Raw genomic sequence first — 72,089 nt, 5'->3', positions numbered from 1 at the left:
CCTGGAGTTGCCTGACAGGGATACAACGGAGGTCACATGCTCTCCCGAGTCCACCCCACCTGACAACGAGCCATCTCGGGGTCAGTGGGCGGAACAGGATGGCACGGCAAGTCGGCCGGGGCCATTAGACCTCAGGCCCTCCAGAGGTCGCCAGCCAGGGACATCGAAGGACAAGGTAAGCAGCAGGCTACCTCCACCTCTGATGTGCATCCTGGGTACTCACCTAGACATAGTGGCAGAGCATGCAAAGCTAAGAAGATTGAGGTTCACTGATTGGGCACGGGGGTGGGGTGGGGGTGGGAGAGGGGTGCGGCACCATTGGTAGCCAGGGACAGTTCGGGTCACAATTGTACACCATTAAAACACGTTACACCTGAGACGTGTGAAGCGTCCGTCACATAATTGCACATTGTTGGCCGGCCTGCAACCCCCTTCCCCAGTTACCCTCTGCCCTACCCCTCCCCAGCAAGGACATGTCACAAGTGCTGCACCCACCCCTTGTTGAGATGGAGCCTCCTGTGGCGCATGCCACAATACCATCCAGACCGTGATATCTGTCAGGAATTAGAGAGGGTGGGAGACGGTCAACCAGTTATGGCTTCCACCCCAGAACCCTCAAATCCACCAAGTCTCCCTCACCCTTACATTTCCTGCCATCTCTCAGGGTGCCATCCAATAAGCTGGCTGTGTTGGGGGTCGGTTTAGCTCACTTGGCTGGACCGCTGGTTAGTGAAGCAGAGCGAGGCCAGCACCATCGGAGCGAGACTCCCGGAAGGTATGTTGCCTCCCGGGTGCCAGGGCCAGGGATGTCTCGGATCGTGTCTTCAGGATCCTTAAGGGGGAGGGTGAGCAGCCAGAAGTTGTGGTGCACATTGGTACCAACGACATAGGTAGGAAAAGGGGTGTGGAGGTAATAAACAAGTTTAGGGAGTTAGGCTGGAAGTTAAAAGCCAGGACAGACAGAGTTGTCATCTCTGGTTTGTTGCCGGTGCCACGTGATAGCGAGGCTAGGAATAGGGAGAGAGTGCAGTTGAACACGTGGCTGCAGGAATGGTGTAGGAGGGAGGGCTTCAGGTATTTGGATAATTGGAGCGCATTCTGGGGAAGGTGGGACCTGTACAAGCAGGACGGGTTTCATCTGAACCAGAGGGGCACCAATATCCTGGGAGGGAGGTTTTCTAGTACTCTTCGGGAGGGTTTAAACTAATTTGGCAGGGGAATGGGAACCGGATTTGTAGTCCAGCAACTAAGGTAGCCGATATTCAGGACGCCAAAGCGTGTAATGAGGCAGTGGGGAAGGGAACACTGACAAAGGAGAGTACTTGCAGGCATGGAGATGGGTTGAAGTGTGTATACTTCAACGCAAGAAGCATCAGGAATAAGGTGGGTGAACTTACGGCATGGATCGGTACTTGGGACTACGATGTGGTGGCCATCACGGAAACTTGGATAGAAGATGGGCAGAAATGGTTGTTGGAGGTCCCTGGTTATAGATGTTTCAATAAGATTAGGGAGGGTGGTAAAAGAGGTGGGGGAGTGGCATTATTAATTAGAGATAGTATAACAGCTGCAGAAAGGCAGTTCGAGGAGTATCACCCTATTGAGGTAGTATGGGTTGAAGTCAGAAATAGGAAAGGAGCAGTCACCTTGTTAGGAGTTTTCTATAGGCCCCCCAATAGTAGCAGAGATGTGGAGGAACAGATTGGGAAACAGATTTTGGAAAGGTGCAGAAGTCATAGGGTAGTAGTCATGGGTGACTTTAACTTCCCAAATATTGAGTGGAAACTCTTTAGATCAAATAGTTTGGATGGGGTGGTGTTTGTGCAGTGTGTCCAGGAAGCTTTTCTAACACAGTATGTAGATTGTCCGACCAGAGGAGGGGCAATATTGGATTTAGTACTGGGTAATGAACCAGGGCAAGTGATAGATTTGTTAGTGGGGGAGCATTTTGGAGATAGTGACCACAATTCTGTGACTTTCACTTTAGTAATGGAGAGGGATAGGTACGTGCAACAGGGCAAGGTTTACAATTGGGGGAAGGGTAAATACGATGTTGTCAGACAAGAATTGAAGTGCATAAGTTGGGAACATAGGCTGGCAGGGAAGGACACAAGTGAAATGTGGAACTTGTTCAAGGAACAGGTGCTACGTGTCCTTGATATGTATGTCCCTGTCAGGCAGGGAAGAGATGGTCGAGTGAGGGAACCATGGTTGACAAGAGAGGTTGAATGTCTTGTTAAGAGGAAAAAGGAGACTTATGTAAGGCTGAGGAAACAAGGTTCAGACAGGGCATTGGAGGGATACAAGATAGCCAGGAGGGAACTGAAGAAAGGGATTAGGAGAGCTAAGAGAGGCCATGAACAATCTTTGGCGGGTAGGATCAAGGAAAACCCCAAGGCCTTTTGCACATATGTGAGGAATATGAGAATGACTAGAGCGAGGGTAGGTCCGATCAAGGACAGTAGCGGGAGATTGTGTATTGAGTCTGAAGAGATAGGAGAGGTCTTGAACGAGTACTTTTCTTCTGTATTTACAAATGAGAGGGACGATATTGTTGGAGAGGACAGTGTGAAACAGATTGGTAAGCTCGAGGAAATACTTGTTAGGAAGGAAGATGTGTTGGGCATTTTGAAAAACTTGAGGATAGACAAGTCCCCCGGGCCTGACGGGATATATCCAAGGATTCTATGGGAAGCAAGAGATGAAATTGCAGAGCCGTTGGCAATGATCTTTTCGTCCTCACTGTCAACAGGTGTGGTACCAGGGGATTGGAGAGTGGCGAATGTCGTGCCCCTGTTCAAAAAAGGGACTAGGGATAACCCTGGGAATTACAGGCCAGTTAGTCTTACTTCGGTGGTAGGCAAAGTAATGGAAAGGGTACTGAAGGATAGGATTTCTGAGCATCTGGAAAGACACTGCTTGATTAGGGATAGTCAGCACGGATTTGTGAGGGGTAGGTCTTGCCTTACAAATCTTATTGAATTCTTTGAGGAGGTGACCAAGCATGTGGATGAAGGTAAAGCAGTGGATGTAGTGTACATGGATTTTAGTAAGGCATTTGATAAAGTTCCCCTGGTAGGCTTATGCAGAAAGTAAGGAGGCATGGGATAGTGGGAAATTTGGCCAGTTGGATAACGAACTGGCTAACCGATAGAAGTCAGAGAGTGGTGGTGGATGGCAAATATTCAGCCTGGATCCCAGTTACCAGTGGCGTACCGCAGGGATCAGTTCTGGGTCCTCTGCTGTTTGTGATTTTCATTAATGACTTGGAGGAGGGAGTTGAAGGGTGGGTCAGTAAATTTGCAGATGATACGAAGATTGGTGGAGTTGTGGATAGTAAGGAGGGCTGTTGTCGGCTGCAAAGAGACATAGATAGGATGCAGAGCTGGGCTGAGAAGTGGCAGATGGAGTTTAACCCTGAAAAGTGTGAGGTTGTCCATTTTGGAAGGACAAATATGAATGCGGAATACAGGGTTAATGGTAGAGTTCTTGGCAATGTGGAGGAGCAGAGAGATCTTGGGGTCTATGTTCATACATCTTTGAAAGTTGCCACTCAAGTGGATAGAGCTGTGAAGAAGGCCTATGGTGTGCTCGCGTTCATTAACAGAGGGATTGAATTTAAGAGCCGTGAGGTGATGATGCAGCTGTACAAATCTTTGGTGAGGCCACATTTGGAGTATTGTGTACAGTTTTGGTCGCCTCATTTTAGGAAGGATGTGGAAGCTTTGGAAAAGGTGCAAAGAAGATTTACCAGGATGTTGCCTGGAATGGAGAGTAGGTCTTACGAGGAAAGGTTGAGGGTGCTAGGCCTTTTCTCATTAGAACGGAGAAGGATGAGGGGCGACTTGATAGAGGTTTATAAGATGATCAGGGGAATAGATAGAGTAGACAGTCAGAGAATTTTTCCCCGGGTGGAACAAACCATTACAAGGGGACATAAATTTAAGGTGAAAGTTGGAAGACATAGGAGGGATATCAGAGGTAGGTTCTTTACCCAGAGAGTAGTGGGGGCATGGAATGCACTGCCTGTGGAAGTAGTTGAGTCGGAAACATTAGGGACCTTCAAGCAGCTATTGGATAGGTACATGGATTACGGTAAAATGATATAGTGTAGATTTATTTGTTCTCAAGGGCAGCACGGTAGCATTGTGGATAGCACAATTGCTTCACAGCTCCAGGGTCCCAGGTTCGATTCCGGCTTGGGTCACTGTCTGTGCGGAGTCTGCACGTCCTCCCCGTGTCTGCGTGGGTTTCCTCCGGGTGCTCCGGTTTCCTCCCACAGTCCAAAGATGTGCGGGTTAGGTGAATTGGCCAATGATAAATTGCCCTTAATGTCCAAATTGCCCTTGGTGTTGGGTGGAGGTGTTGAGTTTGGGTAGGGTGCTCTTTCCAAGAGCCGGTGCAGACTCAAAGGGCCGAATGGCCTCCTTCTGCACTGTAAATTCAATGATAATCTATGATTAATCTAGGACAAAGGTTCGGTACAACATCGTGGGCCGAAGGGCCTGTTCTGTGCTGTATTTTCTATGTTCTATGTTCTATGCTGTCTGACATCTCTTCAAACATGGTAGCACAGTGGTTAGCACTGTTGCTTCACAGCTCTAGGGTCCCAGGTTCCACTCCTGGCTTGGGTCACTGTCTGTGCGGAGTCTGCACGTTCTCCCCGTGTCTGCGTGGGTTTCCTCCGGGTGCTCCGGTTTCCTCCCACAAGTCCCGAAAGACGTGCTGTTCGGTGAATTGGACATTCTGAATTCTCCCTCAGTGTACCCGAACAGGCGCCGGCGTGTGGCGACTTGTGGACAATAATAAAGGTTAAAGACGACCAGCGACGCCTGTACATTTTGGGCCCCCTCCTCTGGGTCCCTCCCGGGCCTGATGGGCAACCGGGTCCTCAGGGTGTGGGGCGGGCCGTTGCACAGGGGCTTCTGCCTCAAGCCCCTGTTGACGCTGCTGCTGCCTTCTCCTGGCCGCCTGGACTGCCATCTCCGCCATGAGGGCAGCGGGGTCCACAATATCATCCAGACCGTGATATCTGTCAGGAATTAGAGAGGGTGGGAGACGGTCAACCAGTTATGGCTTCCACCCCAGAACCCTCAAATCCACCAAGTCTCCCTCACCCTTACATTTCCTGCCATCTCTCAGGGTGCCATCCAATAAGCTGGCTGTGTTGGGGGTCGGTTTAGCTCACTTGGCTGGACCGCTGGTTAGTGAAGCAGAGCGAGGCCAGCAGCGTGGGTTCAATCCCCGTACTGGCTGAGGTTATTCATGAGGGCCCCACCTGCTCAACCTTGATCCACCAGTCAGCTCTCCCAACAACCCCCCCCCCCCCCCCCAACCACCACCACCACCAAAGGGCAAAGCAGCCTATGGTCACATTGGGCTCTGGCGACTTTACCTTACCTACCTTGTGTTGGGGGACTCCGCCCTGCACAGGCACCCCCAGCCAAGCAGGAGTCCCTAGGCACTGGACCCCAGACCCCTGCCGGGAACAGCATTGGGACCGGGCTCAGGTGTCACCCCCACCTCCTCCCCCAACCCCTCTTGATCCACACACTCACCCTCTGATTGTGGGCATGTCCCAGTGCTGCCGCCCAGCTCTTGGGTGTTCTATTGCTGGTTGCTGCCTCTGTTGATGCCCAGGCCTCACAGTCTGATTGGATGCCAGGCAGTAACATCCACCTGCGTGATGTCACGTCTACCCACGGCAATCCACTTGAGAGCTGTGAAATGCTCACATTACTAACATTGCCAATTCCCTATCAGCGATAGCCTTCAGCTGTGCGGCCAGAGGCCGCCATGGTAAGTGTTGCCACAGATGGGACTCTGTCCTGGAGGTGTTCTGTGCTAAAGAGCGCCCACTTGACCACTCGCTGGGAAGCTGGTTCGATCACGGAAGACCGTTCGATAGGGGGTCCTTCCCGTGACTGGGATGGAGGTTGGACTTAATTGGCGATTATTGGTTTCTCGCCACGTTGCAGCGGGATCTGGATCTCGCCAACGGGAGCGGGCCGGTTAGACCGGAAACCGGTTGGCGCCTGGCACGGTTCCAATTTCGGACTTGCCCGCGATCTAACCGGCTCGATGGGATTCACGGCCAGCGCGAAGCGGCCGTTAGATCGCACCCATGTCTGAACCTGAAAACAATGAGAATTCAAAAACCTTGGGTATTGGAAAGTTATTGGATAAAAGGAAGAAATGAACAGTAACTGGTCAGGGAGTGATGCCAGGGCAGGGAAAAGTACACGATTCAGACTGAAACTTTTACATTCCAAAAGTAAATGAATCAACTGGACATCAACCATTGGGTTCACAGACAATACCAAACTGAAGCTCAGCTTCGGATACTGAACCAGCCTGGGGACCTATAAAAAAAACCCTGCCATTGAGCCAATTAGTGGCAAATGAAGCTCAATGGCAATAAGTGGGCGATAGAACACTATGGCAGAAAAATGAATGCCCAAAGTGAAGTGCAGTGGTGTAGAATTAGACATGGTGAAGCAGGCGGGGTATTGTGCAGGATAATAGATTCAATACTCAACATGCTTAATTTGGAGTCTGCACGTTCTCCCCGTATCTGCGTGGGTTTCCTCCGGATGCTCCGGTTCCCCCCCCACCCCCCCCCCCAAGTCCTGAAAGACGTGCTTGTTAGGTGAATTGGACATTCTGAAATCTCCCTCAGTGCACCCGAACAGGCGCCGGAATGTGGCGACGAGGGGATTTTGACAGTAACTTCATTGCGGTGTTAACGTAAGCCTACTTGTGACAATAAAGATTACTATTATTCCTATAGAGCAGCAGCACTCAAAGCAAATAAATACTAAATTATATTGTTAGGTCAGTTGAGTATCAATTGGAAAATGTCCCAATAAAAACAAGAAGATGCCCTGGTCAGATGGATCCGAGTAAAAAGTTTCATTTTGGGTCACCGACATAGAATGGAAACATTTGAGCAATGGAATTGGCGCCGAGGAGGGTCACAACGCTGACTACTGTAAGTAAAGGGTCGAGCAATTGCAGCTTTATTGTTTGGACATAAGCGCCAAGATGGCACCTTAAAGAAGTCTAAAGAACAAAGAAGAACAAAGAACAATACAGCACAGGAGCAGGCCCTTCGGCCCTCCAAGCCTGTACCGGTCATGATACCAACCTTGGCCAAAACCCTCAGCACTTCCTTATGCTGTATCTCTCTATACGCACCCTATCCATGTATTTGTCAAGATGCCTTTTGAACATCATTAATGTATCTGCTTCCACAACCTGCCCTGGCAACTCGTTCCAGGTACTCACCACCCTCTGCATAAAAAAACTGCCTCACACATCTCCTCTAAACTTTGCCCCACGGACCTTAAACCTATGCCTCCTGGTGACTGACCCCTCCACCCTGGGAAAGAGTGCCTGCCCATCCACTCTATCCATGCCCCTCATAATCTTGTAGACCTCTATCAGGTCACCCCTCAACCTCCACCGTTCTAATGAAAACAGTCCGAGTCTATTCAGCCTCTCCGCATAGCTAACACCCTCCAGACCAGGCAACATCCTGGTAAACCTCCTCTGCACCCTCTCCAAAGCCTCCACATCCTTCTGATAGTGTGGTGACCAGAATTGTGCGCAATATTCCAAGTGCAGCCTTACCAAGGTTTTATACAACCGCAGCATGACTTGCCAGTTTATATGCTCGATGCCCCGTCCAATGAAGGCAAGCATTCCGTAAGCTTTCTTGACGACCTTGCCACCTTCAAAGATCTGTGGACCTGCACACCCAGATCTCTCTGACTTTTGTGTTAAATGACATACATATGTCTCCAATTCAAAATATGCTGGAGTACTAAAACTTATGAAAGAGAGGCTGGCGACACACGATTTGTTCATGAAAGGAGGGATTGAAACTTGGAATGATTAGAACAGAACAGGCAGGATCCTGGCCTCGTTCAAGGGGGAATGTGTGTACATTGGCTGGCTGGATGAGCTAAGGTCAGGATGGCCTTCTTCTCCCAGCTTGTGTTACGTTTGGTTCAATGTCCACAGGTAATGCCCTTGCAGCAAAACTCTCTTGTTTCTACTGCTCCAGAGTATCATCTAACCCAAGCACCACATTCACGTTGGTTTCACCCAATGGGAGTGCACGTTGGAAACCTGGCCAGGCGCTTACATGATTTTCCGAAAAGTACTTTAATCAATGGCAGGAACATGTCTCGAGGCCCTTCACATTAACAATGGCAGAATGGCATAAAACATCTGATTGACAAATGCAAGTTTATTTCATCAAAGCAAGGCTTCTTAGAATCATAGAATCCCTATAGTGCAGAAGGAGGCCATTTGGCCCATCGAGTCTGCACCGACTCTTGGAAACAGTACCCGACCTAGGCCCACGCCTCGACCCAATCCCCACCTAACCTTTTGGATGCTAAGGGGCAATTTAGCGTGGCCAATCCACCCAACCTGCACGTCTTTGGACTGTGGGAGGAAACCGGAGCCCACGGAGGAAACCCACCCAGACACGGGGAGAACGTGCAGACTCCACACCGTCACTCAAAGTCAGAATTGAACCTGGGTCCCTGGCGCTGTGAGGCAGCTGTGCTAACCGCTGTGCTACCTTGCCACTCCTTATGTCAATCAAAGGATGTTTATTAACTTGTGCCTCCTACTTAACCATGCATCCAACACCCTTGTCTTTATTTGCTCCCTATGGGAGAAACATAAGATTTCTTTTTTTTAATATAAATTTAGAGTACTCAATTATTTTTTCCAATTAAGGGGCAATTTAGCGTGGCCAATCCACCTACCCTGCACATCTTTGGGTTGTGGGGGCGAAAGCCACGCAGAGAACGTGCAAACTCCACACGGACAGTGACCCAGTGCCAGGATTCGAACCCGGGTCCTCAGCGCCGTGAGGCAGCAATGCTAACCACTGCGCTACCGTGCTGCCCTAACATAACATTTCTGTCACTGGATTCAATACTGATGACCAGCCCCTGTGGCGGCACTGGTTTTCATCTGCAGTATGCATCAGGTTTGCAGCATCCTCCCACAGTCCAAAGATGTGCCGGTTAGGTGGAATTGTCATGATAAATTACCCGTTAGTGTCCAAAAAGGGGTTACTGGGTTACGGGGATAGAGCGGAGGCGTGAGCTCCAGCAGGGTGCTCCTTCCAAGGGCCGGTGCAGGTTCGATGGGCTGAAAGGTCTCCTTTTGCACTGTCAATTCTATGATTAGCCATTACCGACCATTCTCACCAATGTTGTGGAGAACCCTTCGCCTCTAATTTACCGTCTAAGTCGCCCACCATTCTGACTTGGATGTCACTGGCGTCAGACACACTCCAGCGTCAAATTAAAAATAGAACTGCCGTACATTGCAATGTTCCACACAATACTAGACACCAAGTTTAATCCTTGTAAGTTCTTCAAACTCTGTGAGCTGCAAAATGGCAGATAAACCCAGTACTTGTGGGCCATTGGTGGGTTAATGGTGTAATGAGTAAAATGATGTAATGATTCTGGAATAGCAGCGGGCTGTGCAGCATTTCTGGAATGTTTCTGGCAACATCTCCATTTCACATTATTGGCTCAGAATGTCCCCATGCTCACAGTGTGTGTGGATATTTATATAATATATATATATACACGCACTATATATATATAAAATATTTGTGTTCAGTTACAAGACCAGTAAATGTGGAATTGCAAAGAAATCTTTAACTCCCTGGAGTTTGAACTTGGAGTTTATAATTATCTGTCCTTCTTGTTGACTGGCGAAATGATTATTGCCCGAGAGAATAGTGTTTAACACATGTAAGAAAATCAAGGCTGATGGCTTGCACATGTAAAATAATATTTAACAACAGCGGCATGCGTTCTTACAGAATCCATTTAAAGAAACGCTTAAGGATGGTTCTACGAATAGAGTAAACAGAAATCTCACCAGTCGCAGAGAGTTCCAAGCATTCCTTAACTCATTAAAGAGTTCCACTGTGAGACTGAGTGGCACAGTGGTGAGAATATTGACTATTTACCCAAATCTTGGGGGCTCAGTGCACCCCAGGCTAATGGAACTAAAGCTTCCCCCTTTTCCCTTATTCCTCCCCTCCCCTAACACTCTCGTCAGTTGGAGCATTTTCAAAGCAGTTTCTTGTGGATGCTCGTCCAGCGTTCCCACAATAACACGATTCTGGTAAATGCAATATCGCCAGTCTCAATGAATAAGGCCACAAAAGTGGCTCCTGTGGAAAATGGGAATGTTACCCGGGTGCAATGGCAGCCTTCTCCTAAGTTTGGGACTAAAACACCTTTATTCAGGTACAGTTTTAGGAGGTTTACCATACATTGGGTTTGTATGTCAAATAAACTGGGAATATACTTGGTAGCATAGTGGTTAGCACAGTTCCTTCGCAGCTCCAAGGTCCCAGGTTCGATTCCCGGCGTGGGTCACTGTCTGTGCGGAGTCTGCACGTCCTCCCCGTGTCTGCGTGGGTTTCCTCCGGGTGCTCCGGTTTCCTCCCACAGTCCAAAGACATGCAGGTTAGGTGGATTGGCCATGCTAAATTGCCCTTAGTGTCCAAAAAGGTTAAGTGAGGGTTACTGGGTTACGGGGATAGGGTAGATACGTGGGCTTGAGTAGGGTGCTCTTTGTAAGGGCCGATGCAGGCTCAATGGGCCGAATGGCCTTTTTCTGCACTGTAAATTCTATGATGTCCGATGCTGATTTAGATTCATTGTCACATGTACCAAGGTACAATGAAAAGTATTTTGTTACGTATAGTCCAGGCAGATTGTTCTGTACATGAAAAACATTAGGACATCCGATAGATACACAATGTAAATCCATAGACACAGGCATCGTGTGAAGCATACAGGAGTGTGGTACTACTCAGTAGAGAAGATGCGTGGAGAGATCAGTTCTGTCCAAAAGAGGTTCATTCAGGAATCTGGTAACAGCGGGAAGAAGCTGTTTTTGAATCTGTTAGTGCGTGTTCTCAGACTTTTGTATCTCCTGCCCGACGGAAGAGGTTGGAAGAGAGAATAACCCGGGTGGGAGGGGTCTTTGATTACGCTGCCCGTTTTCCCAAGGCAGCGGGAGGCGTAGATAAGAGTCAATGGATGGGAGGTAGGTTCGCTTGATGGACTTGGCTGTGTTCATGAATCTCTCTAGTTTCTTACGGTCTTGGGCCGAGCAGTTACCATACCAATGTAAGAAAAGAGAGAAAATGTTCCCATATCCCAGTATGAATATCCCTTAGCATGATAGTCTTTATACCCAACCTGGGTGGAGGACATGTGTGAGCGTTGCTCTTGGGGGCCAGCCAACCACACTCATATGTTCTGGTCTTGTCCCAAGTTGGTAAGCTTTTGGGACTCTTTCTTCAACACCATGTCGGAGATACTCAATGCTGATTTGGATCCAACTCTGCTGGTGGCCATTTTGAGGGTATCAGACTCGCTGGTGCTTCAGAGGGGGGTGAAGGGGGGGGATGTCCTCGCCTTGGCCTCGTTAACAGCCTGCAGACATCTTCCGTCTGGGTGGAGGTCTCCTAGCCTGCCCACTGCCTCAGCTTGTTTGGGTGACCTCATGTCTTTTCTACATTTGGAGAAGATTAAGTCCACCATTGGAGGGTTGGTAGAAGGGTTCTACCTAAGATGGCAGCCATTCATTTCCTTTTTAAGGAGCTAGTCACCGTCAGCTGTTCGAGGGTTTGGTGAATTGTTTTGTACGATTTTGTTTATAATGGAAACATTTTTTATAAACATATTTATGCCCAACCAATTCTTCTCTTTTCAAAGAAAGATTTCATAGAATTTCATAGAATTTCATAGAATTTACAGTGCAGAAGGAGGCCATTCGGCCCATCGAGTCTGCACCGGCTCTTGGAAAGTCTGCATTTACATAGCACCGTTCATGAAGTAAGGGCTTCCAAAACCATTTTACTGCAACAAGGCACTTTTCACTGTTGTAATGTAGGAACTATTTCATAAAAATTAAATAGCCATTGCAATTCACCTGTGCAAAATCTCAGTACCATTGGGAATTGCAAATTATCAGAGTTTTTATCAAATATAATATCCGATCCATTCAAAAATGGACGTGACACTTACAAGTTTTCTTATCTTTGAGTACAAGCTTGGAATAGACAATTTTGGCAAAGGGATTGCGCTCAGCGGCAGTCTTGGTGATTTGGGGAATGTGGAACCCTTTGGCAATATGACCTGAATCTCAACAGTTTAACATATGCCTCCACTTCCCATTCACTGCTGTGTATTCCAAGCTGTATCTTGCTGCTAAGGAGCAGAACACTTTATTCACAAGAAAACGGTTTGAAATGTGCTGCTGTAAAGTGTGGTGTCATTGTACACAACCAGGACAGCTCCCCACTGAAAAAGCGGTGCAAGTGTTGCGTAGGGCTGTCTGTCTGTCTGGATGTGATGTATCAATTACTGAGCAGAATGAGACATTGGCGCAAACAAACCAGAGGGTCTTGAAGAATTCCACAAGATCGCATAAAGATTGATATGACAGGAAGACCCTAGTTCAGCTCTTTTAAGTGTATAAACAAGTGAAATTTACCTTGTGCCTTCATCTATCTATGTGAGACCAGAGTGCAAGGGCTGGGGGGGGGGGTGGGTGGGGGTTCTCAGGAATGGGTTGCGTCCCTGTCTTATGAGGAATGAAGACCCTCTCACTTGGGGAAGCACAACCGAACTGTGAGAAGAACCCCCAAACGCAGACAGGGTCTGGAGGACCAAGGGGTTGAGCTCTATTGAATATCAATTCCACTTGTCTGGGAAGTTTATCTCTCAGGAAGAAGTGTGTAGGGCTGTGAAATGGGAGAATCAGAGTGCCTTCTAGCTGTGTGCTTGTCATGCTAATTGCAGGGGGGTGGGGGTGGAGTGGGGGGGGGGTGGGGTAGGGGTGGGTGGGGGATATGGGGTGGGGGCGGGTAGGGGTGAGGGGAGAATGGAGTTGTGGTGGGAGTGGGGGATGGGATGCGGGTGGGGGGGAATGGGGGTCGGGTGGGGGTGGGAGGGGTGGGGGGGTGGGGGAGAAATGGGGTTGGGGTGGGGGGGGTAGGAATGGGGGTGGGGGGGAACTTGTGGGAGGAAAGCGGAGCGCCCGGATGAAACCCACGCAGACACGGGGAGGATGTGCAGACTCCGCACAGACAGTGACCCAAGCCGGAATCGAACCTGGGACCCTGGAGCTAGCGTGCCTTGCCAGTATCCCCTCAACCCGCATAGGGTTAGCCCTGGTGAGTAATACATGAATGGCTCGCTGGTGCACTGCAGATTACACAGGACAAACAGCTTCAAAACTGGACATTTAGATAGATTGGCCGGGCCTGGTGTTTCTCCTCCACATGTGAATCCTCTCATCCTTCATCTACCCCTATCAGCAGAAGCTTCTATTCACATCTCCCTCGCGTGCCTATTTAGTTCCCCCCTAAATTCATTAAAATGGTTAACAATAACATAAAGGGTCATGGGGATAAGGATGCAAAAGGCATTGACGTGTCCGATCACTCATGATCAAATTGAATGGCAGAGCAGGCTCGATGGGCTGAATGGCCTACTCTTGTTCCTATGTACCTAAACTACTATCTGTTGTACTGAGTTCCACGGTAAATCCACGCTGCAGGTTTATAGCTCCTTGAAGGTGGAGTCGCAGGTGGACAGGGTGGTGAAGAAGGCATTCGGCATGATAGGTTTTATTGGTCAGAATACTGAATACAGGAGTTGGGACATCTTCTTGAATTTGTAGAAGACATTAGTAAGACCACACATGGAATACTGTGTTCAGTTCTGGTCACCCTATTATAGGAAGGATAATGTTAAACTAGAAAGAGTGCAGAAGAGATTTACGAGGATTCTACCAGGACTTGATGGATTGAGTTATGAGGAGAGGCTGGGGTCTTTTTCCCTGGAGTGTAGGAGGCTTAGGAGTAATCTTATAGAGGTCTATAAAATAATGAGGGGCATAGGTAAGGTAGATAGTCAACAACTTTTCCCAAAGGTAGAGGAGTCTAGAATTAGAGGGCATAGGTTTAAGGTGAGAGGGGAGAGATACAAAAGAGGCCAGAGGGGAAATTTCTTCACACACAGGGTGGTGAGCATCTGGAACAGGCTGCCCGAGGCAGTGGTAGAGGCGGGTATAATTTTTTCCTTTTAAAAAGCAGCTAGACAGTTACATGGGCAGGGTGGGTATAGAGGGATATGGGCTACTGTGGGCAAGTGGGACTAGCTTAGTGATAGAAACTGGGCGGCATGGACCAGCTGGGCCGAAGGGCCTGTTTCCATTGATGTAAACATCTATGACTGTGACTCTAAGTCACTCTTTCGGTAAAGTGTTTCTCCTGAATTCCCATGGGATTCATTAGTGACTACCTTCTATTTATGACCCCTGGTTTTCATCTTTCCCACAAGTGGAAACATCGGAATTGATTGAATGATGTTCAGGGAGGTTGCTTGAAATGAGCTAAGGGTATTAAAGCTCAGGGCTGCAGTGACCTTGACAGCCAGTGACAGTGAGGAATCTGCGATGGAAATAGTTGAGCGGCAAGGCTCCGGGCAGGCTGCACAATGTCAGCATTGACTCTCTGATGAAGTACAGCCTGTCACAGCAGATTTCCGTGGTGGGTGTATCTGGGTCATACAAACCCGGGCAACCCACTCAGGTGTAATATAATTGGTCTCATGCCCCTCGTCTTCTACCTGCAAAATAACTCATAAGGGAGTACTCGATCCAATGCCCATTTTAAGAAATCAGCTGTAGCGATGAGAGATCAAATGATACAGCTTTAAATATCCCAGGATGCCCTGGTTCTTCGCTGCCTACTTCATACAGGTGGGTTGAGGTGTGCCACATGCAGTGAAAAAGCATTGCAGGATTGAGTCTAAATTAATGAGGTTTTCACATCATTGCATTTGAATAAATTTCACACACAAGGTTCATTGAATCATAGAATGTTCACAGCACTATAGGAGGCCAATCAACCCCTCGCACACATACTGGCCCCGTGCAAGAGCAACACAGCTTGTTCAATGGTTTGTGATTCAAGTCTCCTCTAACATGCCCTGGGAATTTTTATTAGGTTAAGACCACAAGATGTAGGAGCAGAAGCTGGTCATTCGGCCCATCAAGTCAGATCCTCGCTGATCAGATATGATAATCCTCAACTTCACTTTCCAACCTCACCTCCATAACCCTCGATTCCCCCACTGTTTCACAATCTGTCTAACTCAGCCTTAAACAAACTTAATGACCCAGCCTCTACAGCACTCTGCGGTAAAGAACAGCATGGATTCCCTACCCTCTGAGGGAAGAGGTTCCTCCTCGTCTCTATCTCAACGCACTTTGTTGTTATTGAAGGCGTTGACTTTGGTCAGGTTGTGCTCTCACGACAGGGGCAAATGGTCTTCTTTTACAATGTGGAAGTCCAGACAGTGGGTGCCAACATTCTTTCACCCACAAGAGCACTTTACAACCAAGCTTCATAGTGTTCTCCAAATCACGTCCTTGCATCATTATAATAATCTTTATTTTCACAAGTAGACTTACATTAACACTGCAATGATGTTACTGTGAAAATTCCCTAGATGCCACACTCTGGCGCCTGTTCGGGTACACTGAGGGAGAATTCAGAATGTCCAAATTACCTAATAGCACGTCTTTCGGGACTTGTGGGAGGAAACCGGAGCACCCGGAGGAAACCCACGCAGACACGGGGAGAACGTGCAGACTCCGCACAGACAGTGGTGGTGGAGGTGTGGGTTTAGGTAGGGTGTTCTTTCAGGGGACGGTGTAGACTCGAATGGGCCGAGTGGCATCCTTCTGCACTGTAAGTTCTATGAATACTATAAATTGCCCTTCGTGTCCAAAAAGGTTAGGTGGGTTTGTCGGGTTACGAGGATAGGGGGGAGGTGTGGACTTAGGTAGGGTGCTCTTACCAATGTACCCTTTCTATTGGAAATGGGGGGGGAACACTGTTGTGAAATAAAGTGGGAAAAAACAGCATAGCTCAAATAAACTCCCATGAACCATATTTAACTTCTTGATAAAATAATTTTTAATAAATAACTTCATATGTAGGTTTAAATGGTCTTGTGCATGGCACATACACAACAGTACAAGAGAACACAACAGTACAAGAGAAAACAAAGGCTAAAGAGGTTTCTACAATTTGTTTGCTGCACAAACCATAATTTATGCAACGGTACTGTACAGTTTCCTAGTTGTTTGTGGAGTAGTCGAAGTATCTTGAATTGTCACATCATTACCAACAGGAGTCTGAGATTCCAGTCCTCAGTTAGAATGGGGGAGCAACATTAATATATTTTTAGACGTCTTTGTCCTGCTCTTTTAAGAGAGACTTGCGGAAAGCATTGGAGCTTCTGAAATGAAAATCTTCATTCAATATTGTCTGCACCATATTTAAACTGCTCACACCATACATATCATTTACATTATTACAAACATTGTATAATGAAGCATTTTGATCACAGAAAATAATTCAAAGGGGGAATAAAAGTGCAGATTTTATTTGTTTTTCTTTGTAATAGCAAACATCCTTGACGGTCAAGTTCTCTGGATGCTTCAATCCTGTCCCAAGTGTGAGAGCCATCTTCTGTGGCATCCTTGGACAGTGACAAATTTGAAAAAGGATAAATATTAACCCCTTCACCCCTGTGGAATAGTTTGCCTAGATTCAATTTGCAGCTTCCCAATACATGTTTGTAGGATAAAGGCCCCTTTGGCCCATTCAATTTCATTCTTCTCGAATGCAAAGCCAACTCTTTTCCTGCTACAACGCATCCTTGTTTTCCTAATGATGCCTCAGTTCCCATCAGCCATGTAAACTGCTGTAAACAAAAGCATCTTGGCGTCTGTTCTAAGTATTTCCCTCCAGATCCAGCCTTTTGCCCTGCAGACCTTGCCTGTCTGAAAGTATTGTCACAGACTTGCTTCCTCTGTTCAGTTTGAAGTCTATCATGTCCCCTAAATTCTACCTGGACCTGCAACCCTGTTCAATCTGTAGTAAATTCAAGTAATTTTTAAGCTCCCCCTTTCTCTAATCACATCACTTGGGATGAATGAGGCGATGCACTGAAACTGCCTCCATCAGTCATGGGTTTCAAGGCTGATCTCATAGAAGTCCTGCTGCAGGCATGGTGGGTCCAGGGATCATTGAATTGACCCTTCAAAGTTGCACAGACTTATCCCTGTGCTCCCAATCAGGTAAGAACCATGGTAGCACTTTCCAATATCAAACCTAAAATGAAATATCATTAATGAAATGGAAGGCATTTAGAGGTGGAGCTGAGCATCCTTAATTAACACCACAGGTATATGGATGTACAATATTGGATAATGTTTTCATAGAATTTACAGTGCAGAAGGCAGCCATTCGGCCCATTGAGTTTGCACCGGCCCTTGGAAAGAGCACCCTATTTAAGCCCACACCTCCACCCCTTCCCCGTAACCCCACCTAACCTTTTTCGACACCAAGGGCAATTTAGCATGGCCAATCCACCTAACCTGCACATCTTTTGGACTGTGGGAGGAAACCGGAGCAGCCGGAGGAAACCCACGCAGACACGGGGAGAACGTGCAGACTCCACGCAGACAGTGACCCAAGCTGGGAATCAAACCTGGGACCCTGGAGCTGTGAAGCAACAGAGCTAACCACTGTGCTACCATGCAACATACTGAATTCCTTAAATTTAATTAGTTAAAATCAAACCATGTTACATCCTGATATTATCACATTTTGCCCGCTTTTGCTCCCTCACAAATTTTCTCAGCTCCCTTCTTCCCCTGAAGATCAGCAACATTCAAATTCAGTTCCCCACTTATATATCACACAAGTGATCAGTATTCTTGTGAGCTTCAACAGTCTGGAGACTTATGACCATCACCTACCACACCTCAAACCTATCTTCATCTAATATTTCCGCATTCTACAAACCGCAAGGTTAGTTGGACAGTGATCAATGGGGAAGAGACCTGTTCAATGTTCACTTCCCTAAGGAACACCCCAGAGAGTGCCAGCCAGATTGCCCCTACTCCTGCCTTAGCTGAGATCAGCTGATCACAGACTGGGGATCGAACCTTCAACCTCATAATGGTATGTGCCATTTAAGAACTCACTTGCTTAACCACTGTGGGAGCCAAATGCCATTTCACCTCATTTGCTTTCATTACAATTCATCTCTCGAGCAATCGGCTTTCACGATAACTCACTCCATCCTCCAGCTGAACATTTCCTAAGAGTTCTGCCCACCAGAAAGCATAAACAATCACTTCATTGCACACAAAAATATTGGGCTAAACAATATCAAATCCATGAAAATCCTCAAAAAAGCTTATGTGCAAATTATTGTGACGGCCAGTTACTTTAGAACTTAATCTAAGAGTATAGGGTGAAGAGTAAAGGATTATGGGTCTCCTGTACTGTTGTTGGAATTGTTTTTCTATATACTCTCTTCCACTAACTGACAATTACTTACACTCTCCCTCGTCATACCGGCCTTTCCCTACTCATTCATCTCACTAAAGCTCTCTATTTCCTCTTGGTCAGTCACTGTCTACGTCTTTCTATATGTGTTTCCTGCTTTTGTCTCACTTTTACTTTACTCAAACGTGAGCCTGTTTCTTAAGCTCATTGTGATCACTTTTCTAACTTAGGACATCACAAAATGCAAATACAATACAATGCAACCAACCGTAAATCTTTAAAGTAAGAGATACGAGGAGGCGTACAAATAAATCACATATGGAGATAGATATGGAAATCAACCACTCGTGATTCAGGTCATTCACTTGAAATTGTAACCTTTGTGAGCTGGATAAGACTGTTCTACACAAGGTTTCAAGTTTCATAAGCCACACTAATCCATGTATATCCTCCATATATTACATCTGCTGCTACATTTTCCAGCTCCTTCCATCCTTTTATACAATGCAGTAAACCGAGATCCTACTATGGTTGTACAAGTCCATTTTAATGATCCCACAGCGTTACATTGAAGGAGGGCAAGGATTTTCCCCCGTATCGAGCAGCCAAACGCCACTAAGGAAACAGACTAGCCATTTCTTTCATTATTGCTTTTGGGGTGCTCTTGATGCAGAATGTCTGTTCTATTTGTACTCCAGACTTAGCCTGGGTGAAGCAGCTCGAGGTGCTGTCACATTAAAAGGCACTACATAAATCCAGGGATTGGATTTGTTTATTGTCACGTGTACCGAGGTACAGTGAAAAGTATTTTTCTGCGAGCAGCTCAACAGATCATTAAGTACATGAGAAGAAAAGGGAATAAAAGAAAATACATAATAGGGCAACACAACATATACAATTTAACTACATAAGAGATAATTAGCTGTTTTTCACAGAGACAGCCTGTACTGACAGCCACCAGCATCTCAAACATAGCCTCCAAACTGAACAGAACTGCTCTACGAATTTAACAGTATATGCTTTTACCATTACACGGACGTTTGGAGTGAACACAAGGCAGGAATTAACTGAAGGGATCACCCATTGATTGTATCATTTTGGGTTTTTCCTTTTGCAGTCCAGGAGGCAAACTGAATCTTTTTGATTGATTCAGAGTATTGTCTTGCATTCACTTTCAGATGTCTATCATACTCAAAAGAATTCCACTGGGTGTACATCCTCTCCCATTATAATCATCCATGAATAATGAATGACAATCAATCCTGAAAGCAAAATAAAATGCTGGTGCCCATTGCCACCGTTGTAACACCTAGCTCGCTATGGAACCCAGTGCCAGCATTCTGTCCCAAAGCAGCTCTCAAGTAGGTGAAACGATAAAGTTTCATTTAAAAACAGAAGCACCATTCAAAAGATACACATTTACAAGTAATAGATTTGAAATACAATTCACAGAAAGTTACAAAAATTACAACTATACGTGTTGCAATGTTTCAACTTCAAAGCAGTATAGATTTCAGCAGTTTACACTGCTCGGTAGAATTTTGTTGATAAATTGCATTTAATCCCCAAATTACAGCAGTAATTACATTTGCAAACATGGTGAACATTTAGATAATATGCAATAATACTAAGCTAGCAAATGTCAGCCCCAACTTATCAGCCTACATAGGGGTGACTCTCAAAACCACCCGAATGTCAAATCCACATGAAAATATGTTACAACAATGTTAATTTACACAGGGTTCGCTACATTGTTTTTTTGAAGTTCTGATTAATTGCGACAATGGATTCCCTCCCAATTCAGTAGGGAGGTTGATATTGGGGTTCAGTCCATTGCTTATGTTTTTTGTTACCAGCTGAGAGTTATATTTGGAGGGGGAATAATCAAAAATAAGACTAACGACAGGTCGCACAGTGCGATAAATCTAGAAATCAATATCCAAAAGTATTCCACTGGACACCCCAAATATATATGGAACACTTTTTGAATCTTTATTTGAAAGGACTGTCCAAACTTTCCTCGTTTCCCCAATTTTCCCCCCTCCGACTCTTTATTGGGTGGATGTCCACAAGTGCCAGTTCTCCTCCAGTACCTCACCCACTTCATATTGATTCATCATGTTTCAGCCTAAAACCATTAGGCCCATGTATTAACATAAAAACATAGAAAATAGTAGCAGGAGTCCATTCGGCCTTTCAAGCCTGCTCCGCCATTTATTATGATGGCCGATCGTCCAACTCAACAACTTAATCCCACCTTTTCCCTCCCTTTTCCTTTAATCCCCTTCACCCCAAGTGCTGTATCTAACGGCTTCTTGAAAACACACAATGTTTCTGTGGTATACTGCTTCTGCACTCACCAAGATTCAATCTCCTAACCCTTAAGGCAATGGAAGAAAAATCACAGGCTGGATGGCAGCAAGATGTGTGACCATAGCTTAACTTCATTCCTCATCCTCATCCAACATTTATTCACTCACACGGACACAGAAGGACATTCCAGCAAAAGCCACTGAGCTCGCCATGTCTAAACAATGTGGAGCAGCAATGTTAATTGTCCAACACCCGTGTCCTAATGAGCTTGTAATTCAGAACATCTGTCAGTAGCCGATCGCTAAAACATAATCTAGCTTTAAAATTTCAATAAAGTTTTAGTGGGGACCTCTGCTCTGTTTGCAGTAAAATTGCTCATGTGCGGAGAGAAAAACATAATTAACAGTGAGCCAACTAGACCCATCTCCAGAACTGGGTTCCCAAAAAGGATCATATTTGACTCAAAACATCAGCCCTGTTTCTCTCTCTCCAGGTGCTGCTAGACCTACTGAGTATTTCAATAATTCTTTTGTTTTCAGATCTCCAGCATCTGCAGTATTTTGCTTTTATAAAAAATATATATATTTTTAACTTTTATAAATTTAGAGTACACAATACTTTTTTCCAATTAGGGGGCAACATATTGTGGTCAATCCACCTACCCTGCACATCTTTGGGTTGGGGCTCGTGAGCTATGCAGACATGGGGAGAATGTGGAAACTCCACACGGACAGTGACCCGGATCGAACCCAGGTTCTCGGCGCCGTGAGGCAGCAGTGTTAACCACTGCGCCACCCCAGCTTTTACAAAGTTGTTATGTAATCTTTTATACCCATAGGTTTGACCCCTACAAACAACAGAGGAAATAACAGAATCAAGCAGAACAGAAAGAGGCCATTTGGCCCATCGTGTGTGTACTAAGAAGTACCTATTTCACCCCACTCCCCTCTCTTTCTCCATAGACTTGTAAGAAGTCTTACAACACCAGGTTAAAGTCCAACAGGTTTGTTTCGATGTCACTAGCTTTCGGAGCGCTGCTCCTTCCTCAGGTGAAGGCATTTCCAAGACCATTGATTTGGAAATGCCTTCTTTTCAAATATTTAACCTATTCCTTTTTGAAAATCACTGTTGAATATGTTCACACCAGATTTTCAGGTGATACCTTCAGAACCTTCAGAATCACAAGAACGCAAAGGAGGAAATTCTCCCACTTACTACAATTGGCCAAAACGCACATACGTATTGTATTTGCAAAATAACGACGAGGGGCAAAGCGGCGGCACAGTGGTTAGCACAGCTACCTCAGCACCAGTGGCCCAGGTTCGATTCTGACTTTGAGTGACTGTCTATGTAGAGTGTGCACTTTCTCCCCGTGTGTGCTCCGGTTTCCTCCCACAGTCCAAAGATGTGCAGGTGGATTGGCCAGGCTAAATCGCCCCTTAATGTCCAGAGGTTTGGTAGGGTTACGGGGGAGTGGGCATGGGGGGGGTGCTCTTTCAGGGGTCAGTGAGGACCCGATGGGCTGAATGACCTCCTTCTGCAGTGTAGCGATTCTATAATTCTGTAAGAGTACAAATGCATAATTTCTGACAAATCTGCAAATTCTTTGCTGTTCCCATATGATTAGGCACCTATGATACTGCACTGTGTCTTAAAATTGTCAAGTGTACTGCTATCTCCAGATGAGCTTTCCAGTATACTGAAAAGGTTTTCTTTTCATCGGCTTCCTTATTGTGGGTACCATTGTCGAGATTATTACTTCTGGACATTTATCACTTTAAAAAACAAAAACAAATTTAGAGTACCCAATTCATTTTTTCCAATTAAGGGGCAATTTAGTGTTCAATCCACCTACCCAGCACATCTTTGGGTTGTGGGGGCGAAACCCACGCAAACACGGGGAGAATGTGCAAACTCCACACGGACAGTGACCTAGAGCCGGGATCGAACCTGGGACCTCGGCGCCGTGAGACTGCAGTGCTAACCACTGCGCCACCGTGCTGCCATTTATTACTGTTTGATCTTCCCCCTCCCAGAGCCGCAAATCCCAGGAAATAAGAACTGGAGTTGTCCAATCATATATATATATATCTTGCAAAATACAAGAATCTATAGCCATTTTTTTTCTCTAGTCCTTAAACATACTTCCCTTTGTAAGTTCCAGAGGCTGGAACTAGCCCATCCAATTTTCTAACTGTTAATATCAGAAGAGGAAAGAAATGATGAAAAGCTCCATAATTTGTTTGGGAATGCCCCAGCAGTTTAAAGGCAGAAGTGGCATTAAACAGGTGCTAAGGGAACACATGTGACATAACCTGCTCAACTGTTTGGATATGAATGAAGGCTTCAAAAGCCTCATTAAATATGTTGGCAATCTACAAAATTTGCTTATTTTTGCTGTCAGTTTCTGTCTAGCTCTGATAAGAGCCATTACCTGCATGAAAATTGCCCATTTTGCTCCTGCCAAAATGTTTTGCTTGTTTCTTCTCGTAGAGATGTCAACACTTTTGCTGGGGTTTAGTTCCTTCTGGCCAGAGTGTCTTCAAGTTAGGCTCAACAGTGTGTGCTGGCAGGCTCACCAGCCATTCAGTGGGCAAGGGGGTGGGGCAACAGGGCTGAACTGGAATTCATCCTGGTCTAACTTTTCCTCGAGAGTGCTGGCTGGACATCAAGGGATAGATGTTGATCCTCGCTGTGCTGTTTCTTCAGACAGAAAGGAGTGACAAAAATTTCTCAAACTATTCCCTGTATCCCAAATATGCCTAACTCTATGTCGACCTCCGAAATTTACAGACAGGAGGCCACCTGCATAGAACAGACACAAGGCCCCTTCAATATAATATGGGACCTGATGCCTGTTTCAGGGTTCCTCTGAGAAATTGTACTGAATGGGACAGGCACCAGACTGGCTCTGCTCTGTCTTTTCAGGCATGGTTGCAGCCATAGCAAGTGGCAGCCCCCGCCCAAAAGGTAAGCTAATTTATTATGAACTTTGATGTGAGGCTTGGGGAGCCATAGAATCACCACTGAGTGTCTCTGCAATTCCCTGGGGCAGGAGCAGTGGTCTGCCATCACCCTTTGTCAACCCTCATCCCTGGATTCACTCGAGTGCCAATGCTGGTGAGACAGGGAAACTGAATTGATCATTAGTCACTGAGCAAGCTTCGACAGCAGGCATGATAGGCAGCGGCAATTCACTCAAATGAGGCTCAATGTTTGAGGATCCTCACACTTCCCACTTTAAAATGCACACCGCCTACGCACCACTGGTTATACCCAGGCCTCTACCCAATTTCTAACCGATGAAGCCAGGAACTCTTGAGGCTGAGGAGTCCATAGATCCATGGACCAGAAAGATGTCAAAATCTTCAGGTGACGAAGAGCCGACAGGACAAAATAAATAGGAGGGGAAAAGAATTACACCGAACTCCAACATCCCCAGTAGACCCTACAATATGCTTCACCTCTCTTCACTCAGCTGGTTTAAAGGTCAGAGGTGTGTGAGGAGGTTAGCACAGCTGGTAACTTGTTTCGTCAATGCGTTCCTCACATGGCTCTCCTCAATGAGGTGATAAACTACATCATTTCCTTTTGCAACCGATAGCTGGTCTCTTCAATATCTGGGGCTGACAATACAATCGGACTTAATGGGGCGAGTGATCTTTTTGAATGTCCGTAACCATACCTTTATTTTTAAAAGCAGCATTACTGAAGTAATTCACTTGTGTCAAAATGACTGTAAAAAGTAATACATATTTACATGTAATGCTGTTTCCATATAAGTTAATAAGTTAATATTAATCTTTGAATGTCCTGTACATGGCATATACTCTTCTGCAATCCTACTTCTATGAATATTATGTCTTGCGATACTTCATGTGTCGATTTTCCCCCATTTCTTTACAATCTAGGCAGAAAATGAGTAACTCTCAGGATGGGTGAAACTTTGCTTCCTCTCTTTGCTCTTCCATGTTTGCTTAGTGCAATGTACATCCCTGGGTACGTCTTTGATTCGTACACGTTGTAGCGATTTGGCAAGAGTCTTTCTCTGAATTCGCATTCATTATTGAAGGCCACCTGAAAGACAGTTTTTGTTTCAAGAATAAATTTGTTAGTTCATAGTAATTTTTTATTTGTTGTATCTGCAATGGTGGCCATATAAAATATCCATCGGTGTTATTTAAAATTATTATTTTTTAAAGATCTAATTCCTTTCTTCCAATTAAGGGGCAATTAGTGTGGCCAGTCTACCTAACCTGCACATAGTATGTGGGGGGGGGGGGGGGACGACCCACGCAGACATGGGGAGAATGTGCAAACTCCACACGGACAGTGACCCGTTGCCCAGATCGAACCCGGGTCCTCGGTGCAGTGAGGCAGCAGTGCTAACTACTGCGCCAATGTAGAACTTAAAGTACCCAATTATCGGTTTTCCAATTAAGGGGCAATTTAGCGTGGCCAATCCACTACCCTGCACATTTTTGGGTTGTGGGGTCTAGACCCATGCAGACATGGGGAGAACATGCAAACTCCACACGGACAGTGACTTGGGGCCAGGATCGAACCCAGGTCCTCGGTGCTGAGGCAGCAGTGCTAACCACTGCACCACCGTGTCACCCCTGATCATCTGACCCGAACTCCCCAAACAGAACCTTCCTTAATCTGCAAAGTGGAGAACAAATCCACAAAAGCTCCAGTACGAGATGATAAGTAGTGCTCCTCTTTGCTCACTGCCCCTCATCTGTACAGAGCTGAACTTGACAATGATTTTGACACCAGTCCGTTTTTGCTGTGCGCAATTTAAGAAAAGAATTGCAAGAATAGCAGAGCAATGCACAGTACAGGTACATTTTGGAACGGGTGCACGTGGTGCACACTTGACTTACCAATCTCATTCAAGTTATCAATAGGGGATGCAGAGGAGAGGCAAGGTACTAGCCCCTGTGAAAGTCATCTGGATGTCAGCAAGGAGTTCAATGCGCTAAGTTGTGTTTTCCCTCTCCGCATTTCCTACTCCATTTCACCACTTTCTAGTGTGGTAATATAGACTCCAGAATGGAAGAGGCAGGCACCATTGTGTTTATCTGAGTCATCAAACAATTGGTGTGCTGAAATAACTTCCGTGACATTTATGGTCGTTTGACAGTATTCTGTAATTGACTGACTTTTTCACATCATTCATTGGAAAGTTGCGTCTTCACAAATTGTCTGGTTAAGTTGCTAATGTCTGATATGATCATCTAGTAAAATTTTAAAGGTCCCAAACTGAATATTTACCCTGGGACCTCTTAAACATTCACTCCCTCGTTCACTAGGGAGCAACTAGCAAAACGTGCAATTAAGAGTGGAAACGGATTGATAATACGAATGAATGTTTTTTTTAAAAAAACAGGATGATTTGGATTCACTCACCGTTGTATACAGTCGGCCTTTGCTATTCATTGCAATGAAGGCATGCGATTTCACTCCATACAGACTGACAACTCCCAGCTCTACTGTAGAAATCATTAACAGACCTAAATAAAAGAAAATCACTGATAGACATTACTCTCAGTAACACAATGTATCATTTTAATGTTTTAATGATGTGAAAGGCAATAGAATTAACTAATTTATTGCAATAGAGAAGGTGCTGAACATTCCCACATTCAGTACTCTACGAGTGCTGTTTCTCCTTCATGGTGTGCGGACTAAAGCACATTTCATCTCAGCCTTGGTGTTAAACCCTCCTCGCTCAAATAATGTTCCTTATTCCTCCAGTTCTACACCAGAGCCTTGAAATTGATCACTTAAAAATATCAAACTGGTCATGTAATTTATGATTTCGATATGAAAGCATAAACTTGCATTTATTATAGTGTGTAATACAGTGGTCAGGTCCTCAGGATTTACCCCTAAAAATACAACCAGTCAACTTCTGTTAATTGCAGTCACTCAGGTGTGCAGACAATTCACACCTTTTTAACCTGTAATTATCCCTCTCTCCAGTCCACCATCTGGACCTGTAAAGACTTAATTCCCTGCCAAGATTTGCATTCAAAGTATCATCTTGCATCATTGGCTTGGTCTATATATGCTGTGTTTGTGTAACCTACCTCTTCACTCACCTGAAGGAGCTATGTTCCGAAAGCTCATGATTCCAAATAAACCTGTTGGACTTTAAACCTGGTGCTGTTACTGAGCCCACCCCAGTCCAATGCCGGCATCTCCACATTAATATCACAGTAGGAACCTGTAAATTTACAGTTTGATTGACAGCTCCAAGTGTTTATAAAGAAATAAGCTATCGTTGATGTGGAGCTATGAATAGAAATGTATATTTTCATAAGCAAATAAGTACTTGAAGGAAGTGTTGGTTTTCATCAGGGGTTGACTACTTCCCTGAAATATTTGTTTTTAATCTAGGATTAACAAGTTGACGGAATTTAAATTAATTGATTGGGTTTTTACGAATGAGCGTCTTTTTTAAAAAGTGAAGTCTGCAACAGACACTTAAAACTTTCTCATATCACCATGATTCCGGAGGTATGCTCAGCAGCCCAGTGAGTTGGCACAGAGCGTATAAGGGCAAAAGATGGTGGGTGGGGGCATGGGTTAGGAGATGGCACTAAATTGGCATGGGGCTATAAAGGGCCATAGCGATGATTGGGGGAATTGGAAAGTGTGGTGAGTGATCATTATCATTATCATAGAATTTACAGTGCAGAAGGAGGCCATTCGACCCATCGAGTCTGCACCAGCTCTTGGAAAGAGCACCCTACCCAAGGTCAACACCTCCACCCTATCCCCATAACCTAGTAACCCCACCCAACACTAAGGGCAATTTTGGACACTAAGGGCAATTTATCATGGCCAATACACCTAACCTGCCCATCTTTGGACTGTGGGAGGAAACCGGAGCACCCGGAGGAAACCCACGCAGACACTGGGAGGATGTGCAGACTCCGCACAGACAGTGACCCAAGCCGGAATCGAACCTGGGACCCTGGAGCTGTGAAGCAATTGTGCTATCCACAATGCCACCGTGCTGCCCTTGGTACGTAGGGGGGCATAGTTTGGCATATAGAGGATGTGCGACCATGAGGGTAGGTAGAGGGGAATAGTTCTCGGAAAACAAAGGTAGTTTTGAGGGAATTAGATTTGAAATGGTGAACATTAGAAATAATAGTTTTAAGTGTGTTTGAGTTAATATTTCTGTGCCTGGAAAGGCAAAACCCATAGTTAGATTGATGTTGGACAAAGGTCTTTGTATTTGTGGGGATTGCTTAAGTTTCACCTGTATTTCTATCGTGCTTAGAGAGGACTATGGCGTGAAGAATAAATAAAAGGCATAAGCATGTTGATGTTGCTTAGCAACTGGAGCCTTGTAAAGTAGAGAAGCTTTAAAGTTTTGGTTAGCTCTACTAAAAACACTTGGTTTAGAAAGCTAGAGAGGGAACATCTCTCTCAGCTTTGCTAGAAGACCATGCCCTGGAGTAATGATTAAGAAAGCGAAGGGCATAAATCTGAAGAGCAGCTAGTTAAAGAAACTAGAGAAATAAAGAGAAGCTTCAAAGAAGTCGCAGGTTAAAGGTACTATAACAGAGCACTGTTCAGTAAAGACAGACCGAGCTAAGAAGAAGGCCGAGATGCCAGAAAGATATCAGAAGTGATTTTTAGGATGAGAGATTTTACTAGAGCCTGCAGAATGAGTGTTGAAATAAATACGGAAATCGGTGGCTGGATCTCGGAGTTTGTATGAAAGCAGTGAAGACAAAGGAAACCTAAATGGGGTTGGTGTGAAATCCTGGACTGGATTTCATGTTAAAAATGGAGTGGAAGCTTTGTTTAAAGGTGTCATTTGGAAACCTGGTCTGGATTTTGGAATGCAAACCGCTTAAAGGAAAGCATTATTATGAGAAGCGTGTTTTTGGGAGTGGAGTTTGGAAACTCACATGTGACATTATCTGGGGCGTTTGTGAGGAGAAATCCATAGATAATAACTTGGGTTCAGAGGGGCGAGTGTATTTGTCCACAGTCATCCGGAGTGCTTAAAAGGGACTTTTGTGTGGTCATGATACCATTGTAGATTAAGATGCACCTTGTAATCCATGTCAATCCTAAAATCGGTGTGTAATTGTTAAGGTAAAAGGGGAAGTATTGTAACACACTCCATTTTTTCATTTTTATCCATTTTTTTCATCTTATTAAAACTAATTAGTGCTCCAGTGACTGTTCCTCCATGTTTTAGTAAAAAAAAAAAAAAATGTTACGGCCTTTGAAGCCAGGGTTGCATCCTGGGATCTTCCCGTCCAGTTATAACATCAACTGGAACTATAACAAGGGACAATAACAATCAGCTCCTATAGAGGGCATGAGGCGCTCTGGGGAGGGATTGGTGGAGCATGAGGTGGCATGAGTTGGCAGGGATGGGGCATGGGGAGTGTGTGGAGATGAGCGAGTAAGAGATGAGAGACGATGGATAGAGAGCTGCTATTTGTTCTATTGCTTCCATTGTAACTGGGATGGATTCCCAGAGCAGAGATGGGCCTTTTCAACCACCCGCCCCTGCATTTGGCAGATCTTGTAGCTGCCTCCAAGCTCTTTCCAGGATTGGAGAGCCAGACACCTGCCAGCACTCTTGGGATGTAAATCTGGTTTGTGGAGTTGGAAGTTGGGATGTAAATCTGGTTTGTGGAGTTGGAAGTTCTCTCAACCCTGCAATCCCAACTTGGGAGCGAAAACCCAGCCCTTGGCGTGGGAAGGATTGCGGTTATGTTCTGGCATCTACCATTTCATGGCATCCGGAGTTCAGACCCTGTTGTCTGCTACCGTATTTCCACCCCGACCCCTCCCACCTTACATAGTTAAGACAAAAGGTGATGCAAAGGGCAGCTCTAGAAAAGGCCAAGATGGTACCCTCATTGTATCAGTTAGGCAACAGGAGATACCTGATACAAGTATTATTCACAAATAGACGTTAAGAGTGGTTTCAAGAATGGCGATCATTTTAAAATCAGAAACTGTCTGCCTAACGTGGCAACAAATGATATAATTCACAATGCTGGTGTCATTCTTTGCAAAAAGATTAATATGTTTATTGTTAATATGTTAATAGGTTTAGTGAGAGGGAAGAACTGAGGGAGATCAACATTAGTAGAGAAATGGTGCTGGGAAAACGGATGGGATTGAAGGTGGATAAATCCCCAGGGCCTGAGAATCTGCATCCCAGAGTGCTTAAGGAGATGGCTCTAGAAATAGTGGATGCATTGGTGGTCATCTTCCAGGATTCTATAGACTCTGGAACTGTCCCTGCAGATTGGAGGGTAGCTCACGTCACTCCGATATTCAAAAAGGGAGGTAGAGAGAAAGCAGGGAATTATAGACCAGTAAGCCCAACATCGGTAGTGGGGAAAATGCTTGAATCCATTATCAAGGACTTTATAGCAGAACATTTAGAAATCAGTGGCAGGATCAGTCAGGGTCAGCATGGATTTATGAAGGGGAAATCATGCTTGACAAATCTGTTGGAATTCTTTGAAGAGGTAACCAGTACAGTCGACAAGGGGGAGCCAGTCGATGTGGTATATTTGGACTTTCAGAAGGCGTTTGACAAAGTCCTGCATACGAGATTGTGAAAAATTAAAGCGCATGGGATTGGGGGAAATGTATTAAGGTGGATAGAAAACTGGTTGGCAGAGAGGAAACAGAGAGTAGGGATTAATGGGTCCTTTTCAAATTGGCAGGCAGTAACCAGTGGGGTACCGCAGGGATCGGTGCTGGGACCCCAGCTATTCGCAATATTAATGATTTGGATGAGGGAACAAAATGTAACATCTCAAAGTTTGATACCAAATTAGGTGGGAGGGTGAATAGTGACGAGGATGCAGGGATACTACAGCAAGATCTGGACAGGTTGGGCGAGTGGGAAAACCAATGGCAGATGCAGTATAATTTGCATAAGTGTGAGGTTATTAATTTTGGAAGCAAAAACAGGAAGGCAGATTACTACCTGAATGGTTGTAAATTGGGAGGTGGGAGTGTGCAGCATTCGCTGAAGGTAAGCATGCAGGTGCAGCAGGCGGTAAAGAAGGCTAATGGTATGTTGGCCTTCACTGCAAGAGGCTGAGTATAGAAGCAGGGATATATTGCTGCAATTGTACAGTGCCTTGGTGAGGCCACATTTGGAAGTAGTGTGCAGAGTTTTGGTCTCCTTCTCTGAGGAAGGATAGCATGAAGTCTTACAACACCAGGTTAAAGTCCAACAGGTTTGTTTCGAATCACTAGCTTTCGGAGCGCTGCTCCTTTCTCAGGTGAATGAAGAGGTATGTTCCAGAAACATATGTATAGACAAATTCAAAGATGCCAGACAATGCTTGGAATGCGAGCATTAGCAGGTGATTAAATCTTTACAGATCCAGAGATGGGGTAACCCCGGGTTAAAGAGGTGTGAATTGTGTCAAGCCAGGACAGTTGGTAGGACTTCGCAGGCCAGATGGTGGGGGATGAATGGACTGCGACACGAATCCCAGGTCCCGGTTGAGGCCGCACTCATGTGTGCGGAACTTGGCTACAAGTTTCTGCTCGACGATTCTGCGTTGTTGCGCGTCCTGAAGGCCGCCTTCGAGAACGCTTACCCGGAGATCAGAGGCTGAATGCCCTTGACTGCTGAAGTGTTCCACGACTGGAAGGGAACATTCCTGCCTGGTGATTGTCACGCGATGTCCGTTCATTCGTTGACGCAGCGTCTGCATGGTTTCGCCAATGTACCACGCTTCGGGACATCCTTTCCTGCAGCGTATGAGGTAGACAACGTTGGCCGAGTTGCACGAGTATGTACCGTGTACCTGGTGGGTGGTGTCTTCTTGACTACCTTCTCCACCCGTGTTGCCCCTTTCAATGACCTGTGGACCTGTACTCCTAGATCTCTTTGACTTTCAATACTCTTGAGGGTTCTACCATTCACTGTATATTCCCTACCTGCATTAGACCTTCCAAAATGCGTTACCTCACATTTGTCTGGATTAAACTCCATCTGCCATCTCTCCGCCCAAGTCTCCAAACAATCTAAATCCTGCTGTATCCTCTGACAGTCCTCGTCGCTATCCGCAATTCCACCAACCTTTGTGTCGTCTGCAAACTTACTAATCAGACCAGTTACATTTTCCTCCAAATCATTTCTATATACTACGAACAGCAAAGGTCTCATGCGGAACACCACTAATCACAGCCCTCCAATCAGAAAAGCACCCTTTAATGGCTACTCTCTGCCTTCTATAACCTAGCCAGTTCTGTATCCATCTTGCCAGCTTACACCTGATCCCACGTGAATTTACCTTTTGTACCAGTCCGCCATGAGGGACCTTGTCAAAGGCCTTACTGACGTCCATATAGACAACATCCACTGCCCTACCTGCATCAATCATCTTGGTGACCTCTTTGAAAAACTCTTATCAAGTTAGTGAGACACTACCTCCCATTCACAAAACCATGCTGCCTCTCGTTAATACGTCCATTTGCTTCCAAATGGAAGTAGATCCTGTCTCGAAGAATTCGATCCAGTAATTTCCCTACCACTGATGCAAGGCTCACTGGCCTGTAGTTCCCTGGATTAACCTTGCTACCCTTCTTAAACAAAGGAACAACATTGACTATTCTCCAGTCCTCCGGGACATCACCTGAAGACAGTGAGGATCCAAAGATTTCTGACAAGGCCTCAGCAATTTCCTCTCTAGCCTCCTTCAGTATTCTGGGGTAGATCCCATCAGGCCCTGGGGACTTATCTACCTTAATATTTTTCAAGACGCCCAACACCTCGCCATTTTGGATCTCAATGTGACCCAGGCTATCTACACACCCTTCTCCAGATTCAACATCCACCAATTTGTTCTCTTTGGTGAATACTGATGCAAAGTATTCATTTAGTACCTCGCCCATTTCCTTTGGCTCCACACATAGATTCCCTTGCCTATCCTTCAGTGGGCCAACCCTTTCCCGCGCTACCCGCTTGCTTTTTATGTACATGTAAAAAGCCTTGGGATTTTCCTTAACCCTATTTGCCAATGACTTTTCGTGACCTCTTCTAGCCCTCCTGACTCCTTGCTTAAGTTCCTTCCTACTTTCCTTATATTCCACACAGGCTTCGTCGGTTCTCAGACTTCTAGCCCTGATAAATGCCTCCTTTTTCTTTTTGACGAGGCCTACAATATCTTTCGTTATCCAAGGTTCCTGAAATTTGCCGTATTTATCCTTCTTCCGCACAGGAACATGCTGGTTCTGAAATCCTTTCAACTGACATTTGAAAGCCTCCCACATGTCAGATGCTGCTTATGGCCCACAGAGCCTCATGGATGCCCAGTGTTGAGCAGCTAAGTCTGTTCGAACTCCATCCCATTTAGCACGGTGGTAGCACCACACAACACGATGGAGGGTATCCTCAATGTGAAGAGTGGCATTTGTCTCCATAAGGACTTGGTCACTCCTACAGATACGGTCATGTATCTGTGGCAGGCAGGTTGGTGAGGACGAGGTCAAGTGCGTTGCAATACAGTTTACATGTCAGTGCAACTCCAACAACACTCTAAAGGCTCAGCATCAACCAGGACAACGCAGCCAACTCGATTGCTCCCCCTCCCACAAACATTCATTCCTTCCACTACTGATAAACTGCAACATCAGTGTGTACCATCTACAAGATGCACTGCAGGAACTCGCCAAGGCTGCTTAGGCAGCACCTTCCAAACCCACGACCCTAGAAAGACAAGAGCAACTGATATCTGGGAACTGAACCACCTGGAGGTCCCCCTCCAAGTCACTCACCATCCTAACTTGGAAATATATCACAGTTCCTTCACTTGTCGCTGGGTCAAAATCCTGGAACACCCTCCCTAACAGCACAGTGGGTGTACCTACACCTCAGGAACTGCAGCAGTTCAAGAAGGCAACTCACCATCACCTTCTGAAGGGCAACTAGGGATGGGCAATAAATGTCGGCCTAGTCGGCAACACCCACATCTCGTAAAATAATGTTTTTTAAAATGCATCCTTTACGCTTCTCTAACAACATTGTTGTTGAAGATTGTGCAGAGCAAGCTGGCATCAGGAACTGTGAGGCCACACCCTTGGATTGGAGACCTGTAAACTTTCACTGTGTTTAGCTACGTCCGTGTCTGCAATCTCTTGGTGGAGATGATTTGATTAATGCTTTTGAGAATAGGCCAACTAGGGTAAAGTTCGGCTTGAATGGCATGTCACTAGTACTTTCGAGACACACAATTTCCTGACCCTATTTGGAGTGAATGCCAAGTCTAAAGCAGTGTTGCCACCTGCTACTCGTCGGGCAAACACACAGACATCAGCGGAAGCCAGCCAAATCAGGTGGTTGGACATTCCACATTGCCGTTGGACAATGGAGAAAAATCAAACTCTTCCGTGTCCTTCGAACTCATGAAATGATCGCTGTAATCCGGTGATGGGTAACCTGGGCGAGTGAGTGGGCCGCGTGAGTGTCCCTCCTTTATCTTAATGGGCTGCAAGATTGAAATAGGTCTTGTTCATTAAACGTGGCTCCATGAATAAGATTAAATACATTTAACACACGCTGAATATTTCAGAACAAGTGATAGAAAATGCTTAAATCATTCATGTCTCAATCGAACGATCATCAACTTCAAATGGTAAAAACAAGAGAAATGTTTGCACTTTGGACGTCAGAGGGAGCACACGGCTCTCACAGTCAATGTTGTGAGCAATCAGCACATACCTCACTTCATTTGCCTCCCCAAGGTTGATTCTTATTTCGATGTATCCCCATTTTCTTGTCCAAAGCATTTCTTATTATAGTTAACAAATTAATATCAGCTTTTATCTGGGAGGGTAAGAGCCCCGGAGTCCGGAACGCTCCCTTTCAGAGAGACAGGGGATCGGGAGGATTAACTCTCCCGAATCTCCTGTTTTATTACTGGGATGCCAATGTACGGATAATCCTGCAATGGTTCGGTGACCCTGGGTGGAGTTGGAGTGAAATGGGAAGCACGGTCTTGCGCCACAGCCTCCTCCCTACACGTCACATTTGCCACACCGCTGCTCTTCTCCCCGGTCGGTCTTTCCTCGAGCCCTGTGGTGGTCCCCTCCCTCAGGATTTGGAAACAGTTTGGGTCGCACGTCAACCTTCTCTCACTGTCCCCGCTGGCCACCAATTTGTGATAACCCCCTCTTTGTGCCCCGGAGCTTGGACCCATCGTTCAGGTCCTGGAGAACTCACTTTACTTGTGGATCACTCCAGTCACACCGGCAGGAAAGGAATACGCAGACGGAAATGTGGTGACTGTGTGTGTGGGCAATGGTCAACAAAATGTCTCCTGGGCTGCACTCCGAACACTAATGGGCGGAGTGTTTCCCACCATTGCTGAAATCCCTCATTTGCGACTGAGCACTTTCCATTTATACCCAATGCCTTCCCTATCTCTGCCCAAGGGAGGAAACAGGTTTCACCGTTTGGTATTCTATCTGTGTTGCTCCATAACTGAATGAGTGAGTTCCTCTGCTCTCCATAATGTCGTGATTATTCCTTCATCTTAGAATACATCGAATTTCTACAGTGCAGAAGGAGGCCATTTGGCCCATCGAGTCTGCACCGACCCTCTGAAAGAGCACCCCACTTAGGCCCACATCCCCACCCTCTCTTGGGAACCCCACCCAACCTGCACATCTTTGGACTGTGGGAGGAAACCAGAGCACCCGGAGGAAACCCACACGGACACTGGGAGAACGTGCAGACTCCATACAGACAGTCACCCGAGGCCGGAATTGAACCCGGGTCCCTGGCGCTGTGAGGCAGCAGTGCTAACCACTGTGCTACCATGCCGCCCCTAGAAGGGAAGAATTACTTAGTATTTATTCGCACAGAAACAGGCCTTCATGCTCCACCCCAGCCTCCTCTCACGTTACCTCAAGTCATCCTATCCCTTAGGTACTCATTCTTTTTCTTACTTGCATCAATGCTATTTGCCTCATTCATTCCATGTGGTGGCCGGTTCAGGGACATGAAGAGATGGTGGTGTCGTGGTGATGTCACTGGACTAGTGAGGCACAGGTTAATGCTCGGAGGACATGGGTTCAAATCCCATCACGGCAGCTGGTGGAATTTAAATTCAATAAATAAATAAGGGTTATAAAGCTAGTCTGGTACTGGTGGCCATAAACTATCAATTGCTTAAAACAAAAACCCGCCTGGTCCCTAATGCCCCTTTAAGGGAGGAAATCTGCCATACTGACATGGTCAGACCTACATGTGACTCCAGACCCACAACGTGACTGGCTCTCAATGTGACCACTGGAATGGCCCAGCGAGCTGCTCAGTTTAAGGGCAATTAGGGATGAGTAACAAATGCTGACTTTCCTAAAGGTGCCCACATTCCATGAAAGAAAAAAAAACGTTCTACTCAAAAAAGAAGTTTCTCCCAAATTCCTTATTGCAGCACTCCCGAAGTGGGTTCCCCGGGACCCGGGGATTCCCTTTGGATACATCCAGGGTTTCTGCAGGATCCAGTGGTTGGCATTGGGCACATGTAGGGATTCTGCAGGTCCCAGGGATTGGCGTGGGAAGACATCCAGGGCTTCTGTGGCAGGCCCAGCAAACATGCTGTCCTTTCCAGTTTGTCCAATTAAAAGCAGTTTTTTTACGCTGCTGTGTTCCGAAACAGCCAATGCATAGATGCCTGCCCCTGATTGGACGAGCTGGAAATAGTGGCAAAGTCTGTATTGAGGTACCAAGCAAGGCAGAGAGCCTTGGAACAGTGGAGCGGGTTAGGCCTCAGCCACGGAACGGGAGAGGAAGTGGTCATGGAGAAATGAACAGGGAGGTGAGAGTGTGTGAACGAGAAAGAGGTAGAGTGCGTGTGAAGGGCGAGTGCACGAGGGAGAGGCGAGTGCGTGTGTGCGTGTGCACGCGCGTGTGAGAGTGCGTGACAGAGGTGAGTGTCTGTGTAAGGGTGAGGCGAGTATGAGGGGGGGGGGAAAGAGAGAGAGAGAGAGACAGAGACAGAGAGGTGTGAGTGAGTGAGTGAGTGAGTGAGTGAGTGCAGAGTGTGTGTGTGGGTGCGCGTGTGTGTGGGTGCGCGTGTGTGTGGGTGCGCGTGTGTGTGGGTGCGCGTGTGTGTGGGTGCGCGTGTGTGTGGGTGCGGGTGTGTGTGGGTGCGGGTGTGTGTGGGTGCGCGGGTGTGTGTGCGGGTGTGAGAGAGAGAGAGAGAGAGAGAGAGAGAGAGAGAGAGAGAGAGAGAGAGAGAGAGAGAGAGAGAGAGAGAGAGAGGGCGTGTGGGTGTGAGGGAGAGAGAGAGGTGAATGTGTGAGAGAGAGTGAGTGAGTGGGGGTGAGGGAGAGTGTGAGAGGGAGAGTGCGAGGCAGAGGTGACTGAAAGAGAGAGAGAGAGAGGTGACTGAAAGAGAGAGAGAGAGAGGTGACTGAAAGAGAGAGAGAGAGGTGACTGAAAGAGAGAGAGAGAGGTGACTGAAAGAGAGAGAGAGAGGTGAATGTGAGAGAGAGAGAGAGAGAGGAGAGGAGAGAGAGAGAGAGAGAGAGAGAGAGAGAGAGAGAGAGAGAGAGAGAGAGAGAGAGAGAGAGAGAGAGAGAGAGAGAGAGAGAGAGAGAGAGAGAGAGAGAGAGGAGAGAGAGAGAGAGAGAGAGAGGAGAGAGAGAGGAGGAGAGAGAGAGAGAGGAGAGAGAGGAGAGAGAGAGAGAGAGAGAGAGAGAGAGAGAGAGAGAGAGAGAGAGAGGGAGGGAGGGAGGGAGGGAGGAGAGAGAGAGAGAGAGAGAGAGAGAGAGAGAGAGAGAGAGAGAGAGAGAGAGAGAGAGAGAGAGAGAGAGAGAGAGAGAGAGGAGAGAGAGACAGACACATGTATGAGAGAGGAGAGTGTATGCGTGAGAGAGAGCGGAGTGTGTGTGTGGGGGCATGTGAGAGAGAGAGGTGAGAGTGTGTATGAGAGAGGAGAGTGTGAGAGAGAGAGAGGAAGGTGAGTGTGAGAGAGAATGGAGAAGTCAGTCTGTGTGTGAGAGACAGTGAGTGAAAGTACATGTATTTGTGTGAGGGGGGGGGAAATCTGTGTGTGTTTATGTGTGAGAGAGGTGTGGTCAAGTGTGAGAGAGTGGTAGTCGAGGTATTACGGTACCTGATAGGCTGGAGCACCATTGGTGGAAACTGTATGCTTTCTATTGGTTAAGATGTATGGTAGCTCCGCCCTGCAATGTGGGGTACAAGAGCCCGTGCCGCCCCAGCAGCCTTCATTCTGTACCTGAGCTGCTGGGGGAAACATCTAGATTAAAGCCTTCGGTTGGACTACAACCTCGCTTTAGTGGTCATTGATCGTGCATCAATTTAATAAGCTAGTTTTTTTAAGAAGAAAGGATGGAGCTCCGAATCAAGCCGGAGTGTCTGCAACTCAGCCCCCACGCGGCGAACTCAGCGGCAATCTTTAAGCACTGGCTGGCGTGTTTTAAAGGGTATCTCGAGACGGCTGAAAACACACCCACGGGAGAGCAGAAACTGCATGTCCTGCACTCAAGGGTGAGCCCGGAGATTTACACCCTCATCGAGGAAGCGGAAGACTTTGATGCAGCAATAGAGCTGCTAAAAGGACACTATATTCGCCCGGTAAACCAGGTCTACGCCCAGCACCTGCTTGCAACGAGGTGACAAATCCCTGGGGAAATCGCTGGAAGAATTCTACCGTGCACTCCTGGTGTTGGGGAGAAACTGCAGCTGCCCGCAAATTTCAGTGAGCGAACACACTGAACTCTTAGTCCGGGACTCTTTCGTGGTAGGTACACTATCCTCACAAATCCACCTGATTTGTGAGGATAGTGTACCTGCTACGAAAGACACTCTAGGTCTCAAGGAGGCATGGGCCCGTGCCAGCTCCCTGGACGTGGCCTCCAGAAACACTCGCGCTTACGTTCCTGACCACGCGGCAGCCCTCTGGGCGGCGTGGAACCCCTCCGCAGCTGACCCCGAAACATCCCCCCACAAGCCTGCACTATAAGGCGGCCTGTAAACCCGGAGGGCCCCGCTGCTACTTTTGCGGGCAGGCCAAGCACCCCCGCCAGCGCTGCCCGGCCCACGCATCCACCTGCAAGGGATGCGGCAAAAAGGGCCATTTCGTGGGGGTATGCCAGGCCCGTGCGGTCGCCGCGGTCTCCGGCGGCGAATGCGGACAGCCACCACAAACCTCTCCACGGTCCCCGTGCGGCCAGCGGTCGCCACCATCTTCCTACTCCAGGGCCACGTGCGGACCCCGGGCGCCGCCATCTTTTCCCACGGACGCCACGTTAGAGGGATGGGCGCCGCCATTTTGTGCACCCCCAGCCATGTGCGACCGATGGGAGCCGCCAACTTGGATGAATCCCCAGGCCCCCAACTCGGCTGACCACACACTGCCCCAAAACAACACTCAAACTGCTGCGATTAGCCTTGGTGACTCTGGATCAGTCCCGGCCTCGAACACTCTCAACTGCTACAACGACTGTATTCATCAACTGGCACGAGACGTCCTGCCTAATCGACTCTGGGAGCACGGAGAGCTTCATACACCCCGACACGGCAAGGCGCTGTTCTCTCCTCGTCCACCCTGTTAAGCAAAAAATCTCCCTGGCCTCCGGTTCACATCAGTGGAGATAAAGGGGTTTTGTGTCACAAACCGCACAGTCCAGGGAAGGGAGTTCAAAAATTTCCGTCTCTATGTCCTTCCCCACCTCTGCACGGCCACACTCCTAGGTTTAGACTTCCAGTGTAACCTTCAAAGTCGGCAGCCCTATACCCCCCGTCACTGTCTGCGGTCGCGCGACCCTCAAGGTCGACCCGCCTTCCCTGTTTGCGAACCTCACCCCGGATTGCAAACCTGTCGCCACCAGGAGCAGACTGTACAGTGCCCAGGACAGGATCTTTATTAGGTCAGAAGTCCAAAGGCTACTGCGGGAAGGAGTCATTGAAGCCAGTAACAGCCCTTGGCGGGCGCAAGTAGTGGTGGTAAAGACAGGGGAGAAGCATAGGATGGTCATCGACTACAGTCAGACCATCAACAGGTTTACGCAGCTGGACACGTGCCCTCTCCCCCCGCATATCCGACCTGGTAAACAGGATCGCGCAGTACAAGGTCTTCTCCACGGTGGACCTCAAGTCCGCCTACCACCAGCTCCCCATCCGCACTAGTGACCGCAAATACACTGCCTTCAAGGCAGATGGGCGGCTCTATCACTTCTTAAGGGTTCCCTTCGGTGTCACCAACGGGGTCTCGGTCTTCCAGCGCGAGATGGACCGAATGGTTGACCGGTACGGTTTACGGGCAACATTCCCGTATCTCGATAATGTCACCATCTGCGGCCATGACCAGCAGGACCACGACACCAACCTCCGAAAATTCCTCCAGAGCGCAAAAATCCTTAACTGTACATACAACATACAACAAGGATAAATGAGTGTTTAGCACCGACCGCCTAGCCATCCTCAGCTACGTAGTGCGAAATGGAGTTATAGGCCCCGACCCTGAATGCATGCGCCCCCTTATGGAGTTCCCCCTCCCTTGCTGCTCCAAGGCCCTGAAGCGCTGTCGAGGGTTTTTCAGTTACTACGCCCAGTGGGTCCCCAACTATGCGGACAAGGCCCGTCCCCTGATCCAATCCACAACTTTTCCCCTGTCGATAGAGGCCCGCCAGGCCTTCAGCCGCATCAAAGCAGACATTGCAGAGGCCACGATGCACGCCATAGACGAGTCCCTCCCCTTGCAGGTCGAGAGCGATGCATCGGACGTAGCTCTGGCGGCCACCCTCAACCAAGCGGACAGGCCCGTGGCCTTCTTCTCATGTATCCTCCATGCTTCTGAAATCCGCCACTTCAGTCGAAAAGGTGGCCCAGGCCATAGTAGACGCTGTGTGACATTGGAGGCATTACCTGGCTGGCAGGAGATTCACTCTCCTCACGGATCAACGGTCGGTTGCCTTCATGTTCGATAATGCACTGCGGGGCAAGATAGAAAACGACAAGATCTTGCGGTGGAGGATAGAACTCTCCACCTACAACTACAAGATCTTGTATCGTCCCGGGAAGCTAAAATGAGCCGCCTGACGCCCTGTCCCGTGGCACATGTGCCACCGCACAAGTGGACCGCCTCCGGGCCCTCCACAAGGACCTCCGCCACCTGGGGGGGTCACTCGCTTTTTCCATTTTGTCAAGACCCGCAACCTGCCCTACTCCATCGAGGAGGTCAGGACAGCCACCAGGGACTGCCAAATCTGCGCGGAGTGCAAACCGCACTTCTACCGGCCAGAGAATGATAAAGGCTTCCAGTCCCTTTGAACGCCTCAGCATGGACTTCAAAGGCCCCCTCCCCTCCACCCACCACAACACGTACTTCCTGAATGTGATTGACGAGTACTCCTGGTTCCCATTCGCCATACCCTGCCCCGACATGACCGCAACCACCGTCATCAAGGCCCTCCGTAGCATCTTCGCCGGGCTTCCCGCTTACATCCATAGTGATAGGGGGTCCTCCTTGATGAGCGACGAACTGCATCAATTCCTGCTCAGCAAGGGCATCGCCTCGAGCAGGACGACCAGTTACAACCCCCGGGGTAACGGACAGGTAGAGAGGGAGAACGGAACGGTCTGAAAGACCGTCCTACTGGCCCTACGGTCCAGGAATCTCCCGGTCTCCCGCTGGCAGGAAGTCCTCCCGGATGCCCTCCACTCCATCCGGTCACTGCTTTGTACGACCACCAATCAGACACCTCACGAACATCTCCTTGTCTTCCCCTAGGAAGTCCTCCTCTGGGACCTCGCTCCCGACCTGGCTGGCAGCACCCGGACCCATCCTGCTCCGAAAATACGTGCGGGCGCACAAGTCGGACCCGTTGGTCGAGAGGGTCCATCTGCTCCACGCTAACCCCCAGTACACCTGTGGCGTACCTCGACGGCCGACAAGATACGGTCTCCCTACGGGACCTGGTGCTCGCCGGAGCCCCACGCACACCCTAGCCACCAGTCCCACCGTCCCCTCCACCAGCGCACCTTACAGGAGGATCTGTCCTTCCGCCGGCTCCGTCTAGGCCCCCCCACAGGCGCTCCCAACAACAGGTGAACCGTTTTCCCCACCAGCGCCGTCTAGGGTTTGCTGAAGCTGCCATGGAGCAGACGGACGAGCCTCCACCGGAGTCACCACCGAAGCTCCAACGATCACAGAGGACGACCAGGGCCCCCGATCGACTGACTTCATTTTAATTGTAAACTGTAAATTTAAATCATCAATTGTAAATAGCTATCAGAATTGTAAATAGTTACAAAACGCTCTATGGAGGTATTACGGTACCTCCATAACTAATTCCACCACGTTGCCATGTTTGTAGTATCAACCCCCCCCCCCCCCCCCCCAGGCTGGACTCTTTTTTAAACAGGGGGTGAATGTGGTAGTCGAGGTGTTACGGTACCTGATAGGCTGGAGCACCATTGGTGGAAACTGTATGCTTTCTATTGGTTACGATGTATGGTAGCTCCGCCCTGCTAGGCGGGGTACAAGAGCCCGTGCCGCCCCAGCAGCCTTCATTCTGTACCCGAGCTGCTGGGGGAAAACATCTAGCTTATCAAAGCCTTCAGTTGGACTACAACCTCGCTTTAGTGGTCATTGATCGTGCATCAGAGAGTGAGTGCGAGAGAGAGAGAGAGAAGTGTGTGTCTGAGAGAGGGAGGTGAGAGTGAGTGTGTGAGAGAGAGGGAGAGCAGTGAGATTGAGTTTGTGTGAGGGTCAGGTGAGAGCGTGTGCGAGCCAGACAGGTCAGTGTCTGTGGGAGAGTGAGTGTATGCGTACTTGTGTGTGAGATAGAGGTGGAAGTATGTATGTGTTTGTGAGAGAGGTGTAATTACGTGTATTTGTGTCAGAAAGAGAGGTTTGTGTGTGTGTATATTTGTGTGATAAAGAGATGAGAATGTGGTTGTGTGTGTGAGTGAGTGCGAGAGAGAGAGAGAGAGAATTGAGTGTGACTGTGAGAGAGGGGTGAGAGTTTGGGCGACACAGAGGTGAATGCAAGTGTGACAGAGAGAGGAGTGTGTGTGTGTGTGTGTGTGTGTGTGTGTGTGTGTGTGTGTGTGTGTGTGCGATAATCCCATTTGATGTTATAATGCATTGGAAGATTCCAGAATGGAACCTTGACTCAAAAGACCACAATTATTACTTGTTTTTTTAAACAAAATGTGGAGGAACAGTCACAGGACCATTAATTAGTTTTAACAACAAGGAAATCACATTGATTAAACATGAAAAGTTGGATTATTATACAATACTGCTTTACGCCTCTCTTATCTTAACAAATACACACAGATATTAAGACACGGGCTGCAAACTACATTTTAATCTATAATGGTCCTGGTTGGCTGTGGTGAAATACACACACTCCACTCTGATCCCAAGTTCAGAGTTCTACACTCATCCCTGGAGCATCTCGAAAACAAGGACTCCTACATCGGACTCCTACATGAGACTCCTATTTATTGACTACAGCTCCGCCTTCAACACCATAATCCCAGCCCAGCTCATATGAAAGCTTGGACTTGGCTCCTCACTCTGCAACTGGATCCTCGACTTTCTGACCCACAGACCACAATCAGTAACAATAAACAACAACACCCCCTCCATGATAGTCAATACCGAGGCCCTGCAAGGCAGCGTACCTGGCCCCCTACTGTACTCCGTATACACACACACACACACAATTGTGGGGCAGAATTTGGCTCCAATTCCATCTACAAGTTTGCTGATGACATGACCCTAGTGGGTCAGATCTCGAACAACAATGAGTCAGAATCCAGAAGGGAGATGGAGAACCTAGTGGAGTGTTAAAACAACAACAATCTCTCCCTCAATGTCAGCAAAACTAAGGAGCTGGTCATTGACTTCAAGAAGCAAAGTATCGTACACATCCTTTCAGCATCAACGGGGCCGAGGTGGAAATGGTTAACAGCTCCAAATTCCTAGGTGTGCGCATCACCAACAATTTGTCCTGGCCAACCCATGTCGACATAACGACCAAGAAAGTACAACAGCGCCTATACTTCCTCAGGAAACTAAGGAAATTTGGCATGTCCACATTGACTCTTACCAACTTTTACTTTTACAGATGCACCATAGAAAGCATCCGATCTGGCTGCACCACAGCCTGGTATGGCAACTGCTCCGCCCAAGACCATAAGACCTACAGAGAGTCGTGAACACCGCCCAGTCCATCACACAAAACTGCCTCCCATCCATTGACTCTGTCTGCACCTCCTGCTGCCTTGGGAACGCGGCTAACAGAATCAAAGACCCCTCCCACCCGGGTTATTCTCTCTTCCAACCTCCATCGGCAGGAGATACAAAACACGCACTAACAGATTGAAAAACAGCTTCTTCCCCGCTGTTACCAGACTCCTGAATGGCCTTCTTATAGACTGATCTGATCTCTTCACAAATCTTCTCTACTGAGTAATACTACACTCCGTATGCTTCCCCGATGCCGCTGTCTATCTATTTACATTGTGTATTTTATGTTTGCCCTACGTATTTTCTTTTCATGTACGGAATGATCTGTCTGAACTGTACGCGGAACAATAGTTTTCACTGTACCTTCGTTCAAGTGACAATTAACAAATCCAATCCAAGTTAGTGTGGTTTTCTCCTCAATCCCCCTCGATGATTGTCACATGAGAGTTTCCAAACTCCACTTGGAAAACAAGCTTTAAAATCTTCTCATAATAATTATGTTTTCGTTTTTAAAAATAAATAAATTTAGAGTACTCACTTCTTTCGTTTTCCAATTAAGGACCGATTTAGCGTGGCCAATCCATCTTTGGATCATGGGGGGTGAGACTCATGCAGGCACGGGGAGAATGTGCAGACTCCACACAGTGACCTGGGCCCAGGACCAAACCCAGCTTCCCTTGGTGCGGTGAGGCAGCAGTGCTAACCACTGCATCACCGTGTCGCTCAATAATTATGTTTTCCCTTTGCGGTTTGCATTCCAAAATCCAGTTCAGGTTTTCCAAATGACTGTCTAAAACAAAGGTTGGATTTTGCACCAACCCTTTTTAGGATTTCCTTGTCACAAGAACTCGGAGCAGGATTCGGCAATTCAGCCCCTCGAACCCCGCATACTCTGCCCCCTTCCACCCGAACCAAAATCTCCCGACTCACTACAAAGTAATCAATCCTCGAATACACCTTATAGACGTGTGAAAAAAAGGAATACTCCCTTCCCCCTGGGTTCTGAAAGTGCCATGGATCCACCATTTCCATCCTCTCCATAAACCCCCCCCCAGCTCCCTTGCCATTCGTACCCTACCCATCGACCTGGGGCTCGATCTATCCACCTTCGGCTCCAGGACACAGTTAAAATCTCCTCCCATGATCAACTGGTACGTGGCCAAATCCAGCAACCCCCTCATAAAACCCACATCTTCCCAATTTGGGGCATACACATTTACCAATACTACCGGTGCCCCTTCCAATACCCCACTCACAATCACATATCTCCCACCTGGATCCCTCACCTCCTTCGCACTCACAAATCTCATTTTTTTGCTCATTAAAATTGCCACTCCTCTCGATTTCAAATCAAAACAGAAGGGGTGGGTAGAACTGGAGCATCTATTCCCACATTGTCACCCCCAAAACTCCTTACAATCCCAACGTTAAACAGTAACCCCCCCCCAAACAAGATGAAAATCGCCCAATCCCTACCCCCACTTCAAACATGCTCCCGATCATTACATAGTGCCAGCACCCCGGTTCCCAAGCATTGTCTGCTCAGTTCTCCCCCAGTTTTAATAAAGAGGTCTTCGGCCGCTTCTGGGGTCTTGAAATAAAATTCCCTTTGTGACGTACCTAGTGGCTCTCACACCTTCAGGCAGGCCCACTATTCGCAGGTTCTGCCTTCGAGGTACTCTCCTCCATATTTGCCTTGAACATTTTACACAGGTCCCCTAGGAGCCCCACCTCCGCCTCCAGAGTCACCACACAATCCCTGTGGTCCGAGATCACTCCTTCGATCTCCCGAATCTGCGACCCCTGCACCTCTAAACCCTCTCACCCGTTCCATCGAACTCTTCAGGAGAGCCACCGCTCCTTCGATCAACTTTGAGCGATCCTCCTGCATTTCCTTCCTCTGCTGCCAGAAACCCGCCTGAATAAAAGCCATCAATTCCAACTGGGGTCTTCCAGCGTGCATCAGTCTCTCCCCCTCCTGCATGTTTACAGTGGCTGCTGCTGCAGCTCAGCTCCAACTCCAACTCTTCAGCCAAATCTCTGTGTTTTTTGCCGGATTTGATAACCAGCAGACATACCACTCCCAGGAGAAACTACTCCTCCAACATTCACCTACGCCTTCCCATCAAAATGCCACCCAGTATCGGGTAAAAAGAGCTCTCTTTTTTTGCGCCTTCAAGCAGGAGCTGCCATGTGTGTGACCACTCACACCATGGCCACCACCGGAAGTCCGAGATACCTCAATTACATCCTCTCTCGTTCTTCTAAACTCTCGAGTGTATAGGCCTAAACTGCTCAGTCTCTCGTCATAAGACAAACCCCTCATCTCGGGAATCAATCTAATGAACATCCTTTGAACGGCCTATAATGCAACTACATCCCTCCTCAACTAACGGGACCAAAACTGTACCCAGTACACCAGGTGCAGTCTCACCAATGCCTTGTACAATTGCAGCAACACTTCCCTACTTTTCTACTCTATTCCTTTAGCTATCAAGGCCAAAATTCCATTTCCCTTCCTTATTACCTGCTGTACACGCATGCTAGTTTTCTGTGATTCATGCACAAGGACACCCAGGTCCCTCTGCATCAAAGCTCTCTGAAGCTTACCTCCATTCAGATAATAAGTTGCCATTTCATTTTAGCGACTAACACCTATCCATGTTAAACTCCATCTGCCAAATTTTGGCCCACTCACCTAACCTATCTATATTATTACAATCCCAGGCCAAACCCCAACAGTGGCGAGGATACTTAACAGAAGCCCCAATATTTTATTTTAATTTAGTAAGGCGATGAGGAAACACTCACTGTAGGAGGGATTGCACAAGGAAATAGGGATATGGTATTAAAACAAACTTTATTACTAACACAGCATTAAAATCTTTATCATCACCCCAGAAAATAGCTGACAATTACCGCTTAAACAGTACTACTCAATACAGTGAATACAATAGCTTAATTCCCACTAAAACAACAAGAAAAGAAATCTCAGCTCTCAATCTACCTTAAATGCCAATGGCACAGAGGAATACTTGCTTTACAGAGATATTCTTTGAGAAACAGAGATCTCTTGATTTTTGCTGTACATAAAAGATCTCACTCCTATCAGACCCAAGCAGAAATTCTGGCTGTATGTCTTTATAAAGCGGTGTCAACTGGCTTGTTTCAGCTCTTTGTCCTCAGACAAGTCTGCATTACTTTAAAGACTGTTAATCCCTTTTTAACTGAACCACAGAGAGAAAAACCCGACTTGCGGTCCCAGTTTCACCCAGAACAGAACTGAAAATGCTTTCTCAAAAAGCCTGATGCCGTAGCTCCACCCAGCCATAGCTCCACCCAGCAATGACATAATCACACTCAGCCGAAAACGAATTAACTCCCCAAGGAATCCACTTAATCAAAACAAAATTGTCTGAGCCCAAGCTTTTTATGATGGGTAACTGCACCTTGGCTCCCAAAATCTTCTTTCAATCTAAGAATCTTTTAAAACATGATTTCAGCAGTCAAACACCCTCTAACCGAGCTTTTAACCCTTACACCACCATCTGAAATTCCTATATTCAATCACAATATCCATTTGTAACTTTCTTAATTCCTCACTGCAACTTACTATCCCATCTCTTTAGTGTCATCTGCAGATTTGGCTATAGTATAGATTTGCGAGTAGTGCAAACAATGTTTTTTTGTAGTAGTGTGGATGCTAGCCCCCTCATAGTACCTCTCCTCCCCGCCTGGATTTTCCTACCCCCACCCCCCTCCATACCCACCTCACCATACAACTAGCTCCCCCTCCATCCCCTCTAGCTGCTGGTCATGGACAGGTCTCTGAAGATGCTGGTGGACTGCTTCCTCCTGGACTGGAACACACCCATCGCACCCCCGATGGAAAATTTGATTTTCTCGAGCCTCAGGAATTCTGCTGGGTCGGCCAGCCAGTCTGCGGCCTTGGTAGCTCTGACGATCTCCATCCGAGCAGGAGTTGTTGCTGGGCTAGCAGTGAGGTGGGAGGACGAACCCCACCCCACATTCACTAATACCACCAGAACTCCTTCCAGGACCCCCACCCCTCGAAGAGTTCTGCTTGTTCTGCCACCCTGAAGACCGCCACTTTTGGGCATGGCTCCTCCCTGACCCCCATGACTTCGGTCATGGCCTCGAAGAATGCAGGCCAGAAACCGATCAGACTTGGGCACCAGAACATAGTGGTTGGCCGTGTCCCATTGACCCTGTTCGCATCGGTCTTCCACCTCTGGGCAGAACCTGATCATGCGCGTCCTGGTCAGGTGTGGCCGGTGTACCACCTTCAGCTGTGTCAGGCTCAGCCTCGCGCACGAGGTGGAGTTAACCCTGTGAAGCATCTTGCTCCAGAGTCCTTCCCTATCTTGATGCCCAGTTAGTCCTCCAATCTCTTGCGTTTCGCCCAAGTGGGGCCCTTACCTCCTCCAGCAGTTGTCCGGATATGTCCGCACACTTTTTGTCTCCTAATTTGTTCGGTGCTAACAGTCTGTCCAGCAGGGTATGTCCAGGCAGCTGGTGCAGCTATGGGGCCTCCTTGCAGAGGAAGTACCATATTTGAAGATACTGGAACCCATTTCCTTTCAGGAGCTGGAGCTTCTCCGTTAGTTCCCCCAGGGTTGCCACTTTGTCATTAACATACAAGTTTCTGACCCTCAACACCCCCTCTTCCCTTCTCCATGTTTTATACGTGGCATCCATTTTGGCCTGGATGACCCGGTGGTCTTTGCAGACATGTCTTTAAGTTTAAAGTGTTGTCGGAGTTGGTTCCAGGCTCTTAGTATGGCTACGACCACCGACCTGGTCGAGTACTTGGCTGGGGGATTGGGAGTGGGGCGGTAGCCAGTGCCCGCATGGACGTCCCGGTACAAGCGTCTCTTCCATCTGTACCCATTCTGCCCCCAGCCAACCAACCCCACACCCTCTCTACATTTGCTGCCCAGTATTAGAACAGGAGGTTCAGCAGTGCTAAGCCCCCGCGCATTGCCCTGTCTGTAGGACGGTTTTGCGGACCCTTGTGTTCTTACCCATCCACACGAAGGCCGAGATTAGTTTGTCCACCTTTTAATGAAGAAGGATTTGGGGATGAAGATCGGAGTGATCTAAATATGAAGAGAAACCTTGACAGGGCGTTCATTTTTATCGTCTGCACTCTCCCCGCTAGGGAGATTGGGAGTGTGTCCCACCTCCACAGGTCCCCTTTCACCTCCTCCACCAGGCTACACAGCGTCGGGTCCAGTTGTGGGCTATCTGGATGCGCAAATATCTAAACTTGGTTTGGGCCAGTTTGAACGGCAGAATTCCCAGTTCTGCTTCTCCCTCTGAAGATTTCGCTCTTGTTCAGGTTAAGTTTCTATCCCGGGAAGGCTCCGAACTCTTCAGGAATTCCATTATCTTACCAATGCTGAGTCTGTGCTCCCAGTCTCCTCTCGGAATGTCTCTCTATATACAAAGAACAAAGAACAAAAATGTACAGCACAGGAACAGGCCCTTCGGCCCTCCAAGCCCGTGCCGACCATGCTGCCCGACTAAACTACAATCTTCTACACTTCCTGGGTCCGTATCCTTCTATTCCCATCCTATTCATGTATTTGTCAAGATGCCCCTTAAATGTCCCTATCGTCCCTGCTTCCACCACCTCCTCCGGTAGCGAGTTCCAGGCACCCACTACCCTCTGCGTAAAAAACTTGCCTCGTACATCTACTCTAAACCTTGCCCCTCTCACCTTAAACCTATGCCCCCTAGTAATTGACCCCTCTACCCTGGGGAAAAGCCTCTGACTATCCACTCGGTCTATGCCCCTCATAATTTTGTATACCTCTATCAGGTCTCCCCTCAACCTCCTTCGTTCCAGTGAGAACAAACCGAGTTTATTCAACCGCTCCTCATAGCTAATGCCCTCCATACCAGGCAACATTCTGGTAAATCTCTTCTGCACCCTCTCTAAAGCCTCCACATCCTTCTGGTAGTGTGGCGACCAGAATTGAACACTATATTCCAAGTGTGGCCTAACTAAGGTTCTATACAGCTGCAACATGACTTGCCAATTCTTATACTCAATGCCCCGGCCAATGAAGGCAAGCATGCCGTATGCCTTCTTGACTACCTTCTCCACCTGTGTCGCCCCTTTCAATGACCTGTGGACCTGTACTCCTAGATCTCTCTGACTTTCAATACTCTTGAGGGTTCTACCATTCACTGTATATTCCCTACCTGCATTAGACCTTCCAAAATGCATTACCTCACATTTGTCCGGATTAAACTCCATCTGCCATCTCTCCGCCCAAGTCTCCAGACAATCTAAATCCTGCTGTATCCTCTGACAGTCCTCATCGCTATCCGCAATTCCACCAACCTTTGTGTCGTCTGCAAACTTACGAATCAGACCAGTTACATTTTCCTCCAAATCATTTATATATACTACAAAGAGCAAAGGTCCCAGCACTGATCCTTGTGGAACACCACTGGTCACAGCCCTCCAATTAGAAAAGCATCCCTCCATTGCTACTCTCTGCCTTCTATGGCCTAGCCAGTTCTGTATCCACCTTGCCAGCTCACCCCTGATCCCGTGTGACTTCACCTTTTGTACTAGTCTACCATGAGGGACCTTGTCAAAGGCCTTACTGAAGTCCATATAGACAACATCCACTGCCCTACCTGCATCAATCATCTTAGTGACCTCCTCGAAAAACTCTATCAAGTTAGTGAGACACGACCTCCCCTTCACAAAACCGTGCTGCCTCTCTCTAATACGTCCATTTGCTTCCAAATGGGAGTCGATCCTGTCTCGAGGAATTCTCTCCAGTAATTTCCCTACCACTGAAGTAAGGCTCACCGGCCTGTAGTTCCCGGGATTATCCTTGCTACCCTTCTTAAACAGAGGAACAACATTGGCTATTCTCCAGTCCTCCGGGACATCACCTGAAGACAGCGAGGACCCAAAGATTTCTGTCAAGGCCTCAGCAATTTCCTCTCCAGCCTCCTTCAGTATTTTGGGGTAGATCCCATCAGGCCCTGGGGACTTATCTACCTTAATATTTTTTAAGACACCCAACACCTCGTCTTTTTGGATCACAATGTGACCCAGGCTATCTACACCCCCTTCTCCAGGCTCAACATCTACCAATTCCTTCTCTTTGGTGAATACTGATGCAAAGTATTCATTTAGTACCTCGCCCATTTCCTCTGGCTCCACACATAGATTCCCTTGCCTATCCTTCAGTGGGCCAACCCTTTCCCTGGCTACCCTCTTGCTTTTTATGTACGTGTAAAAAGCCTTGGGATTTTCCTTAACCCTATTTGCCAATGACTTTTCGTGACCCCTTCTAGCCCTCCTGACTCCTTGCTTAAGTTCCTTCCTACTTTCCTTATATTACACGCAGGCTTTGTCTGTTCCCAGCCTTTTAGCCCTGACAAATGCTTCCTTTTTCTTTTTGACGAGGCCTACAATATCACTCGTCATCCAAGGTTCCCGAAAATTGCCATATTTATCCTTCTTCCTCACAGGAACATGCCGGTCCTGTATTCCTTTCAACTGCCACTTGAAAGCCTCCCACATGTCAGATGTTGATTTGCCCTCAAACATCCGCCCCCAATCTATGTTCTTCAGTTCCCGCCTAATATTGTTATAATTAGCCTTCCCCCAATTTAGCACATTCATCCTCGGACCACTCTTATCCTTGTCCACCAGTACTGTAAAACTTACTGAATTGTGGTCACTGTTACCGAAATGCTCCCCTACTGAAACATCTACCACCTGGCTGTGCTCATTCCCCAATACCAGGTCCAGTACCGCCCCTTCCCTAGTTGGACTGTATACATATTGTTTTAAGAAGCCCTTCTGGATGCTCCTTACAAACTCCGCCCCGTCCAAGCCCCTGGCACTAAGTGAGTCCCAGTCAATATTGGGGAAGTTGAAGTCTCCCATCACCACAACCCTGTTGTTTTTACTCTTTTCCAAAATCTGTCTACCTACCTGCTCCTCTATCTCCCGCTGGCTGTTGGGAGGCCTGTAGTAGACCCCCAACATTGTGACTGCACCCTTCTTATTCCTGATCTCGACCTATATAGCCTCACTGCCCTCTGAGGTGTCCTCTCGCAGTACAGCTGTGATATTCTCCCGAACAAGTAGCGCAACTCCGCCTCCCCTTTTACATCCCCCTCTATCCCGCCTGAAACATCTAAATCCTGGAACGTTTAGCTGCCAATCCTGCCCTTCCCTCAATCAGGTCTCTGTAATGGCAACAACATCATAGTTCCAAGTACTAATCCAAGCTCTAAGTTCATCTGCCTTACCCGTAATGCTCCTTGCATTAAAACATATGCACTTCAGGCCACCAGACCCGCTGTATTCAGCAACTTCTCCATGTCTGCTCTGCCTCAGAGCCACACTGTCCCTATTCCCTAGTTCTCCCTCAGTGCTCTCACCTTCTGACCTATTGCTCCCGTGCCCACCCCCCTGCCATACTAGTTTAAACCCTCCCGTGTGACACTAGCAAACCTCGCGGCCAGGATATTTATGCCTCTCCGGTTTAGATGCAACCCGTCCTTCTTATACAGGTCACACCTGCCCCGGAAGGGCTCCCAGTGGCCCAGATAATGGAAACCCTCCCTCCTACACCAGCTGTTTAGCCAAGTGTTTAGCTGCTCTATCTTCCTATTTCTCGCCTCACTGGCACGTGGCACAGGGAGTAATCCTGAGATTACAACCCTCGAGGTCCTGTCTTTTAACTTTCTGCCTAGCTCCCTGAACTCCTGCTGCAGGACCTCATGCCCCTTCCTGCCTATGTCGTTCGTACCAATATGTACAATGACCTCTGCCTGTTTGCCCTCCCCCTTCAGGATGCCCTCTACCCGTTCGGAGACATCCTGGACCCTGGCACCAGGGAGGCAACATACCATCCTGGAGTCTCTTTCACGTCCACAGAAGCGCCTATCTGTGCCCCTGACTATAGAGTCCCCCATTACTATTACTCTTCTGCGCTTTGACCCTCCCTTCTGAACATCAGAGCCAGCCGTGGTGCCACTGCTCTGGCTGCTGCTGTTTTCCCCTGATAGGCTATTCCCCCCCCCCGACAGTATCCAAAGGGGTATATCTGTTCGAGAGGGGGACAACCACAGGGGATTCCTGCACTGACTGCCTGCCCTTTCTGGTGGTCACCCATTTCTCTGCCTGCACCTTGGGTGTGACCACATTTACATAACTGCGATCTATGACGCTTTCCGCCACCTGCATGCTCCTAAGTGCATCCAATTGCTGCTCCAACCGAACCATGCGGTCTGTGAGGAGCTCCAGTTGGGTGCACTTTCTGCAGATGAAGCCATCCGGGACGCTGGAAGCCTCCCGGACCTGCCACATCTCACAGTCAGAGCACAGCACCCCTCTAACTGACATTGCGTCAATTAATTAAAATTAATTTTTTTTTAAATTTCAAAGTTACTGTTAACTATCTGTTTCCTAGCACTAGATTTCTAATAGAAATGCGAAAGCTAAATATAGTACTCTCCGATCTCTGGCTTAGATATCCCTCTAAATTATAAATTATAATTAAGTTATTATGTTTAATTAGTTACCAATGCTCAAATTTTTTTAAATTTAGGGTAGAATCCCAACCAGCCACTCTGGCCACAGCTTTTCTGTGATGTCACTTCAGTTTCCCCCCGACACACACAACTTGAAAAAGGTATAAAAGTAAAAATGAGTAAAAATCACTTACTTACCTTCTTACCTTCTGAGTGTCTTAGATGTTCTCAGGTTCTCTCCCTGACAGAGACTGTTCCTCCACCTCCGAACCTTGACCTGCACAATGCTAATAATATAATAATAATATAATATGGCACTTACCTCACACCAATAGGTCTTATTATTAGGTTAGAGGAGGAGGGCGGGTGGGAGAAACTACACGTGTAGTGTCTCTGGTTTCCTCTCCACCAGAGTTTTTGGTTGGGGGGGGGGGGGGGGGCCTTCCCAGAAGTCCGCGGGTCGAACTTCCGGTTCCCGCCTTATATTAAAAAAAAAGAAGAACAGACACGGGACCAGGTAAGGGTTTTTAAAGTCACTACTCACCTCCCAGAAGGCCCCTGCGCACCGCTGCCGCCGAAATCCAAAGGGCTGCTCCTGCAAAGGTAAGGGTTTTTAAAGTCACTACTCACCTCACAGAAGGCCCCTGCGCACCGCTGCCGCCGAAATCCAAAGGGCTGCTCCTCCCAGAAGGCCCCTGCGCAGCGCTGCCGCCGAAATCCAAAGGGGGTGATCACCTCTGCTGATCGGACCGCGATTGCCAGTGGCTCAATCGACAGAGCGAACAGCAGTGGGGACCACCAGCATCCCCGGTCTCCTGCCCCCTGTGCAGTCGGAAATAGCCTGAGCTGGTGGCGTTGTCCGTATGTTCGCCATGGGAGCGCTGTACAGTGGTTCACCCACGAGGTGAACATTGGCTCAAACCCAAACCGTTCCAGTACCTCAATGAGGCTCTTCCACTTCACCCGGTCAAAGGTGTCCTCTGCCTCTACGGAGATGGTGTCTCCTCCCCGGGTGGGGACATGGCCACATTCAGCAGGCGTCTGCTGTTCGTCGTCAGCGGTCTGTCCTCGACAAACCCGGTCTGATCTTCCGCGAGCTCTTCTGGCAAGAAACTCTCCAGAACTTCCACCAGGACCTTGGCGGCAGTGTTTAGGAGTGAGATGGGTCTGGATGACCCACATTCCGCCGGCTCATTGTCTTTCTTTGGGATCAGTGAGATTGAGGCCTGTGTCAGCGTGGGCAGCACGGCTCCCACCCCCCTCAACAGCGAATCGTTGAATATTTCCCGCAGGCGCGGGGCCAGTGCTACTGCCAACATTTTGTCCACCGGGAACCCACCAGGTCCCGGTGTCTACCCGGATTGCAGGGAGTTGATGCATTCCACGACCTCTTCCAGGCCCAACTGTGCTTCCAAATTCCTGTCCCTTTTCCTCACTCACAGCTGGGAAGCCCAGCCCATCCAGGAACTGCTTCACCTTCAAGGTCGTGAAGTAGGACGGTTTTGCGTCCTACTTGCTCCGTTGATCTCCTCTGGGCCTGTGGCCACCCGTCCCTGATCTGCGGTGTTTCTCGTGAGGCTGCCCGTTTCCTCAGCTGGTGATGGCCTTGTCCCCGGGTTCATTAACAGGTCCCCGTGTCTGGAGGAGCTAGCTCACTGCTTTCCCAGTGGAGAGGTCAAATTCCAGTGGCAATTTTTCCTCCCCGCTGGCATCTCCACGGGGCTGCAGAGTGCCAATGGAGCACCCCTTCGAAGAAATTATGAAATTTGAAGCTCTGAAATTGGCACTTTTTGTACCAGTGCCGAATTCATGTTTGTAGTGAACAAATAACATGGTGTTCACCTGAGATCCACCAAGTATGTGACGTTTCACAACTATACCTATACAGGTATTCCAAATTCAAACAATTTGTGAATCCCAGACACGGTCGAATAACCGACGCTCAATCTGTATCGGCGATCCACTTCCAGAGTGGAGTCGATCAGCCTCTGCTTGGCCTGCTCCTCCCCCCAGTCTCTATAATCCCGGTGAGCTATTATTTCCCTCCGATCACTGCCTTCAGTGCCTCCCACAAGGTGGAGGGAAAGGCACCCCCAACCTTTGGTACCCGTCAGGTACCCGTCGATGGCCAGCGTCATCCTTTCGCACAACGCCTTTTCAACAACATGGGGGGTTGTTGGGCCCGGCCTGTCTCCAACCCCACACTCGTAGCGGGGTGCGTGGTCCGAGATACCTATTGTGGAGTATTCTGCCCCTACTACCCCTGGAAGCACCGACATTCCTACCGCAAAGATGTCTATCCGGGAATAGGCTTTATGGTCGTGGGAGAAGGGGAACTCCTTCTCTCCCGGGTGACTGAACCTTCACTGGTCCACCACCCCCCAAATCTATTCCACGAAGGTGGTCAGTTCCTTTTGCCATTCCTGATCAAGCCCCCGATTTGAGTAAACCTATTTGCCTTCGGGTCCAATACACAATTAAAGTCTCCACCCGTAATAAGTTGGTGGAGTCAAGGTCAGGGATCTCTGTCATGGTTTTTCTTCGATAAGTTCGGCGGCGGCCCAGTTTGGGGCATACACATTCACTAATACCACCGGAACTCCTTCCAGGACCCCACTGACCGTAATGTACTATCCCCGGATCAGCCACCGTGCTGGTTGCCATGAAGGCTACCCCTGAACAGTATTGCCACTCTCATGTCGAAGTACGCCTGGTATGCCTGTTGCACCCAGCTCTCATCTGGTCTATTAAGCTCTAAGGAGTATCTCCTGGAGAAAGATTACGTTGACCCTCAGGCTTTTTAGATGGGCAAAGATTCAGGATGTCTTGACTGGACCGTTGAGTCCCCTCACATTCCAGGTGACCACCCTGATAGGACTGGTGGACAGAACACCCCTATGGGCTCAGCCATATTTGTCCCTGCATGCCTGGGTTCGCCTTTGTTCCTGGGTCTGCTCCCCCACATGTGCTAGACGCTCTCTCCCAGTTCACCCACCGCAGCACCCCCGCTCCCCACGTTACTCCCATTCACCAGCATGTTTGCTAGTGTGTGCCCCCCCCCACTCCAAGAAAAAGAGACCCTTTAATCTGGATCCGTCTGATTACCCCGCCTTGGCCCTTTGCCCGCCCATACCCCTGTCTGGAGCGTGTGATGGGGGCGGTGCTGGCGCCCAAGGAAGAGTCTCCTCCTTATGCCGCTAGCCTGACCCCCTTGCGTGCAGGGCCCTGCCACATGGCTCTACTCCCCAGTGCTCCACCAACTCCGTGCACTAGTTTTCAGTGACCATACCTACGGTGTTTTCCCACTCAACAATCGCAGAGCGAAACGTGGCTGGGTTTCTCAGCCTTCAGTTCTGTAGAAAAAAAAAGACCCTCCGTCTGACATAGCAGCAAAACGTCAAATGGAGAAAAGGCAAAATCAAACCGTCAGAAAAGGAAAGTGAAGGGAACAGATAAAGATTTCGAGCACGAGCAAATATCGCCACGGGAAACAAATAATCCAGAGAATTTGCGATGTGCGCGCAATAGGGAAAGAGAGAGTGTGAGAAAGAAAGATTTTTATCTTCGCTGCCTGGGTGGCAATCCCACCCGGCAGGTCTTTTCATAAACATGCCAGATTTTCATTCCTTTGATTCCAATAAAGGTCGGATGGGTTCTACAACGGCCAACTCATCTAGTCACTAAATTACCACCCACGTTCTCGATTCAAAACCTACCCTGAGGAGAAGAGCTGCATTATATCAGCAGTAATTTCTCTAGCTTGAATCTTTCTTACGCTTTCAGATTTTAACGCTAAGCGATTTCTGGGATTACTGTCATACGAGGAGAGACTAAGTCGGTCATGATTATATTCACTGGAGTTTAAAAGGAGCGAGAGGGGATCTCAGAAACCTATAAAATTCTAGCAGGATTAGACAGGGTAGATTCAGGAAGAATGTTCCCAATGGCGGGCATGTTGTCCAGGAGTCATTGTTTGAGGATAAGGGGTAAACTTTTAGGACTGATTCACCCAGAGAGTGGTGAATATGTGGAATTCGCTACCACAGGAAGCAGTTGAGGCCAAAATGTTGTGTGATTTCAAGAAGGAATTAGATATAGCTCTTGCGGCTAAAGGGATATGGGGGGGGGCATTAGGGTATTGAACTTGATGATCAGCCATGATCATAACGAACGGCGGAACAGACTCGAAGTGTAAATGGCCTACTCCTGTTTTCGTTTTTTAAATTTAAAGTACACAATTCTTCTTTTTTCCAATTAAGGGGCAATTTAGCATGGGCACTCCATCTACCCTGCACATCTTTGGGTTGTGGGGGTGAGACCCACACAAGCAGGGGGAGAATGCACAAACTCCACACGGACAGTGAACTGGGGCGGGATCGAACCCAGGTCCTTAGCACCCGCTTTTATTCCCTATGTACGTTGCCAGGCAAAATAAAAACACTAATGTAGGCATGTGCTTTTGGGTGGATGAATCTTTACATTCTACTTTTATTTGTGCAAACCTTTTGCCAGTATAGAGTCTCCAATACGAAGATGTGTCACCCAACACATTGGGAGTAATTCTAATTCTGGACAATATCGATTCTGGTACAAAGTCAAAGGTACCTCCATTGGAAATGAGTACAAGGTCAAGCAATTGGCACGAGGTCACACAATACAGACATTCTCTGGTTATTCCATTGTTATGGGCCAGGGTTTAGAGAATCCCAAAGTGTATCATGGAGTTCACCTAACCCACAACTTTTACTAGATTGTGGTATGGGGAGCACACGGCCCACTCTACAGGTGTGGTACAGCAGACATGGACCAGTGGTTTTTAAAAACAAAACAATGTTTATTCTGTGAACTCAAGTTAATCTTTTTTTTTTATAAAAACAGTAAATCTCTTAGCAGCCATTAATTCAAATACACCCCCAAAGAATACAACACTAAATAATCTGTATGCTGTTCTTTTAACATCCAAAAAACTTAACAAACCTTCAAACTGGAGCACATTAGTGTTTACATTCAAGACTGAAAACATTTATAATTCTTCTGAATTCACCAAATGATCCATAGATAGTCTTTTGATGGCAGAGATCAACAGCAGTGCAGCTCACTTTTAACTTCAGATTCAGCTCACTGAAAAACACAGACACACCCAAGCTTTCTCAAACTGAAACTAAAAAAAGCAGAAGTAGAGTTCAGCTCCACCCACACTCTGACATCACTCCAGTAACATGAGCAGCTCCATTTCTCAAAAAGGTACATTTCTTAAAACACCCATTTCTTAAAAGGGTACTCTCACATGACCCCAGACATTGTCCTCTTGCTTCAGAATGCGGAGGCCCGCTACACAACCCATGGCAGTGACCGTTACTACCCAATAATCAACTCTGGATTAGCCTTCCCTAGATATTCAATGATTACATTATAATTGCTAATGCTACCTCCCTGTAATCTGAATTGAACTTTTTGGGTGTTCAGTGGCCATCGTAAAACCCATTGCAGCCACCATTGGGCATTACATAATGGGTCATAAGATTGTGTAAACTCATGTAATCCTTGGTGCAGTCTGAATGCCTTGATGAGATGTCTGCCTGGCTACTGTTCTCTTGATGTGTTCAAATCAAAGAATTGAAAGCACTGGCCTATGAATGGCTTTGCTCAGCATATATTTGAATTATGACAGTGTAAGGGTCCTTCCTGCTAGTTCATTCCCTTATTACCCCTTCCTTTTATTTTTGATCCATGGATGTTTAATGGGCCTGTGACTTTAAGGCAAAGCAGCCTGTAACTTTAATTCAAACAGCAACAGCATGGCTGTTCTAGACTGGTGATTGGCTGGCCTCAAGTGATGACTCAGTTTGATTGATGTGGCTGCTGGCCAACGAATTGGCCCAAAAGGCTGTGCTCTGTCTGGTGACAGGTGGTGACTGGATCTGATCCCACGGAAATGGTTCAGAGACCCAAGGAGCTTAGTGTTTCATTTTGGCAACTTAAGAGGGAAAACCCATGCCCTTACCAGAAAGGCTGTGTTTCCAACCTGGCAGAAAGCCTGGACGAATTGGTTTACAGAAGAACCATTAAAGGATCCGCAGGAAAGGTTCAGAGTCATAGAACGTAGAACATTACAGCGCAGTACAGGCCCTTTGGCCCTCGATGTTGCGCCGACCTGTGAAACCACTCTAAAGCCCATCTACACTATTCCCTTATCATCCATATGTCTATCCAATGACCATTTGAATGCCCTTAGTGTTGGCGAGGCCACTACTGTTGCAGGCAGGGCATTCCACGCACTTACTACTCTGAGTAAAGAACCTACCTCAGACATCTATCCTTTATCTATCTCCCCTCAATTTAAAGCTATGTCCCCTCGTGCGAGACATCACCATCTGAGGAAAAAGGCTCTCACTGTCCACCCTATCTAATCCTCGGATAATCTTGTATGCCTCAATTAACCTTCTTCTCTCTAACGAAAACAGCTTCAAGTCCCTCAGCCTTTCCTCGTAAGATCTTCCCTCCATACCAGGCAACATTCTGGTAAATCTCCTCTGCACCCTTTCCAATGCTTCCACATCCTTCCTATAATGCGGCGACCAGAATTGCACGCAATACTCCAAATGCGGCCGCACCAGAGTTTTGTACAGCTGCAACATGACCTCATGGCTCTGAAACTCAATCCCTTTGCCAATAAAAGCTAACACACCATACGCCTTCTTAACAACCCTCTCAACCTGGGTGGCAACTTTCAGGGATCTATGTACATGGACATCAAGATCTCTCTGCTCATCCACACTGCCAAGAATCTTACCATTAGCCCAGTACTCCGTCTTCCTGTTATTCCTTCCAAAATGAATCACCTCATACTTTTCTGCATTAAACTCCATTTGCCACTCTCAGCCCAGCACTACAGCTTATCTATGTCCCTCTGTAACGTGTTACATCCTTCCGCACTGTCCACAATTCCACCGACTTTAGTGTCATCTGCAAATTTACTCACCCATCCTTCTACGCCCTCCTCCAGGTCATTTATAAAAATTACAAACAGCAGTGGCCGCAAAACAGATCCTAGTGGTACACCACTAGTAACTGGACTCCAGTCTGAACATTTCCCATCAACCACCACCCTTTGTCTTCTTCCAGCTAGCCAATTCTTGATCCAAACTGCTAAATCACCCTGAATCCCATGCCTCCGTATTTTCTGCAGTAGCCTACCGTGGGAAACCTTATCCAATGCTTTACTGAAATCCATATACACCACATCAACTGCTTTACCCTCATCCACCTGTTTGGTCACCTTCTCAAAGAACTCAATAAGGTTTGTGAGGCACGACCTACCCTTCACAAAACCATGTTGACTATCTCTAATCAAATTATTCCTTTCCAGATGATGATACATCCTATCTCTTATAAACCTTTCCAAGATTTTGCCCACAACAGAAGTAAGGCTCACTGGTCTATAGTTACCGGGGTTGTCTCTTCTTCCCTTCTTGAACAAGGGGACAACATTTGCTATCCTCCAGTCTTCTAGCACTATGCCTGTAGACAAAGATGACTTAAAGATCAAAGCTAAAGGCTCAGCAATCTCCTCCCTAGCTTCCCAGAGAATCCTAGGATAAATCCCATCCGGCCTAGGGGACTTATCTATTTTCACACTTTCCAGAATTGCTAACACCTCCTCCTTATGAACCTCAAGCCCTTCTAGTCTAGTAGCCTGAATCTCAGTATTCTCCTCGACAACATTATCTTTTTCCTGTGTGAATACTGACAAAAAATATTCATTTAGCACCTCTCCTATCTCATTCGGACTCCACGCACAACTTCCCGCTACGGTCCTTGACTGGCCCTACCCTTACCCGAGTCATTCTTTTATTCCTGACATATCTATAGAAAGCTTTAGGGTTATCCTTGATCCTACCTGCCAAAGACTTCTCATGCCCCTCCTGGCTCTTCTTAGCTCTCTCTTTAGGTCCTTCCTAGCTAACTTGTATCGCTCGAGCGCCCTAACTGAACCTTCATGTCTCATCTTTACACAAGCCTCCTTCTTCCTCTCGACAAGTGTTTTGACTGCTTTAGTAAACCACGGTTCCCTTGCTCGACCACTTCCTCCCTTCCTGACAGGTACATACTTGTCAAGGACACACAGTAGCTGTTCCTTGAACAAGCTCCACATTTCCATTGTGCCCATCCCCTGCAGTTTTCCTCTCCATCCGATGCATCCTAAGTCTTGCCTCATAGCATCATAATTGCCTTTCCCCCAGATATAACTCTTGCCCTGCGGTATATACCTGTCCCTTTCCATCACCAAAGTAAACGTAATCGAATTGTGGTCACTATCACCAAAGTGCTCACCTACCTCCAAATCTAACACCTGTCCTGGTTCATTACTCAGTACCAAATCCAAAATGGCCTCACCTCTTGTTGGCCTATCTACATACGGTGTCAGGAAACCCTCCTGCACACATTGGACAAAAACGGACCCATCTAAAGTACTCCAACTATAGCGTTTCCAGTCAATATTTGGAAAGTTAAAGTCCCCCATAACAACTACCCTGTTGCTTTCGCTCCTCTCCAGAAGCATCTTTGCAATCCTTTCCTCTACATCTCTGGAACTTTTCAGAGGCCTATAGAAAACCCCTAACAGGGTGACCTCTCCTTTCCTGTTTCTAACCTCAGCCCATACTACCTCAGTAGACGAGTCCTCATCAAACGTCCTTTCTGCCACCGTAATACTGTCCTTGACTAACAATGCCACCCCTCCCCCTCTTTTACCACCTTCCCTGAGCTTACTGAAATATCTAAACCCCAGCACCTGCAACAACCATTCCTGTCCCTGCTCTATCCATGTCTCTGAAATGGCCACAACATCGAAGTCCCTGGTACCAACCCATGCCACAAGCTCACCCACCTTATTCTGGATGCTCCTGGCATTGAAGAAGACAAACTTTAAACCACCTTCCTGCCTGCCGGTACACTCCTGCAACTTTGAAACCTTACTCATGACCTCACTACTCTCAACCTCCTGTATACTGGAGCTACAATTCAGGTTCCCAAGCCCCTGCTGAACTAGTTTAAACCCTCACGAAGAGCATTAGCAAATTTCCCCCCCAGGATATTGGTACCCCTCTGGTCCAGGAGTAGACCATCCCATTTGTAGGAGGTCCCACCGACCCCAGAATGAGCCCAATTATCCAGAAATTTGAAACCCTCCCTCCTGCACCATCCCTGTAGCCACGTATTCAACTGCTCCCTCTCCCTATTCCTCGTCTCGCTAGCACGTGGCACGGGTAACAACCCAGGAGATAATAACTGTTTGTCCTAGATCTCAGTTTCCACCCTAGCTCCCTGAATTCCTGCCTTACATCCCTATCCCTACCCGTGTCGTTGGTACCTATATGCACCACGACTTGGGGCTGCTCCCCCTCCCCCTTAAGGATCCCGAAAACACGGGACCATCCAAGCTAATTCTCACCAAAAGGTTGGATGTGCAGCAAGGGGCTTCTCCAGGAGAAGCGGAGAGTAATATTGCTAAACTACAAGGAAGATTATTTGCAGGCTGTAAACCAGAGACTTTAATCCACAAGCACACTGAATAAAGCATGCTGCAAACAACCATTTGAAGCAAAGACTTATCTTTTGACCTTCACCCTTATTATTTTCACCCCCCACCCCCACCCCCACCCACCCCTCTCTGTTTTTGTCTGGTGTGTGTGGGTAGATGGTTGGACAGTTAAAGGGAGTAATAGGTTTGCTTGTTGTTATTCAGTTGCATTTACTGCATAATTATCCTTTTTATAAATCAGCAGTTGTTTTTCAACTTATAAACCTGGTGACTTGGGCGGAGAGATGGCAGGTGGAGTTTAATCCGGACAAATGTGAGGTAATGCATTTTGGAAGGTCTAATGCAGGTAGGGAATATACAGTGAATGGTAGAACCCTCAAGAGTATTGAAAGTCAAAGAGATCTATGAGTACAGGTCCACAGGTCATTGAAAGGGGCAACACAGGTGGAGAAGGTAGTCAAGAAGGCATACGGCATACTTGCCTTCATTGGCTGGGGCATTGAGTATAAGAATTGGCAAGTCATGTTGCAGCTGTATAGAACCTTAGTTAGGCCACACTTGGAATATAGTGTTCAATTCTGGTCGCCACACTACCAGAAGGATGTGGAGGCTTTAGAGAGGGTGCAGAAGAGATTTACCAGAATGTTGCCTGGTATGGAGGGCATTAGCTATGAGGAGCGGTTGAATAAACTCGGTTTGTTCTCACTGGAACGAAGGAGGTTGAGGGGAGACCTGATAGAGGTCTACAAAATTATGAGGGGCATAGACAGAGTGGATAGTCAGAGGCTTTTCCCCAGGGTAGAGGGGTCAATTACTAGCGGGCATAGGTTTAAGGTGAGAGGGGCAAGGTTTAGAGTAGATGTACGAGGCAAGTTTTTTTACGCAGAGGGTAGTGGGTGCCTGGAACTCGCTACCGGAAGAGGTGGTGGAAGCAGGGATGATAGTGACATTTAAGGGGCATCTTGACAAATACATGAATAGGATGGGAATAGAGGGATACAGACTCAGGAAGTGTAGAAGATTGTAGTTTAGTCGGGCAGCATGGTCGGCACGGGCTTGGAGGGCCGAAGGGCCTGTTCCTGTGCTGTACTTTTCTTTGTTCTTTGACTGTAAATATTCGGCAGCCACGCCCACATCCCTTGAACCAAAAGAAAACTGTTTCACGAGTGAGCTTTAATCGTGCGTTTGGCGAGCTATTTGACATCATACCCAGGCCTGCAATCACCAACTGGATGGCGATGAAGGCCGAGAAACCTGGGGTTGATTTCTTTGCTTTGGGGCGGCAAACGGGAGTCCGGAAGGTTTCCAGTCCCCAAACTTGCCCCATTGGGGAAACAATCACGGTTTAGGATATTGACCAGCGAATCTGCAGTCCAAGGGGTGTCGGTACATCCACAGTGCTCTTAGGGAGTTGCAGGATTTTGACCCTACAACAGTGAAGGAACAGTGATATAGTTTCAAGTCAGGATGATGTGCGACTCGGTTGGGAATGTGTAGGTGCTAGTTGGTGTTCCCATGCACCGGCCACCCTAGGTTGTTCCAGGTGGTGGAGGAAGTGAATGGGGTGAAAGTAGGCTGCTTGGACCTTGATATTGTGAAGCTTCTTGAGTGGTCTTGAGAGTATTCCACCACACTCCTGACTGGTGTCCTGTAGGTGGTCAACAAGCTTTGAAGAATAAAGAATGGAGTTCCTCACTGCTGAATTCATAACGCCACACCTGTAATTATTTACCTTTTGGATTTGATGTTGAGACCACTCAACAGGAAGCACGATATTCTTGGTACTTCCAACAGAAGAGCCCTGAAACATTGTTCATCATCATTAAATCCCTGGTCCCAGGGCCACCCACTGTTTACCACTCAACTAGGACAACATTTTACATAACATACACCGAGGCCTGTCAAGATGGTGGCTTCATTTGATTGGGCCGCCACCTGTAGTGAGGTATAAAAGAACTTAGGCACAGTAGTGCACTTAGCAAGGCTCATTTTTAAAGTCTATTTATAAAGTTTATTCTGGAGATGTGGACAACACCGCCAAAGCCAGGATTTGCTGCCAATCTCTCACTTTCTTGAGAAAGTGCTGTGCAATTTCGCCAAAATGCTTGGCACAACCAAATGGCTTGCTGGTGTATTTTAGAAAAATTATATTGCCCAGGTGTTGGTATGGGATTGAAGTTGTAGGCCAGTCCAAGCGAGGACGGGCGGCTCCCATCCCTAAAGGACATAAAATCATAAGACATAGAGGAGCAGAATTAGGCCACTAGGCCCACCGAGTCTGCTCCACCATTCAATCATGGCTGATATTTTTCTCATCCCCATAACCCCTGATCCCCTTATTAATCAAGAAATTATCTCTGTCTGAAAGATACTCAGTGATTTGGCCTCTACAGCTTTCTGTGGCAAAGCGTTCCACAGATTCACCACTCTCCAGCTGAAAAAATTCCTCCTCATCTCGGTTTTAAAGGATCGCCCCTTTATTTTGAGATTGTCTCCTCTGGTTCTAGTGAAAACATCCTCTCCACATCCATTCTATCCAGGCCTCGCAGCATCCTGGAAGTTTCAATACGATCCCCCGCATCCTTCTAAACTCCAACGAGTACAGGCCCAGAGTCCTCAATCGTTCCTCATACGACAAGCTCTTCATTCCAGGAATCATTCTCGTCAACCTCCTCTGGTCCCTTTCCAAGGCCAGCACATCCTTCCTTCGATACGGGGCACTAAACTGCTCATAATTCTCCAAATCGGTGGGCAGCAGGGTGGCACAGTGGTTAGCACTGTTGCTTCACAGCTCCAGGGTCCCAGGTTCGATTCGCAGCTTGGGTCACTGTCTGGGCGGAGTCTGCACCTTCTCCCCGTGTCTGCGTGGGTTTCCTCCGGGCGCTCCGGTTTCCTCCCACAAGTCCCAAAAGACGTGCTTGTTAGGCGATTTGGAAATTCTGAATGTTCCCTCAGTGTACCCGAGCAGGCGCCGGAATGTGGCGACTGGGGGCTTTTCACAGTAACTTCATTGCGGTGTTAATGTAAGCCTACTTGTGACAATAAAGATTACTTTACTTTAGTTGGGATTTTTCTGAGAATCCGGCAGCTTTTCATGGTCACTTTTATTGACACCACCTCTTATTTCCAGATTTTAAAATAAATCACTCTCAAATTGCTGCAGTTTCATAGAATTTGCAGTGCAAAAGGAGACTATTTGGCCCATTGAGTCTGCACCAGCACCCGAAAACAGCACACCACTTAAGCCCACCCCATCCTCATAACCCAGTAACCCTACCTAACCTTTTTAGACACCAAGGACAATTTACCATGACCAATCCACCTAGCCTGCACATCTTTGGACTGGAGGGTTAACAGACCAGACCTCAGTACTACATGTCCTGTAGCATGACCACAATGTTACACAACACATGTCCAGTAGCATGACCATAATGTTACAGAACACATGCAAAAGGGTTGATGCTACTTTAAAGCAACATCTGATTTTGTATTCCCAGGATGGAGCACAAAAATATTCACACAGAAATCATAAATAAACAAGTGCCCAGCATTCATGTTCAGTATTTAGCAGGCGAGATGTCAAAAAAGTTAAATTAAATCATCACCAGCTGCAATTTGTTTCAACCTTTTACGGTCTCCGTATTCTGTGCGACTGTCAACATTTCATACACACCAAAAAAAATACAAAGCGGGAGAGACCAGAATGAATTCCTGGTGTATTTTAAGAAAACCTAGCTTAAAAATTATTGAAATGCTACAGATACCAGATTCCAACATTACTTCAGAAGATCTCAATGCTTCAATAAAGGAACCTGTATTAACCCATTGTTGGTGAAACATGAAAATAAAATGCACAATTATTGTTAACAGAAGTCGAACTATTCTACCTCACTGTCTAGAGAAAAGAGAGGTATTCGGCAAACAGCACCCCCTCCCCATACAAACACAAGCAAATTGTAACCTGATTTACTGTCATGTTGTGGCACATGTAATCTAATTTTACCGAAGCATCTTGGGGCATGGAGGAGGAGTGGTGGTTAGGAGAAAGAGGTGGTCTAAATAGAAAAGGGCCTGCAATGCAGCACAAATATACTGACTGCTGTTCCTGATTTCTTTCATCAGCTGACGTGATCTTGTACTTCAGCCAAGGCACAATAAGCTTTATTGGAAACTCAGCCCCTCGCTGTCCAAAGTTCTTCAATTTCCATTCATTAACTGCCTTCCTTTGCAAGATGCACGAATGATTTAAAAAAAATCACGGGTGTGGAATTATTCGCCCCAAATGCAAGAATAACAGTTCTACCCGGAAACGAGAAGGGGAACGCCAAAGTGGCATACCCCGCTCTCTATTTTTACAGTATTCATAACATGCATTTAACCAGTTAAGGCCGGTGTATCAATTGGGTCGCATGCTCCACAGTTACAAGTTAACAAGCATTCTGTTTCCGCAGGTTACTCTCTTTATAATGTTCAACATTGACAAGTGTGTCCAGAGCTACTCACTCTTGTTCAGTTTCTAATATATGTTTGCACAGACCTCCAGCAGGTACTCGAATGCATTTAAACCATCCAAAATCTCAAAAGCAAAAGTTTGCATACACTGCCCAAGGATCTGAGGCATTCAGGTGGCATTATAGAGCAAGGAGGCAACTGTGTTGCAGTAATGCCCACTTAACAGGTTGTTAAACTCTTTAAGTAGCATTTTCCAAGAAATAACTCCTTGATGAAAGACTCAATCGAGATAGGACTCTTGCGTGGTTTGGGGGTAACTTTCTAACGCTTTCCAGGTAGGGGAAACAAAAGGAGATCATGTTTATTTTAATCCTGCAGACAGTACAATTTATCAACTCCCGTGCAATCACTTGCCTATCGATGCTGGTCAAACAAAGTTGCAAAGAATTCAGTTTGGTTAGCAGCAACTGGACGAGAATGCAAAAAATAGCAGCAGAACTACCTACTGTACTGGTTCTCAGTGTGTGCTCCATTAATGTGCCCATCAGCCGTGATTTGGAGGTGAAAGCCGATGCCAACATTGCAATAAAGCCTCCTCACTCTCTTGATTCCAGTGAAATAGTCCCTGTCCCAGCCGCGGTCTAAGCTCCTCCCGGAGATCGGATACAGGGACCTGGAGAGGAGAGTCTCCCATCTCCCTTCCAAGCTCCCCCTGGCTTTGGTTGCTATTGGAGCCGGGGAGGCAATCCCAGTCAGCAGGCCGAGGAGAACAACTGGCCACGTCCAGTCGATAGACGCCTGGTGGAACATTCTAATCAACTTAAACCAACACGTGGGTGAGCAATTGATGCACTAAAAATAACCGAGCTTCTAGATTTTCAGCCTCAAGTCTGTCAGCGCTCCCTTTATTTTTGGAGCCTGGTTAAAGTCCTGCTGACACACAAAATCCAAAGAGAATATTCAATAAAACACCTTTAACGCAGTCATTATATTGGTGCATAAACTTGGTGGCCAATAGGTTTAGCTTTTAATGCATCCAGTGATGTCATGCATGTTGGCTTTTGACATTTAGAAGCTGACTCTCGAGATTAAAATAAAAAATAGAATGCGCATTTCTGGAAAGTATAGTGGCTTTTTTTTAATTTGACGTCTATTTATTTTAGCCCCATGATGTAGAGGCTCGCAATGCAGACAATGTCCTGCATCACCTCATATTACTGTGGTGGACCAACCCCAAACTGCTGCAAAGTGCGCTTCGTGACTACAGCAACTGGACTATATATATATACTGAAAACTTCCGAGAATAAAGAAACCACCATAAACAACTTTGCACAAGTTCCTTTTAGATCCACTGAAATCTTCAGAAAGCCCATGCATGAAATGCCAACTGACATGCATCGGCACAGAGGGTCGTTTTTAACCACACACCCAGATCTGAGCAAGGCCCCACCTTATCCATAATCCAATAGCACAGCTCCAATCAGTAAGAAGTCTTGCAACACCAGGTTAAAGTCCAACAGGTTTGTTTCGAATCACTAGCTTTCGGAGCGCTGCTCCTTCCTCAGGTTACATCACATCAGAGCTCCAATCAATTTAGGAAGAGTAGCCCTTCAGGCAGCCGCTGAGATTTCCTAACTTCAACACGTTCTCAGCCCTGTGTCCAACGAGAAACAGGTCTATCAAGTAATTAACCTTCAGCGCCTCATTTGAAGAAGCTCACAGGAGGTGGGAGCGTCCCAATTGCATCTTCAATCCCATACATTTTTGTAGGACTCCACTTCAGATTTCTTAGAATTATATTTCTCTTTGTTTGATAGTTTTTCAACAGGAAAGGAGGCCGGTGTGTGACCCAGTGTGCACTTGCTGCAGAATCTGCTGACTGACTAGTGGTCTTGTTGTGTTTTCTCCTTGTACACCTGTGGGTTGTCGCTGGATGAGGGCACCAGGTGTATCTCAGTCCCTCTGAGTCAGAATGTTGTTGATTCAAGACCAGGTTCAGAGACTTAATCACAAAACCAAGACTGACAGTCTAGCACAGTACTACGAGATTGCAGTACTGTAGCAGAGCCTGTCTAGCCTCTCCAGTGAATGAGAATTGACTGCACTTGCTTGTGTCTTATTATGTTCATGTTGCTATTTTGAAGAAGAGCAGGATAATTCTCTCCAGTAACATTTAGAATACTGTGTAAGGTTTTGGGCCCCTTATTAAAGGGAAGGTAGGTTAGGAGGGTTTATTGGGTTACGGGGATAGGGTGGAAGTGAGGGTTTAAGTGGGTCGGTGCAGACTCGATGGGCCAAATGGCCTCCTTCTGTACTGTATGTTCTGTGTCTGTGTGTATATGTTACCACTGGAGGCAGTACAGAGGAGGTTTACGAGGATGATCCCGGGTATGGATGGACTGCTATATGCGGAAAGATTAAACATGTTGGGTCTGTACTCCTTGGAGTTCAGAAGACATAGACATAGAATTTACAGTGCAGCAGGAGGCCACCTTGCCCATCGAGTCTGCGCCGGCCCTTGGAAACAGCACCCTACTTAAGCCCCACACCTCTGCCCCATAACCCAGCAACCCCCCCCCCAACCCCTTTGGGCACTAAGGGCAATTTTAACATGGCCAATCCACCTAACCTAAGAATGAGAGGTGGTATGATCGAAACATAATGGGTGGGATTCTCTGTCGGCGGAATCTGCCGCTTCGCCGGCAGCGCACTCACACCCCCATCCTCGGATTTCCCGACAGCGTGGGGGTGGCCACAACTGAAACCCCATTGGCTGGCTTCCGGGATGGAGGTTCCCGGTTGGGGGGGGGTGGGGGGGCTCACCAGGAAAAGGGTCTGAGGGACGAAGAATCCTGCCCAAGATTCTTAGGAGGCTAGACAGGGTAGATGTGGGGAGGATGTTTCCTCTCATGAGTGAGTGTCGGAGCAGAAGGCACAATCGCAGAATAAGGGTGTGTTCATTTTTTTAAAAGAATTTAGAGTACCTAATTATTTTTATTCCCAATTAAAGGGCAATTTAGCGTGGCCAATCCATCTACCCTGCACATCTTTGGGTTGTGGGAGTGAGACCCACTGTCAGGATTGGTTTTGTGATTAAGTCTCTGAACCTGGTCTTGAATCAACAACTTTCTGACTCAGAGGGACTGGTGCCCTCATGTGCAAACTCGACACGGACAGTGACCTGGGGCCAGGATCGAACCCGGGTCCTCAGTGCCGTACCCTGTCTAGCCGTGATGAAATGTTATAGGTTTCTACGAGATCCTCTCTCATTCTTCTGAACTCCAGCGAATACAATCCTACCGACTTGCCTTGTTCATCATCCGATGGTCCAACTTAACAACACCATCTTCCACTGCTGCACATGACGCGGGGGTGGTTTAGCTCAGTTGGCTGGACAGCTGGTTCGTGATGCAGAGCAAAGCCAGCAGCACGGGTTCAATTCCCGTACTGGCTGAGGTTATTCACAAAGGCCCGGCCTTCCCAACCTTGCCCCTCGTCTGAGGTATGGTGATCCTCAGGTTAAAGCACCATCAGTCAGCTCTCCCCCTCAAAGGGCAAAGCACTCTGTGGTCATCTGGAGGTTTTACCTTTACACATTGATGCAAACAACTTTGCAACAGAATCTACTGCTGAGCCTGACCTTGGTGTGGTGGCCGGCCTCCCCGAACAGGCGGTGGAATGTGGCGACTAGGGGCTTTTCACAGTATCTTCATTGAAGCCTACTTGTGACAATAAGCGATTATTATTATTAATAATTGCACCAAAATTGTGCTAGCCAAGTTGGTGGAATGGACGGTTAGGTGGCAGGTGAAGTTCAATGCAGAGAAACGTGAAGTGATTTATTTTGGCAGGTAGAACATGGAGAGACAATGGGTATAACTGTAAACGGGTCTAGAAACGGAGGGGCCTGACTACACAGATCATCAAAGGTGGTAGGAGAGGTGGACAGAACAGCTAATAAAGCATTCAGTATCCTAGGTTTTATCAATTAAGAGCTTGTTGAACTTGTATAACACACTAGTTCAACCTCAGCTGGAGTTCTGTATACAGTTCTGGGAGCTACACTATTGGAAGGATTGAAGGCACTGGAGAATGCAAAAAGATTTATCAATTTAATTCCAGGTATGTGTGAATACTATAAGGGGGTAGGATATACTGAAACAAGGGAGTGAAAACGATATCAGGGGTAGGCTGAAAGTGGAGTTTGGGCCATGATCTTATTGAATAGCAGGGCAGGTTTGACGCTCTAATGGCCTCTTCCTGCTCCTAACTCATATGTTAAATGTATGAGGAATTTCAACTATGAAGTTGGAGAGAAGGAGGCCGAGAGATGATGTAAAGATGTTCAAAATCATGAAGGGTCTGGACAGAGTAGATACGGAGAAACTGTTCCCGCTCACGAAAGGATTGAGCACGAAAGGGCTCATGCAGAGAACCAGTTCAGAGAGGATGGGCCACATGATCTTGTCCTGTGCCGTAACAATTCTATGATTCTGTAAAGAGTAGGATGGTGGTCGGATTCATTTTCAGTCAGATGTTTAT

The 72,089-nt window shown here is 47.3% G+C and overlaps 1 protein-coding gene across 2 annotated transcripts; it reads right to left on the bottom strand.

Moving 5' to 3' along the window:
- Positions 1 to 16,030: 16,030 nt before the first annotated feature.
- LOC140393708 (fibroblast growth factor 4A-like) lies at positions 16,031 to 68,356 on the bottom strand. Of its 2 annotated transcripts, none has more exons than XM_072480014.1 (3): positions 68,053 to 68,356; positions 26,168 to 26,271; positions 16,031 to 24,832 (listed from the first exon to the last, which is right to left on the bottom strand). In XM_072480014.1, exons 1-3 carry the CDS (start codon positions 68,354 to 68,356, stop codon positions 24,656 to 24,658), a joined length of 585 nt encoding a protein of 194 aa, XP_072336115.1. In that variant the 3' UTR covers positions 16,031 to 24,655. The 2 variants fall into 2 exon arrangements, with proteins under 2 accessions (XP_072336115.1, XP_072336117.1); XM_072480016.1 differs by having other exon boundaries at positions 68,049 to 68,287.
- Positions 68,357 to 72,089: the final 3,733 nt, after the last annotated feature.

The sequence above is a fragment of the Scyliorhinus torazame genome, chromosome 17, assembly GCF_047496885.1.
Source record: "Scyliorhinus torazame isolate Kashiwa2021f chromosome 17, sScyTor2.1, whole genome shotgun sequence".
NCBI classification, from domain to species: Eukaryota; Metazoa; Chordata; class Chondrichthyes; order Carcharhiniformes; family Scyliorhinidae; genus Scyliorhinus; species Scyliorhinus torazame.
The sequence above is the reverse complement of the archived record's forward strand: the minus strand, read 5'-3'. Positions and strand labels throughout refer to the sequence as shown.

What these genes read in the sequence shown, in the direction of transcription:
- LOC140393708 (XM_072480014.1), bottom strand. Translation starts at nt 68,356, where the DNA reads ATGTTCCACCAGGCGTCTATCGACTGGACGTGGCCAGTTGTTCTCCTC. An exon ending in ACACACTGAGAACCAGTACA is followed by an intron (nt 26,272 to 68,052) that starts GTAGGTAGTTCT and finishes TCTTTTATTTAG; the next exon opens with GTCTGTTAATGATTTCTACA. An exon ending in AAGGCCGACTGTATACAACG is followed by an intron (nt 24,833 to 26,167) that starts GTGAGTGAATCC and finishes ACTGTCTTTCAG; the next exon opens with GTGGCCTTCAATAATGAATG.